We start from the raw sequence: 60,948 nt of genomic DNA on the forward strand, positions 1-60,948 counted from the left end.
AGAGTATGAAAAGCCTCTGTTGCTCTAGTTCTAAGGAAATGCTCTCTTTTTTTTCTAATAAAGCTTTCCGCAGAAGACAAACTCTGTACACAATAAACAAGGTAAGTATAGGACAGAATTACTGCAATTCACTAGCTCGCAAAAAAAGTTATTCATTTTGACATGTAAGGGAAACTTTATTTCTGAATGTTAAATGTGCTTCAAAGTGCTGATCTGTTAAAATTACATAAAACAAGCCTCGAAATGCAAGTCATTTGTGCCAGCTACGAGTAAATAACCAAAGCAGCATTTCCAGAGAGACTGGGCAAAGGACAGAACTAACCACAAATCAGAAAAGAAACAAAACCTAATCAAGTGTTAATAATTCACCATAGTTACAGTTTTTAAGACCAAAGTAAAAAATACAACCATAATTTGTTTACATTTGCTTTTGTTTTGAGCATCTCTACATTAGTGTTCAGTGTACATTGATGTGGATAGAAAAATCAAATGCTACATGGGCTTTTTCTTAGGTTAGAACAGTAATTTTAATGTGTAAATTTGGATTTTATTATTTTGCTTTCTCTATCTCTGCATTATAATCTCCTAAGGAAGAACATAGGGATTGGTTTATTAAACATTATGAAACATTCACATTTTACATTCTAGCATCTGTTTTGTTTGTATGCTTTTTGTTTCCTGAGCACGCTGTAGTAACTGTTTATGCGAATTCCAAAAGAGCAAAATTAGAACTTTGGGGAAGTCCAAAAATAACAGGAAGCACCCTGTTCTGTTAAAAACACTGGGCTTAGAATCAGAAAACCTGGGTCCCCGGCCCAGTTTTCTCCTGGTAGCTGAGGGACTTTTCCTTTAGCACTACAATGGCCATGTCAGTGCCTAACCCACCCTGTCTTATAATGTAAATATATGAATAAACTGAGGTAATGTGGGAAATTTAATTACAAATTAAACTTCTCTGAGGTTGTGAGGAATTACTCTTGTATCCCTATCAAACAATCTGGCGCTACTAGTACATGGTATTTCCAGAACTTGAACATATCTGTCTTTCTGGATGATCAAGCATGAAATCAAATCTGATTTGGTTCAGAGTCATTTCTCCAAAGGGATGTAATCATCTCAGTATTCTGAATAGTTTCCCCTAATAAGACCCCCTGCTTGAGTAACACATTCCAGTGAAGAGTCTGGGCTTGTAGTAAATTAGACTGTGTATTATAATAAACTCATAATTCGGTTAGTATATATAGCATGCCCCAAGACATTTTCAGGCATTATGAAGACTTGAAAATTATTCACAGTTGCTCTTCCTTTAATAGTAAGGCAAAACGTGGGAAAGAGTCCTAAAGAAATTGACAGAGAATTACCGAAAACTTCATGAGAAGGAAATTAAGACATATTTCAAAGTAGCTTTTTACGTCCTAGTGATCATTTATTTGGTTCTTGTGTCTCTGACTATGAATAAGCATACTGAAAGAAATGGTGCTGGCTCCACAGGAGGTCTCTCAGGATCTCTCCGCCTTTGGCTGTTTATGGAGGTGAGATTCAAATGTGCTCAGATAATGAAAAGGCTCTGAACTCATTTCAGAGAAGAAATGTTTTGAAATGTGAGTGGAAACATAAATAGCAAATCATAGCATGCATATTATGAGCCCCTTCTTTATTTTTTATAGATTTTTAATTTTTTTTCATATTTTTGAGGATTAGAAAGGTATAAACTATTTTTACTATTACAGATAGTCATGGAAGCACCATTAGGTGACATTGGCTATAGGTGAAAGGAAACCAGAATTTTTGTATTAGTATGAGAGGCTAATTTATTATTGCATTTAGATCTACTGACCATGTGAGGGAGTAAGAAGTTAAACAGCTGTATCTAGTTCATCTCTGCATATTTTAATCCAAATATGGTAAAGGGCAGGGCTAAGGAAGGGAGTGTCCCTATAATAAACAGGGCTCAGAACTTGTAACAGAATATTAAATTATACTCCGCTCAAGAGAACTCTGCACTTTGCACTTTGGTTAAAGTTCCATTTAGATTTAAATCTCTAAACTTTTCTTGAGAAATTAAGTTCTATTTGATTTCCTCTTTTCTGAATTGCAGAAATCAGGTAAAACTACTTGACAAAAATGACTTCTTGTCATGTTACTGAAGATCCTATAAAAAAGGTTGCTATCTTTGGAGGAACTCATGGCAATGAGTTAACAGGAGTATTTCTAGTTAAGCGCTGGCTGGAGAATGGCACTGAGATTCAGAGAACAGGGCTGGAGGTAAAACCATTTATTACCAACCCAAGAGCAGTGAAGAAGTGTACCAGATATATTGACTGTGACCTGAATCGAGTTTTTGACCCTGAAAATCTTGGGTAAGACTACATTTTGTGTTGTAGCATGTGTGCGTGTGTGTGTGTGTGTGTGTGTGAGAGAACACGTATATGTAGCACATGATATACGTATCCGTATGTATAGTCGCTGTTGTGAAACAGATCACTTTCACTTTTAATCATACTCCGCTATGAAGTACTTAATTACCTAAACTGGGCCTCCACATGCTCTTTTATAAACTTTTAAAAGTATCAGACTGTTCTTAACTGATTTTCTTTTTAAATGCATTCTGTACAGACTAAGACAATAACAATGGTTTTTATTTTTAAATCATATCTTTAAAAAAACAGATTTAATAGTCTTTTGTATTATATTAGTTTTGGCCTGTATGCTTGCATACATATTTGTTAGCTTCCTAGGTGGTTTGCTACTATGTTTTTATACAACTATATTCATGGCAGTAATAAAGTTCTAGTCAAAAAAATTGTAATATTTCAATTAATACTTGTTGAATATGAAAAAGTGAATAAATACCCATCATCAAAAACCATCACACCACCTTGTGAAATGAGGAGTAGATGCACTGGCTTCAGCGGTGGATCCCTGAGAGATAAAAGCACTTCACTTGCATATTCTGAATTTAAATTGCAGCTGGTTCATAATACATTGCATGCAGTGTATGCAATAGTAACACTCTAGGTATTACAATATAATACATAATATAAATAATGCTAATTATTTTTGCCTTTGTTTACATCCTTATAGCTCCTAGTATAGATATATAGGCCTCTTAGTATTTATTTTTCACCACTTTCTTTTATTTACCTAAAAATGTTATTAAACACCTACTCTTCACGGGGCACTGTGCCAGGTACTGTGGGAGTACTATGAACAAAATGGTTTCTACCCACAACGAGTTGGAAAACAACTGGGATGGAACACGTGCAAAGGAACAACTCACACAGCAGCCACTGCCCTGTGTACTCATGTTCTAATGAAGGCTAACTTGAGTTTACAGAGTTACTTAAATTTAATCTCACAACAGATCAAATACAGTTACTACCTTTAGTACAAATATGCCTCACTTGATGAAGTAGATGTTTTAGGGAGAATTATACATGAGTCACATTTTGTGTATCAAAGCATATTTTTACTAGCATACATTTTAATTTCAGGAATGCTTTATCTTCATGACTGAGGTTATGGTGATATAATTAAGATTTTATCTATTCACCTAGGGGTGCCTGGATGGCTCAGTCGGTTAAGCTTCTGACTTGGGCTCAGGTCATGCATGATCTCGCAGTTCGTGGGTTGGAGCCCCATGTCGGGCTCTGTGCTGACAGCTCAGAGCCTGGAGCCTGCTTCGGATTCTGTGTCTCCTCTCTCTGCCCCTCCCCCGCTCATTCTCTCTCTCTCTCTCTCTCTCTCTCTCCCCCTCTCCAAAAATAAATAAAACGTTAAAAAAATCTTTTTAAAGATTTATCTATTCACCCAAAATAGCTTTTAACTATTATAAGAATTTGTTGAAGAATAATGCTTTTAGTCGGCATGTTAACTTCTTAAATAACTCTGAAATGGACTGGGGTGGGTTTTCCTATTATGACCATCAGTAGTATGCATTGTCCGTGAGAGCAGTCTTTAAAATTAAATTCGCTTTCTGCTTCTTATACTTTAACACTATTCAGAAGCTAGGCAGTTCTCTCTCAGGGTAGTTATCACACTTATAAAATTTAATTACCTTCTCCTGACTTCCCTCTCCCAAATTTGCTCCTTTTCCTATATTCCCCATCTCAGTAATGTCACCATTACCCATCAAATCTTCTATGGAAATCAATTTAGAATCTTCCCTGTTCCTCAAGCCCCATGTCTACCAAGTTACTAAATCTTCCCGTTTATTCAAGCATTGAATATTTTGCAATCCAATACTCCTCTCCATTTTCGCTACCTTATTTCATTTCATCTGTGGACAGAGTAGCCTCCTAAAGAATCTTTCTTCATCTAGCCTTACTCCAATCCTTCCTGCCATTGACTCAGTTTAATAGCAGCCATAGGGATCATCCTGACAGGCAAATCTTATCATGCCCTTCCCCAGCTGAAAATTCTTCAAAAATCTATCTGGCATAGATTTAAGTAACTTAGTGTGATTAAAGTGCCTTTTAGGATCTTGCCCCTGCCCATTCCTTCTGCTTCATCCCTTGAGACTCTTCCTATGAGACCTGGGCCACGGGCATGAGAACTCAAAGTGTCCATTATCTTTCAAGACTTCAAGCCTTGGCTCTGAGCAATTGGGTGGTTAGTGATGCCATTACCGACATGGGGGAGAATTAGAAGCAAATCACTTGGGTGTAGAGGAACCTCACTGAGTTGTTTCATGAATTAACGTTTAAATATTTATTTTGAGAGAGAGACAGAGCATGCAAGCAGGGGAGGGGCAGAGAGAGAGGAAGAGAGAGAATCCCAAGCCGGCTCCCGGCTGTTAGCACTGAGCCCTATGCGGGGCTCCATCTCATGAACTGTGAGATCGTGACCTGGGCCAAAATCAAGGGTCTGATGCTTAACCAACTGAACCACCCAGGGGCTCCCATGAATTAACTTTTAAAATGCATACCTATCCATTAGGAACTATGTTTGGTTGCATATAATAAAAACCTGAAAACAGTGGCTTAAGTAAAGGTTTCTTTTTCACAAATCAGTCTGGAGCTTGGCGGTCGAGGGCTGGTTGTAGTGGTTCAATAATAACATAAGCGCCACAGGTCTCTTCTGTCTTCCCACTGCACCTTCCTTAGTATGCAGCTTTTGTCCTCATTCTTTTTGCTTTATGGTCAAAAAATGGCTGCTCCACCTTCTTGATTGCATTTTAGGCAGGAATTACCCAGGTTCCAACTGTAGGTCCCTTGAAGACACTAGCAAAAATAGTCAGGGAACAGAAATAGATGGAAGTATAGAGAAGTGGTTGAGTTAAACCATTTTTTAATGAGGAAAAATAAACGTAAATTGTCAACATATACAGTAAGGGGAAAAAAAATATCCTAAAGAGTGAGGAGAGGTAGAGACTGATTTGAGAATTCAATAAAAACCTCATCCCAGAAAAAAAATATGTATGCATATGCCTGCAAAATTTTGCATTTTTGTGGAGTTTACAGACTTTGTAAAGCTTACCCTGGACCATAATGGTTCCTGGGACCTCAATTAGAATCCCTAATTAGGTAACGTGATCACCTAAGTTTACTATTTTTGTGGACTAGAATTAGCTAGAGGACAAAAAAAAATTTATGTGTGTGTTTGATAGTCTAGCCCCAATAAATAGCCCAGTGCACATAACTATTTAAAAAAACAAAAACAAAAAACAAACTATTGATTAAATTAATGAATACATTTTGTTAAACATTGAAGTCAAATGGTGAATTCTGTTTGACATGTCCTCCCTGGGATCAGCCACATGAATGAACTACTGTTTGTGAGCATGCCGATGCACCATTACATAAAATCAAATGGAGAAAAAAGAAGGAAGTCTTTATTTATGAAATTTTGAAATAAGTTTCCACTTGACTTACAGATTTTTCATATTAAAGGTTTGGCAACTGTTTCCTCATACACTGTGTTCTTATTGTATGTTTAATGTTATCTTAGCCACAGATGTTGTTAAATCTTTTTCTTTCTGCTAATAACAGCAAAAAAATGTCAAAGGATTTGCCATATGAAGTGAGAAGGGCTCAAGAAATCAATCATTTATTTGGTCCAAAAGACAATGAATATTCCTATGACATTATTTTTGACCTTCACAACACTACTTCTAACATGGGGTGCACTCTTATTCTTGAAGATTCCAGGAATGACTTTTTAATTCAGATGTGTCATTATATTAAGGTAATGTCAATGTTATTAATTAAAATTCTTTTTTTTAATATTTACTTATTTTGGGGAGAGCTCAAGCAGGGAGGGACAGAAAGAAGGGGACAGAGGATCTGAAATGCGCTCTGTGCTGACAAGCTGACAGCAGCGAGCCCCATGTGGGGCTCAAACTTACGAACCGTGAGATCATGACCTCAGCCATAGTCAGATGCTCAACCAACTGAGCCACCCAGGTGCCCCAGTGTTATTAATTTATAAGTTAGCATGGTACCTGTACTTTTAAGTCAATTGTAGATGTAGAGCCACCAGAAAAGGGTTGGAAGAGGGGGTCCAAGAGAGATGAGGGAGTGGGAGGAGCGCACCAGAATAGAGGTGGTGTTGAAGGCAGGAGAAAAGTTGAGGAAATGAGTAAAATAATAAACACAGTGAACAAAATAATAAAACAGTTGCGGATTCTCGTGTTTATAAAATTATAACTCGCTTGTCCAGACAGCCACTAAACCATAAGCTGTTTGGTAAAATCAATACCCACACTTAAAATGGTGTAGTTGACATAGCTCAAAGCTAGTTTTAGGAAGCTTGAGAAATAGTCATTTAATATGACCAAAGACCAGTGATAAAAAGGCTGGCTCTTTTTAGTTCTGCCCTTGTCTCCATTTGACTCAGATACCCCAACACATGTCTGTTCTTTCAGTACTTGTATAGCTAATCATTTTAAGACTCAGAAATTTACAAGATGAAAAATTCAGCAATCCAGGGCTGACAGCTAGAGGAAAATTGCTAGAAAGTAACAACAAAGCAAAAAACACAAATAATGAACTATGTGTTTATTTCTGTATAATGGCTACTCTTCCGTCCAGAGGGCCAATATGCTTAAGTGGAAGGAGTTTGACCTGTGTATCCAGGAGAACCTGGGCTTATATCCTCGCTTTCTCATTCACTAACCTTGGACAAGATACTCCACACCCCAAACCTTGCTCTCCTTGTATACAATTGGCATAATAACACTTACCCATAGGAGTGTTAAAAGCCTTAAATGAGATACAGCATTGAGCCTTATACCTAGCAGACAGTAAAGATTAATTGTTAACTTCTGTTTCCCTTGAGTTTTTGACAATAACTGGCTAGCAGTTCTGGTGGGAGATCATAATGCAATGATTCTTTTTGCTCATTGAAGGGAGAGTTGAATGCTCTGGTTACCGGGCATAGAAGCAGCATGGCTGACAATGTTATCAAAATCCAGAGGCCTTATCTTGAATTCTCATTCAGATAAGTCGAGGTGGGGGGGGGGGGTTACCTAACATCTGTACGGACCTGGACCATAAGGGTAGAAACAGAATTCTTTATGAGACCTATACTAAACTAAATAGGAAGTGTCACCAGTGGTGAAAACAAAAATAGCCAAATCCATTGAGAAGCAAAATTTATTTCATACATTTTTTATCATGGTTCTGGAGAATTGTTTAATGTACTTTTTGCCCAGAAAGCTATGTATAATTCAATTTTATATGTAATTCATTGATGTGTTTTCAAAGCTATAATAATAACACTGAATTTTAGAGTGTTTCATAAAGCTGTCTTACCTTTGTATTCTATTACTTAATTGATGGAGTAAAGCATATTGAAGACATTATTGACTCTCTAGTGGCAAAGAAAACAAAGCATATGGTCTTTACATAATAAGAAAGATGTTTTAAATTCTTTTCAGACTTCTTTGGCTCCATTACCCTGCTATGTTTATCTTATTGAGCATCCTTCCCTCAAATATGCGACCACTCGTTCTATAGCCAAGTATCCTGTTGGTAAGTCATATTTCCCATTGTCACAACTGCACAAAATATGTCCTGGATGAAACTCTGAGACAATTATTTTCTGGAGAATATTTATAGCTACCTTGCTTATCATTATGGCTTATAATTGTCAAGTAAAAGCAAACTAACTAACTCCAGGCAGGCTCTAACTATATCAAATGTCCTCAGTTTCATTGAGCAGTTTCTGCATTCCAGGAGAGAAACAGTGAACTGAGGGAACTCGAATCTTTTATAATATGCAGTAAACATGCCTGCCCTTGTGCCTAGAAAGAGATCATCTCTATCTTCCAAGACTGTTCACTGTAAAAACATTCTTGAAAAATAATCTGGAACCAAGGCAGTCAGTGTCTTACTGGCAAGACATGCAGAAACACCAGAGACCCATAAAAAATCTTTTCCCAACTTTCCTCTTAGCACCTGTTTTGTACTCATGTCTCCCAAGAGTTGTTTGCTATCTATCCACTCGTTTCCGTGTCAGTTACTGAGCTGTGAATGCATCTTTACCCTCTGGCAAGTTCCAATATGGAGGCTTGCACACTCAGTCTCTTTTTTTCTATATTCCACTCTCTTTCCTGAATGACCTGCTAGCATAATTGTTTGCACAACTTAAAATCCTTTTTTGTGAGATCTAAGATGGTTTTAACCAAGAGTAATTTAATTTCAAAACAAGTTGTCAAACAGTATCAGCAAACTTAAAGTTATCTTGGTTATTTAATTGTTGGTAATTTTGGTGCATAATCGGGGATCTGTTGGGGCAAAGGTAAATATCTAAGTATAGGTAATTATTCGAAATAAAGCAAATGCTTAACAATGAATGATAGAGATCCTGTTTTTCTGGGACACCAAATAAAGCTGAAGATTTCCACACTTTGAAAATTTTTTTTTTTTCAACGTTTTTTATTTATTTTTGGGACAGAGAGAGACAGAGCATGAACGGGGGAGGGGCAGAGAGAGAGGGAGACACAGAATCGGAAACAGGCTCCAGGCTCCGAGCCGAGCCATCAGCCCAGAGCCTGACGCGGGGCTCGAACTCACGGACCGCGAGATCGTGACCTGGCTGAAGTCGGACGCTTAACCGACTGCGCCACCCAGGCGCCCCAAGATTTCCACACTTTGAAAAAGCATTCTTGGTCTATGATATTTGTGGGGAAATGCTGCTCTTAACTAGAACAAATATCTACCAATATATTTGCCCCTTTTTAGGGCCAAGACTTTCAAATATTTCAATATGATAGAGTACTAAGATCATCATAAACAATTAGAAATACTATATGTTATCCTGCCAACTTCATTAATTTGGAATATTTTTATACCATCCACTCACTGGGGGGAAAATACTTAAGCTCAGACAGAAACTATCTCCAACCCAACGTTTTACGATATATCTCTATTGTCTCGCAGAAATTTGCTCTAGCTTCTACTAGCCTCCAAAAGGACCACCTTTGTATTCTATTACCAAGGCAGCTGAAATGTGGCAGGATCATTCTAAGTAAACTTTATTGTGGAAAGAAGCTGTTTTCTGCAGCCAGCCTTATGATCATTCACAGAATCTTCTTCATTTTCTGTCTCTGTTTCTCTGTCTCTCTCTCATGTGTGTGCATGCACACACATACACACACACATACACATGTGCACACACACACAGAATACTCTAGACAGAATCTTCTCCTAAGTTAACTTTCCCAGATCAACCATGGCCTCATTTGAGACTCAGAAGATTTAAGTTTATGACCACTACTTCTTCAGCTCCACTTGGGACTATGCTGTGGCTATTTCCTAAAACTGTAAACATTCTTCTCTGATACAGGATCTTGTGTCAAGGGTAATTGTTGGTTTAGAAAATATGGCCACCCTGTTATCTTCCACTCACAATCAGAAAGGAAAAAATCCTTCAGTAACTGACTCTTCTGACTCAGACACCCTCTTCTACCAATCACAGCTGCTCTCCACACCTTCCATCTCCTCTCCAAACAAGAATACGTACAATATTTTTGGCCGCACAAAGCTCAAATGGCTTAAACAATAAAATAAATTTATTATTTTACATTACAGCTCAGCACATCGTGAGGGGCCAGGTTTTTCTTATCTTTTTAGTATACCATCTTTAGTGGAGTTTTTTAGCAGCCCCCATGGCCACAAGATGTCCACTGTAGTTTTAAGCATCATATGCCAATAATACAATATCTAATGGGTGAAAGAAAAGTCTTAGGAACTCCCTGCAGACCTCTGTTATAACCACTTGTTCAGAACTGGCTCACATATCCATTCTTAAATCAATCACTAGGATAATGGGACTACTATAAACAACTTAAACTATTCCATATTTATACCTGGGCTGGAGAAAAGTTCACTTACCTGGAAGACTGGATACCGAACCAAAATCAGGACTCTATCAGTAAGGAAGAAGTGGAATGACTTTTGGATGGGCAACCAATAATGTCTTCTACAACACACATATAGACATATCCTTGAACATGTTTTAACACATGTGTACAAATCATTTATACACAAAATGCATACGTTAACCACATTTATACCACATACTTAAATGTGTGTCCAGACGTATATGCAAAAAAGCTAAGCACAACAAATAAAAAATAAATGTCAAATACAGAAAGATTTTGTGAATCAAGAAATAAGAGAACTGGGTAAAAATAGAATGGGTGAAAAAGAATGTATATGAATGGATATGAATTGGTTAGAAAAGAATGAATGATATTATTTTTGATAAATGGGGGATAACTGTATGGGAGACTGGAACAGGAGGGAAGTAACTAGATATTTGGTTTAGAGAGACTGTTTTGTAGGTGTGAGGATGGATTGTATTGGGGTGAGAATAAATGAATACAAATTAATCCTAGGGAAAACTAAAACTATTGCACTATCACATTAGAATTAGTTGTTATGTTAAGGGCAAGAATGTTGCTCTAGGGTCACCTAGATGGTCATGTTAACCATCCATGGCACCAAATTTCTGTGACTCAAATAGATGCGTTTCCTCCTGTCAAGACTAAATGTTGACAATGTTGATAATATGGCAATATTGACAAAAAATGACCCCAAGATCTTACTACTCTAATATAATTCTTTGATATTTTTTCATGTTTTCTCTCAGTTTTTATTCACTATGCTTATAATGTATACATGTAAATCTTCTGCTTTTATGTTTTGCCTAACATTGTCTCAAATATTTTCCATGATGCTACATGGTCTACCTTTTTAATCATTTTAATGATGAGATTCTAGGTCTTAATATATGAACGTGCTCAGTTGTCTAATATATTGTAATATTTATATAAATATTATATATACCCCTTCTGTACCGAGGTGTAGAAGTTGGTCCCCAGCCTCAAGGAGTTCTGAGAGCCGATATTTTGGATCAAATGAGAAAAATGATCAAACATGCTCTTGATTTTATACATAATTTCAATGAAGGTAAGTAGGAGGCAGGAATTATTTCCTTGTTAGTGTGTGTGTGTGTGTGTGTGTGTGTGTATCTCTGTGTGTGTGTGTGTGTGTGTGTATAAATCAGAAAAGTGAGATGAAATGAACACACATAGTGACCTAACCACTAAACGCTGATATAGCAATTGTCAAATTTGCCATGCTCATGATATTAGATGTTTTTAAAAATGTTATTCACTTCAGCCATTCCTCAATGACCAGAGTAGACACATTTAAGCAAAGCAGCTACTAACAAATCTCCCCAAATAAAATCCTCATTTTCTGCTAATCTACACCGTAAACAGCAAAGAACCACTAAGAAATACAAATATCCAATAAGCGCATGAAAAGATGTCCAACATTACTACTAATCAGAGAAACACCAGTTAAAGTGAGAAACTATTTTCTCCCACCAGAGTGGGCAGATATTAAAACCTGATAATATTAACTGATGGTAAGTGTAGGAAAAGAGGGTGCTCTCATTCCCTGCTGGTATAAATCCAGTAAGGACACTTTAGAGAATAATTTTTATAGTATCCACTCCTGAAAATGCACAAATCCTGTGACCCAGCAAGTCCATACCTCAGAGACATGCAAAAGCACAGGCACACCCACTGTGTTGTCACATGCAAGGGCGGTCATCAGCATCATTGTAACAGCAAGACAATAGAAATGACCTGAATATTGATCCATTGGTGAACAATTAAATAAATTAATGTGAAAAGATCTTCAAAATACATTGTTAATTACAGAAAGCAAGCTACAAACCAAAACATACAGCACTATACCAGTTTGCTTCAGAATAATAATAATAAACACTTGCTAGAATACACATACATATATATGAGGAAAAAACAGGTTAATTTTATTTTAATTGTTTTCAAGGTGAACGATGTATTTGCATATTATTTGTGTAATTAAAAACAATTAAATGGGGCTGGTGGCAGGATGATATATGGAAGTCTACTATCTGCTCATTTATTTGATAAACCTAAAAAGCAAAAAAATAAAGCCTATTGATTATTAAAAAATAAATGTACTTGAAAATTTAAAACTAAGGTATAATTGAAATAAAATCAAAGAAAGCTGAAACTAATATAACACTCTATGTTAACTATACTGGAATTAAAATTTAAAGAGTTAATAAAATTTGTAAAAATTTAAAAATTCCTGAGAGAGGGAGAGAGAGAGAGAGAAAGGGACATCCTACATAAACAATTACTCCAGCAGGCTTAATTGGAATTGTCGTTGAGGAATGGGTCATTATAGTGACAAAGCTGGAGAATAGTTCAGTGTCATGGGGGAGTATAATTCCTTAACCTCAGATTGTGCACCCTACTGCAGTCACAGGAATTTCTTCTGTGCTTGGGAATCCTTTGACTCCAAAGTCATAAAGACTGAAGATCAGCTTTTTACCACCTATGTCTGAGAACCAGTTCTATAACTGTCTCATGCACCTGGTATTGGGAAGGTCACCACTAATTGATAAGAAACCCTTCCGATAGTAAGTGGGGACTACCTTACATTAAGGAACAGTGAACCCAGGTACAAGACCACAGACGTGAGAGGAAAGACATGTTTTTCAAATCATAGTCCATAGATTCCTATCCCCAGGGGTGGGGATCTCACGGCTGTCTTGTAGCTCCAGGACAGGCACCCCTACCTCTGCTCCTACCAGACCAGTTCTTCTGTTTTATTGCTCTTCCATGTAACGTTTTATTTAAGCAAAGGATCCCGAAATTCAAAAAGTTTAAACCACTATTAATCTTGACTTTCCAGTTTGGTGGATTTCTAACTAACATGGAAAGAACACCATTATCCAAAGAATGCTGACAAAGAGATAACCACCTAGAGAAAAACTCTCTAGAAATGTGCAGAAGAGCTCCATCCTTGGCTTTGTGCTACTCAAAATTATTACTAGTAAGTTGGATGAGGATATATGTGACATGCTTATATATAAATGAAAGGTGGCAGGAAGCTTGCAGGAAAATATCTGTGGTTAGAAGGTAGATCTAAAAAGTGCTGACAACCTTTAACAATTGTGTGAGGCAAATATTTTAGGTTAACTACATTTCAGGTTCAAAATTTGCTTTTATGTTTAAAAAAAAATCCCAGAATAAGGGAAGTGATGGTCTCTTTTCTGCATTGAATAAACACCACTTGGAGAATGTGAATAAATTCTGAGTCCGTATTTCAGGGGGAACCTGTATGAAGTAGAGGTTAGCCAAGGAGAGAATTGAGAAGGCTGAAGAGTTTAAAAACCATAATATAAGAGCCATCCCTAAGATGCACGTAGAACTTCAGTTTACAAAGTATCTTCACATATAACCTCACGAATGTGACATATGTAAGTAGAGAAGAAGAATTCTTAGGCCAGCAAAAGGAGACTTTTTATATTAGAGTTTTAGACGTGTCATACTGGAAAGCAGCAATTAGACAAGTTTTCTGTGACTCTGAGGACAGAATAGAATCAGTGGGATGAAGTCACCTAGAGACATAAATGTCTGATTAACAAAGCTGACCGACAGTGGAATGGACCACACTTTGTGAGGCCATCCAAGCAGGAGTAAGATGATCACTTGGCCAGAAAGACGTGGAGAATTCTCAAGCACTGATGAGGTTAGGCATTTGAGGCTTCTTCCAACTGTGAGATTCTAAGTAGCAAACTTAGAATGCTTCTTTACATTCTACCACTTTTTTCTGTCCTTCTAATAGACCTTCTGCTTTAAAGAGATGACACCTGATAAGTTTCTATCTTCCCTTTGGAAGATGGAGTAGATTGTAAAAATGCCCACAAATTCTTCCCTTCCCTGTGTCCGTGTTCTCACAATGTGGTGTTTTAGATCCTTCTGCCAAGAAAAGGAGTTTATTTCCCTACCTCCTGAATCTGGCTTGGCCACGTTACTTGTTTTGTGCCGCAGAAGAAACTCAAAAAGGACTTGCACACTGGAGCTTGCTCTCTGCTCCTCCTAGGAACCCTGTACTGCCAGTATGTGGATCAGCCTAGCCTAGCCTGCTGAATAATGAGAGGTTATGAGGCGGAGAACTCAGACACCCCAGCTCCAGCTGCCAGCCTGGCAAATGCCAGACATGAGAGTAAGACCATCTTAGATCATCCAGCCTCCAGCTGACCTACCAGCTCACCACAAATGCATGAGCAAGCCAGTCAGAAATCAGAAAGCCAGCCTACACCGGGGGAACTGCCCAAACATTCCACAGAATCATGAGCTAAACTGGGGGTGGTTGTTTCACACCACTCGGTTCTCGGGTAGTGTGTTAAGCAGCAAAAGCTAACTGATACAGAAGTGATCACAGGCTATCCACATTCCAACCCGGGGCTGCACTTTCTGTTCTAAGGACAAAGGAAGAGTTTCCTTTGAGTTGCAACCATAGCACACTAAGGATCCTCTCTTGGATGAAAAATTCATCCGGTTTACACAGAGCTGCCTGGTGTACATGTAAACTACTCCCTTTACACGTTTCTGGGCATTGGGTGATTTAATGTTGCCTCATCTTTGGAAGTCAGGCTGCCTGCATCCTAAGGTCTCACATACTTAGTTAAGAGAAGGAGCACCATGCTGAAGTCGCCTAACCTGCCGGAAGTCCCCCTGAGGATGTGCGGTCATAGAATGTCAGAGCTGGAAGGGCCCTCCGAGATATTGTCAAAACCTTCGTTTGACAAGTAAAGAAAGTGAGCCTCCAGAAGTTCAGCATCTTGCTCAAGATTACACAGCTAGACTGAAGCCCAGGTGTCCTGACTCCCAGCCTATCGTGGCTTTTCAAGTTCTGCTTTCTGCCTCTCCCCATTAGTGTACTTGTGGATGGTGTACCAATAGGAATAATTTGAGAACCTCTTTTGGCTGAATGTTGGTTAAGAATATCCTTAACTTAAAATGGTATGTTCTCCCTGTAACTGTCTTCCTTTTTGGGGTGTTGTTCTTCCCTTAAAGTTTCAACTTCCTTTTTTTCAAGAGATTCTTCTTAATCACTATTCATACACATTGTTTTCACCATAGGAGAAGAATTCCCCCCCTGTGCTATTGAAGTCTATAAAATAATGGAGAAAGTTGATTATCCTAGGAATGAAAATGGAGATATTGCCGCTATTATCCACCCTGAACTGCAGGTAACATTTGCTGTTTCTTTAAAGTATTCAAATTAATGATGTCTCACTTTCAAATAGAACTTTACAATTCATAAACCATTTTACATACATTAGCTCGTTTACCTGCATTACCTACATTTACCCACATTAGCAGTGTAGGTAAGGTATTCAGACCTTCGTTCAATAAATATTATTGAGTATATACTCTGCTGGCTCTGGGGATACATCAGTGAATATGGTCTATACTCTCATGAGATTTATAGATGTCCTAAACTCTAAACTGTGGTTTAGAAATCAAGATAACCAGATGCCATAAAAGAATAATGAAGTGGGGAGGAAGAGGTCAGACAAGGCCTCTCAGGGAAGGTGAAATTCCTGCCCAAGTGCAATGGACAGGAATTATTGTATCTATTTTATCATAAGAAAACAGGCTCACACAGGTTTCTAGTTATGGAATGATTAAGTCACAGAGTCAAAAGGCACAGCACAGGGAATATAGTCAATGGTATTATAATAGCGTTGTAACTACACTTGTGGTGAGCATAGCGTAAGGTATAAACTTGTCGAATCACTATGTTGCACACCTGAAATTAATGTAACATTGTGTCAACTACACTCAAAAAAAAAAGTTGTTTAAAGAAAATAAAATTTAGATCTTCCCCATAGTCTTATAGCTATCAATGGCACATCCAGAACTAATGTTCTTTGTAGTTGACCATATTGCTGCCACCTCCCTGTGATCACCACTGAATAAGTTAGAGCAAAACACTCAGAACCTCCTTCTCTGCGGTGTTTTCTACCACCACTCCCTGACTCTCCTCAGAACCCCAGTATCTGCTCCTTCCCTGGTTTGATCAATAATGGCATAGTTAAGGGGGAAAAAAGGCTCTTGGGAGAGCATAGGAGATTGAAATCTAGAAAAGGCAAAGGCAAAAGCAAAGAGAAGCAAATATTCCAAAAAGCTAAAATATCCATATCAATTGTGAGAACCCTATGCACTCTCAGACAGATGGAAAAGACTTGGCAGATTATCTAGTCTGGGGCTTTCAACTCTGGTCATACATTGCCTAGAGAGACTTTGAAACATAACAATGCCAGGATCCCACTTTGAGATAATCTAATCTTACTGGCCTGGGTAATCAGAGTGGAAAACTACTGACGCAGTTCAGACTCCGATCTAATGACCCTAGTAATAGTCATCCAGACTTACAACTTAATAAAATAAGCTGTCTGTAGACAAGTGGAGCAAATCCTGCTTTCTGCCTTAGTGGGATCTGGGTGGAAACCAGAAAAAGGAGCCTTAGGCAATGTTTTAAAGGAAAGAAATATAAAGATTGAGGGAGAGAGGAAAGCACTACAGGTAACAAAAATAGCAAGTACAAGAAACAGAGGCCAAGGTGATGATGTCATAACTGGCTACAACACAGGATTTTTTTTAAGATTTGTATTCCTCAAGGATCCTTGAAGAGTACAAACATCATCCTGGTGAAGCAGAGAAGTGAGGTTAATGAGATCAGTAACAAACAGGGTTTGTGGTAGGTCATGAAAGGAAGGACAGTATTGATTTGGTTGCTCAGTGTTTACAAGGAGTGAGTGATTCACTAATTATTGCAATAAATATATTTGAGGGGCACCTGGGTGGCTCAGTCTGTAAAGCGTCTGACTTGGGCTAAGGTTGTGATCTCACTGTTTGTGGGTTCGAGCCCCACGTAGGGCTCTGTGCTGACAGCTCAGAGCCTGGAGCCTGCTTCGGATTCTGTGTCTCCCTCACTCTCTGCCCCTCCCCCCCTTGTGCTCTGTCTCTGTCAAAAATAAATAAATAAATATTTTTTAAAAAACTACATATATTTGAATGACTACTAAGCCTATCCTGGGCCCTGAGGTTCAAGATAGACAAGATCCCTCACGGAGCTTCCATAGTAATCAGGGGATAATGGACCATGAATAAGTAAACAATACATAAACCAGATCATTTCAAATTGTAATGAGTACTATAAAAGAAATGAACAGAATAATAGAGGCTAACAGAGGGTTCCTATCAGATGGAATGGTCTGAAAGAGCCATCTCTTAGATGGTGGCATTGAAGCTGGAGCCTGGGCAATGAGAAGTCATCCACGTGGAAAACAAGTCCAAAGGCCCTGAGGCTAGAACAAACTTGGAGTGTTTGAGGAATAGCAAGACCAGTGTCCATGGAGATCAGGGAGCGAACACTGAGGATAGTTGATCCTGGAGAGAGAGACATAGACAGACACCTGCTTGTGAGTCCAGGTTTTATTCAAAGAGAGACAGTTCTTGGTCATGGATGCTCACTGGAATGACCTAGAGGATATACTCCCAAATGCCCGAAGCCTATTACAAAAGCACTAAAGTGGTGCTTCTCAAACTCAGGCCACAGGAGAATCACCTGAGGAGCTTTTAAAAAATCTTGATTCCCAGGCCCCTTCCCCAGGGATTCTGATTTAGTTCCTCAGGGTGCACACAGGAAATCAGTTAGGTTTACCAGGTGATTTTCATGTGGCTCAGGTTTGGGTATAGTTATATCTATAGTTATATATTTAGATATCTATAGATATAGATATAGAAAGTTTATTTATTTATTTTGACAGAGAAAGAGCACAAGCAGGGGAGGGGCAGAGAGAGAGAAAGGGAGAATCTCAAGCAGGCTCTATGTTGTCAGCGCAGAGCCCGACTCGGGGCTGGAACCCATGAACCGTGAGATGAAACCATGAGATGACCTGAGCTGAAATCAAAAGTCTGAAGCTTAAACAACTGAACCACCCAGGTGCCTCATACTCATCTATATTTTTTAAATAGCCCAGTCAATTATAGCGTGCAGGCAGGGTTGAGAAACTTACTGTAATGCAGAGCTTCCCAAACTTTAATACTACGCATGTGAATCTCTGGGGACTTGTTAACATGAAGGCACGTCTGCAGCGGGGAAAGAAATTGTGCTTTAATAATAAATTCCCAGGTGCTGCTGAGAAATGTTAGAAGTGCAGAATCACAGAACCCCAGACCTCTAGAATCAGAATCTGCATTTTAACAAAATCTGTACACAGTCTGAAAACATATCAAAGTGTGGGAAGAGCTGCTTTAGGGTTCTTGTGATGTGACAGCACTGGTATTTGAGGGCTCATGGTCTGGATCAGATAACTCCGTTGTTATCATGGAGAACATTCACCTTATCCTAAGACAGGCCCCAGCCCATCCCCACTTTGTCTCACTAAGCCCCATCAGAATAGAGTCCCTTGGTGGGCAGGCACAAGGACTCATTTTTTACATCCCTATAGTACAATGTCTTGCACACTGTTATTTCTTAAACTTTGCTGAACAGGATTTAACTTCTGCTAGCAACAGGTAGAACATACACTTAGGGAGACATGCATTTATTTGGCCCTTTAATATTCTGAATCTCTTTGGCAACATTCAACGCAAACTTGGTATTGAAACAAACTCCAGTCACATGTATGCGGTATAAAAACTAAATGGGGAACTCTTAAAACTGCCACCCAAATTAATGGTTCAGTCTCAGTTTGGCCAGATCACTCATGGGCCTCCCAACACATCTCTCAAGTATCTCTTTTGTTAGACACTGCTATAATTTGTTAGTTGTCTAGAGAGCCCGACATAAAACTTTTAAGGTGGGGAAAAAGTCTAAATGTAACTTACGTATTTTAATTGTTTCCTGAGAGGATCAAGACTGGAAACCGCTGCACCCCGGGGATCCTGTGTTTTTAACTCTTGATGGAAAGATTATTCCGTTGGGCGGAGGCAGTACTGTGTACCCAGTGTTTGTAAACGAGGCCGCGTATTATGAAAAGAAAGAAGCTTTTGCAAAGGCAACCAAACTAACACTCAACGCAAGAAGTATTCGCTCCTCGTTACCTTAAGAATCACTTCTAGCCCACCTGTGACACAGTATCTTGACAAACTCCACTAGGTTGTAAGCTCTTGAAGGGCAGGGCTGTGGCTTCTTCGACTTCATATCCTAGTACCTAGTCCAGTGCCTTACCACAGTGGGCATTCAGGCAAATTTTTGAATGAATGAATAAATTAATGCGTATCTTCTCAAAGTATCATAGTGGACACGTAGCTTATTCAAAGAAGTGCATTTCTTATTTCTGTATAACTTTTTATATATTATACTTTGAGAGTTTAACATTCTTAACAAACAGCCTTTAAATTCAAATTTCAAAACTGAAATGGATATTATACCTTAAAAGTTATTAACTTGAGCCTAGAATTAAATGTGTTTTCAAGTAATGTATAAATGCTACTCGAAACTCATGATGCAGACTTGTGATTTTTAAATTTTTCATACCTGAATTAATGATAATATATTAAGCATCCCATCTGTAACTTTAGCAATAGTTGTGATATCCATAGGAGATTTGTAACTGCTCTTTTGAAGATGAAATGTGAACAGGAAATGAGGGCTGATTATAAAGGTGACACTAGGAATAAATCAAGGACCTGAATGGCCCTTTGTCTGCAGACAGTCGCCCACACAGCACAGCTGCCCCGACATGGCCCCTTGTTCTGCACTGACCTCGGGGAGCGGGGAGCCTCCTCCAGACATCTCACACTCCCCTTGGGAAGCTAACGTTCCTTCCCAACTTGGGAAAACCTGGAAGAGGCATATTCCTTCCAACAGTCGCTTCTCATTTTGAAAGAACGCGCTTGCCCTTGTTCCCAGCCAACACGTGAGGAAGTCTTTGGGCTCCGGCAGCAAAGTCGGTAAAGACAGAAATAGCAGACAGCAGCGGACACTAATGTGACCCAAAACCATGTCTCTGGTTCACAGATGCATTCTTTCAAAAAAGTGCCCGTGATCTAAATGCCCAAAATGCCTCCACACCCACGATTCTTCCCCTCAAAGGTCTTTGGGCTGAAATGCTGCCTCCCTCTCTCCCTCCAGCCCCTGCAGGAGCCTCCCTGCCTCCTCTTTTAGGCCCCAGCAGCCAAGTAAAGAGTGTTTTTATCCTGTGATTTGGACCCCAAGGAACCCATGTTTATGGTTTCAAATGTATGTACCAACCATCATACTGTTATCTGAAACAAAGATGTATGTAAATATCTCATTCTCCAGAGTAAACCCCATTAAACTAATTTCATTTTCTAAAATGTTTTTTTTCAACGTTTTTAATTTATTTTTGGGACAGAGAAAGACAGAGCATGAACGGGGGAGGGGCAGATAGAGAGGGAGACACAGAATCGGAAACAGGCTCCAGGCTCCGAGCCATCCGCCCAGAGCCTGACGCGGGGCTCGAACTCACGGACCGCGAGATCGTGACCTGGCTGAAGTCAGACGCTTAACCGACTGCGCCACCCAGGCGCCCCTAATTTCATTTTCATATTCAGTGTTTTATAAAGCACAAATAAACTGTTGCTAAATTTTTCTGCACCAATATTTTCGTACTTTGCCAAAATGATTTTTATTGGAATAAACTCTCTTCCTTCTGAATTCTGAGTGAAAGTTTAATTTATCAATCTTCCTTCTTCCACTGTGAAAGTTCCTTCGTGTTTTATGTCTGAGTCCAGTTTTTCTGGGTCAGTTTTTTCCAGATGTAAATTTTGGCAAGAGTACTTTATTCTTCTATCAAACTTTCGTTACCTATAAAATTTACAATGTAAATGTAAAGTCTTATTTCCTCTGACTCAATATTTACAGTATTCAGAGTTTCTAATTAAATGATTTTTTTAAAACCTAGAGCTATAGCCACTTTCAGTTACAGACTTGATGTTTGCATTTGTAAAATGGGGGTCATCATAATAGTGTCCCTTTCTTGGGATTACTGCGGAGAGTAAGTGGGCTGATGCAGCTGAGCTCTTAGCACAGTGGCCAGGACAGAATAACAAGTCATTGAAGTTCAAATTCCTAACACAAGGGCCCTTTGTGTTTTGCCCCTCCCTCCCCTACAACCTTTCTAAATGCATGGCCCTTCAGGTCCTCTCAGTTCTGGTCCGCTTCACATTGTTTTATTCCTATATGCCTTCACACAGACTGGTCCTCCCACCCAGAATTCTCTCCCTCCTTCCTCTGCTCCTTTCCCCCATTCAGCCCTCACTCTAGCTAATTCCTACTTCTCGTTCAAAATGCTCCTCAACTCTCATTTAATCTGTAAAGCCTTCTTGGCCTCTGCCTCTTTGCCCCTTCTGCTTCCGTCCAATTTTGAAGATACTACCGATGTCTTTTCAGTATCTGCAATCTAATAAGTGCCCAATAAGTGTGCTCAAACATCCCTTCTCTGCTGAAGCATCTTCATAATCCACCAGTATCCCTATCTTCTCTTTGCCTCCTCTCCTTCTTTCCCAGCCACATCCTCAGTATTCCCATCATTCCCAAGTGATATTTACTTTTCTACACTCTTCAGATGTCACTACATCCCAAAGGATGACACAGGGAAAAATACACCTTTTTAGCCTGCAACCCCATTGCAAAAACAGGGAAATGTTCACATGTAATAATTCTCCTGTGTAAAACCTTTTAGTAGCTTCCCCTAACCCTTGATATGAAATCTCAAAGCCTCACGACAGCTGGACAAGTCCTCTGCCTACCACTCCACCCCTATTTCATGTCACTTGTCCCCTTGCTCCCAGAAACTTGGCCACACAGACTTCTCCATCCTCAGCTGCATCAAGCTCCCTAGTAACTTGAGTTCTCTGCCCACATTGTTCCCTCTTCTTGAAACCCTATCCCACCCCCATAGTCCCTTTACCTGGATGAGACCTATTCTGAAATGTGACTGAGGCCACTCTGTTATTCAAACTCATTGGCACTACTGACTCGCACTAATTAGTAAACCTCAGGGAGCCTGGATCCTTGGCCCAGGAAAAAGCATCATGACCTTTATGTGTCCTTCTACCTCTCTCCAAGTCTCAATTTCTCTGCTTATTAAATGGGGATATAATACTTATCAACTCTATAAAACTGTGTCATTAAAACAATGTGATTGGAAAAGCTTTATAAATAGGGAACATACACTCTTAAAGGCTTAAGTTACAAAATACCTTTTGGAAGGTAATTCTTCACAATATCAAGAGCCATAAAACTGTTCATACCGATTGACCGAGGCATCCCACTCCCAGAACATATCCTATGACAGGGGTTTCCACCTTTTTTTTCTATCGGTCCACCCAGAATGCTCCTGTGGATAGCACATTCCTAGATTACAGGCCGAAGCTTGTTTGAGCTAGGATGTAGATTATGTATAATTCTCATTTCTTTGCCACTCAAAAAGACCCATCCCAGGAAAGGGTGTTACTCTAGGAGTCACTTGAAGGAAGTAAAAAATTCACCAAATGCAGCGAATCACTTATTAATAGATTGTTTGCAAGTTTTGCAACCCATCAAGACCCAGCGGTGTCTTGGCATTCAAGTTAAAAACTGCCATCCTTATGAAATAAAAGAATTTTAAACATGCATATACATTGGAGTTGGCGAATAACGATAGTAACATCATTGCCTCCTCACAAAGGTCCTGTGAGGTGGACAGAAGGGACTTACACTTTCTGGTCTCCACATGGAGCCATGGTTTTGTAACCATGCAAAATAAGTGGAGAGCCAGTAGGGCATGATGGATAGATCACTGCTTGGGGGTCATTTGGCCTAACCCGCTAACATTTTCTGGCTGTGATTCCTTGAGCGTGTCATTTCAACTCCCTTGGTCTCCCTTTACTCAAACTGACCCCAGACTTGTCGAGTGGTTCAGATGGAATACTGGACATTCAGTGTACTGGGAGATATAAACACTGGGAGATGTACAAGGGTGACCTATCTCAGCATACTGACTCTATCCCTGAGCTGGAACCAATAATAATGCTTCAGGTCCAAAAAGTGGGCGGGCTCCCCTTTATCCCTAGAGAAAGCAACTCTCCAGGATTCCCAGCTGGTCTTCATATTGGCATACCTAAGACAAGGATAAATCATGATCATGACAAGGCAAAATAAATATTTATTAGAAATAGTAAAAGCATTTCTTCATTGGCACTAAAATGTTCTCTATGACTTCTTTCTTAATTTAACACAGAGTTACACACATAACACTAAAATCAAGTATGTGAATTAAAATTTACAAGGATCAGGCACATTCAGTGAGAACAAGGTGACAATTCTATGTTTGGGACCAAGATCACAGTATAAACATGTAAATCAATGCAAAAATCAAGTATGGCTTACAGGCCCGGATGAAGGCCCATCGACCTGGGCCCCGCCCAGAGCAAAAGGCCACAGTTCACCAGGCTTTGAGGAAGGAAAGGAACTTCAATAATACTGGGCTCTCTCAGGCAGGGGCCTTCTAAGAGCTTAGTTACTTCACAGTACAACCTCATACCTTCTGCTACAACCCAGAGGGGAAGGTAAGTACCATTTTCATTCCAAACAGATACATCACATGATGTCTAGAATAATAGATTCCTCCTGAGGCAGTTTAGCTCAAGGAAAATTTCTAGCCAAAACCATTATCCAAGCATGGGAGATTCCATGCCTGGAAAATGCCTACCCCTTAAATTACTGAAATGTAAATCATGAAGTTTTAAGATGTCCTTATATGCCCATGGATTCAATGTGGCACGGTGTGTGTGTGTGTGTGTGTGTGTGTGTGTGTGTGTGTGGTTTGGACACACCTATGTGCACACTTGAGTTTTAAATCTGTCATAGGGATCATTGGGACAATGCAGACTGCCATCATGAATCATCTGAGCAAAACCCCAGCCCTCCCTGACATAACATATGTGGCAACCACAACGGCAGACTCAAGTTTACTGAATAACTGTGCTAAAAAAAACCCAGAACAAAACAAAACAAAAAAAACGGAGCTGGGAGAGACCAGGAGTCAGAAACTCCAGCTCCAACAGCTCTGGTATGACTTCCTGCCTGGCTTTAAACAAATCCACTTTCCTTTCTGGGGTGTAGTTTCCAGGTGTAAAATAGGGGAACTGATCTTTTTAAACCAATGATCTCTGACTCATTGCTTCCTTTTGCTTTGGTAAACCTACCGAGGCTCAGATGATCCAGGCTGAAAGCTTTTTTAAGGGATGAATATCCAGGACAGAAAATGGTCCTGCCAACAAATTCCATTCAGACCCACAGAGAACAGCTCTCCATATGTGTGAGAAGACCAAGATCCCATTACTGATTTCCATTTGCCTCACTTCCCAGGTTTTGTTCAAGTGGGAAATGGAGAGCCATGTGGCTCTGTCCATTCATATCCAAACAAAAACAATTTTGGAATGACCAGACCATGGCACCATGGATCCAAATGGCTGTACTTCAGATCAGGGCACCTGTTCGGGATGTATGCAAGTAGGGAACTCCAGATATAGGATGCTGATCTCCAGGCTAAAAGGACCTCGAAGTCCATCTGACCGTGATCTTTAACAACATCTCTAAAAAGTTCTGCGTAAACATCTCAAATATCTGGAGTAGTTGCTGGATGAATGGAACCAAAATCTTTGTCCTTGAAATTTCCAACCTTTGGCACTGGTTCTGCCCATCTGGAACACACGTGCTCCACCTACCTCCGTGACAACCCTCCTCCCCCAGCCTCCCCTTTCCAGAGGACATGTCAAGTGCCTGCTACCCCTGCCCACACAGGAACTTGACCCGAGCGCGGCTTAGAGCCCTGGTTGGCATCTGCTGGGAATACAGGGGCTGCCGCAGACTTTGCAGGTCTCAGGCTCGCCCTCGACCTCCTCTCTCAGCCCTGGCCCATCAGGGACACAAAGGCCAAGTGTCCACTCACCCAGGGTAGTTGCCACGCAGAGCAGCCCCAAGTGGAGAAATGTACCCAGAGTGGACTGCTCGGCCTGCACTCCTTGGTTTACCTCAGCTCAGATCCACTAGCCAACTGCTAAGTTGTCTAAAAGCCAAATTTATTTTTATGCCCTTTAAAATTAAAAATTCATGATTAATATCACTGTAAGTCCACCCTCCAAGATTCCCACATGAATCCTTTTACCAGACACATAAGGCAGAGTAGATTTTCTGGCTGTCTAGGCTCCAGTGATCGGGAACAAGTCTTCTGTCTCCACTGCACCTCTGCCCCAGATGACTTTGTGTAATTTCTGGGGGAGGAAATTGGAGGACGAGGCTCTAAATACAAGCCCTGTGCCTTGGCAAACACTCCTTTCTCACACTCCTTCTCCTCAGCTTCAAAATTCACAGTTAACAAAAATATTAAATGCCAGAGCATTTCAGGTATTTTGTTAAATTCCTCCAACGAGAAATACTGTTGTATAATAGTAACCTCTGAGATTTAAGACCGTATAAACAGAACAGCTGCTATTTCTGTTTCAGATGAAGCCACGATCCCAGCTGGGAGGCATGCGTGACTGCAGGCCCAGGACAAGGACAAGGGCCAAGCTCTTCCCCCAGGTCGCAGCAGCCCACACGGGCCCTGCCTGGCATGTCTCATGTGGACTTTTGTATGTGTGAAGAAAAGCCTTTTGTCCCTGCTCTGGCCACCCTGAGGCCAAGTATATAATACTTATAGCTGCCCCAAATCCCAAAATCTATTTTAAAACCACATACTTCATCTGAAGTAATTTTCAAAACTGAAATGTCTTTTCTCTATTGAAAATAAAAACCCTGTGTTAATAACTAAAAGTGTCTCTCAGTGTGAGACAGTTCCAGCCTTGACGTGCCAAGGCTCTCATTCCAAGAGTAGTTTCCTGTTCCCTGAAGGGTCCAAAAAGGCATTTCCAGAGCTCAGTCCCCTCCTCCCCCAGGATGTCCCACTGAGTTCAGTCCTCTGTTTGTGCTGGGATGGGATCAAGAATCCCTTCAATTCTGGAGCCCAGTCACAGTGAGGGAGCCGGTGGAATGTGTGGGCCAGGATTGGGGCCGGGGGAGGGGGGGAGTGTGTCAAGGAGATGTTGGCAGGAAGGAAGTTCTGCTCCTCAGGCCTCTGTCCCTTCCCTGCCATGCTTGTCTCCCAGCCAAGATGACCTCCAGTTGGTGAGCCCAGAGACTTCACCCTGGATTTCAGGGACTCCCAGGCTCAGGACTGCCCACCATGGATTTACACAAACTCTTTGCTGAGTAAAAAAAGAAATCCAGGGTGTTTCCCACTCAGACTGACAGCAGCCTCTCTCAGTTCAGTCAGCTGCTCAGCGTGAGGATGCTTTCTGCTTGTAGGCACACAGAGCCAGGCTCCTCCACTCTGCAAAGCCCTCAGCACCAAGTCCAGGGCCAGCCAGCAGCCTCAGACGGCCCATGCCCACACCAGCTCTGCATTCTGCTCCTACACCGAAGTTTCCGGAAATTCATCTATTTCATCAAAGGCGTTCAGGGTGGTTTTGCTGTTGCTCCTGGAAGAATCTTGGATTTTGTTGAAATCTGCTTTCAAAAGAACCCCAAAATCCTTATTTTAGAAAGGCAGCGCTCTGTAACATGGGCTTCCATGTCCCAATGCACCACCTAATTCTTTTTTCGCCACCTGATTTTTAAAAGTTATTCCAGGTAGTGTTATAAAATGTCACAGCTGAGGGGCATCTGGGTGGCTCAGTCAGTTAAGCATTTGACTTCAGCTCAGGTCATGAGCTCATGGTTTGTGAGTTTGAGCCCCACATCGGGCTCTGTGCTGACGGCTCGGAGCCTGGAGCCTGCTTCGGATTCTGTCTCCCTCTCTCTCTGCCCCTCCCCCCCTCTCACTCTGTCTCTCTCAAAAATAAATAAACATTAAAAAAAAATTTATTGGGGCGCCTGGGTGGCGCAGTCGGTTGAGCGTCCGACTTCAGCCAGGTCACGATCTCGCGGTCCGTGAGTTCGAGCCCCGCGTCAGGCTCTGGGCTGATGGCTCGGAGCCTGGAGCCTGTTTCCGATTCTGTGTCTCCCTCTCTCTCTGCCCCTCCCCCGTTCATGCTCTGTCTCTCTCTGTCCCAAAAATAAAAAATAAAAAACGTTGAAAAAAAAAAATTAGAAAAATTTACTGCCACAGCTGAAGGGGACCTGAGAACCAATTTGCTTCAACACTCCCATTTTGCAGATGGGGAAAATCGGGGCCCTCACACACAATTTGCCTAAGATCACATGGTCAGACAGGTGTGGTGGCCACACTTTCTGACAGCAACAGTACCTGTCCGTCTTACAGGCCCTGGATCTTCATTGAGGAAGGAGACATGCGTTTTCCATTCCGTCCACTTCACCTCATTGATCCTGCAAGTGTGATAGTCATCCTATTTCTCAACTGCACCTCATTAGGTGCAAACAAATAGCATGGCTTTTGCGGTGCCCTAGACAGCCGTCCTCCGCCCACCCCAGGGATCTGGGACTCCTACCTCACATGGTCATGTCAGCATTTTTAGGGTTTGAAATCTACCCAAGTCCCCATTTTCCCAGGCCTCAAGGGATTGGTCTCCTCCCAGTGTGTGGGGCCCCAAAACTCAGAGAGGTGTCAAGGGGACATCTTTAGACAGCTACAGCTGCTCCTTACTGGTCTATGGGGAAGGAGGGGAGGAGGGCCCAGGCCGAGATATGACAGTGTGAGGAGTAAACTTGTGGAAGTTTAGAAGTTTAGGGTTAAACTAGGGTTAAGGTCTCACTAGGTGAAGGTGGTTAGGGTTCAAACCCCAGTAAGAGTGGGCAGAGTCTAAGGTGCTAGATTATAAATGGAGGCAGTGGTTTGGCTGAAGTTCACATTCAGAGAACATCTCTAGAATGAGGGTGTCAAAATGAGAGACACTTGTTAGGCTAAGGATGACAGCCAGAAACGGTGGTTTCCGCGGTGTGGGATTCTCAGTCAGAGAAGCTGTTTCCGGTAAGGTGATACACAGAGGGCAGTGTGTAAGGTCAGGCAGTCAGACGGGGGTAGGATCGTCAGAAAAGTTGGTCACGGCATGAACAAGCACTTTCTAAAAACCAGACAGCCTGATATCTGTTGAAAGTAGCTGTCTCACTTTCCACTTGCCAGTGACGAAATGTGCCTCGGGTCCCCTGGTGTCACATGAACCCACACAGGATAGAGAGGAAGACAAAGAGTGCCAGGCCAGCAAATGTTTCCTAAACCAGACAGTGTCAGGGAGAGGCCATGGAGGCCCCTGCAGGGGGCAGAGAGGGGAACTGCAACCAGCAGTCTCCTTTCCTCTCCCTTCGGAAGCTCGAGAAACCTCATCCCAGGGCCAGCAACCCCACGAGAGCAAATTCCCTGTTCCAAGGAGGTCAGAACCGACGGTAGCTGTGGTTTGGGAAGCAAGCGGTGGCACCGTTTCTCCAACGTTCACCGCCTCATCTCTCTCTCCCCGCCCAAAGACCACCACCACCCAGGGGGCCCCTCTCCCTTTGTTACCGCAGACACAGCCGGAAATCTTCCTCCGCTACCTTACACAGCTCTCCCATCCGGAACCTGCTTCTCAGCCATTCTGGTAACATTTTCTCAAACTCCAGAATCGTCCTGGCTCTCTGGGGACATAAATGAGCCTAAGCACATCAGTGAGGAGCCAGCCCAGGAAGACAGAGCCACAGGGATGTGCACGCATGCGCACGTGCACACGCGCATACAAGTACACGCACACACACCACCAAACGGCCAGCTCTCCCTCCACTGGGCGCTTAATGCATAGATCCTGAGGGTTCGGCTAATCCACAGATTTCAAAAATGAAAAACCAGTAAGTTTGGGGAAAGTGTTCAAATTGCTTTAAACATAACGTAAACAATGTTTCTGGAAGTCCAGCAGCTTCCTAAGTGAAAATGTTAGGATCCTGGGATCCCACAGGGAAGAGAGGGGCAGACATCACGTAGTCCCACCTCCATGCCAGCCTTGGACTACCCCTCAGCAGTTTTCCTGTCAACAATTTGTCAAATCTATCCTGAATATAATCAACGAACCAATTAAGAAGGCCGTAATAATTAGAAACTTCCTGGTCATTGCCCCCAACACCTCAGTTCTGCCTTCTGGGGCCACAGAAGGAAACTGTCCTTCCACAAGTAGCTCTGCAGATATCTGAGGGAACCCTCGCCTTCTTGAACTCTAGTTCCAACACCTTCTCTTGTGAGGCACAGGTTCCAGTCCTCTCTCAGGCCTGGTAACCGGTTCTGGACCATCCTGTGGGGTAGTGTCCTCAGTGTATAAGGCCCACAGCGTGTGAGAGGTGGCAGCCAGGGTCGAGGACAGCAGAATTGTCCTAGGCCCTATGCTGCTCCTCTCAATGCAGTCTAAGGTCACAGTTCAACATCCACATATCACGTCATTAACTCTGAGCAGTACATGTCCATAAGCCTGGGTTTGCATCACATGTGCCACTGTCCAGTCACACTGCCTAGACCCTCTACCCAGGGAACCTGGACTAAGACTTCCTCAAACCTGGCTGATTGCAGATTCCCAGGCCCCCACCCCAGATCCACTGGTGCAGACAGTTGTCAATACCGTGTGCTGAACTTGGTCCCCGTGAAGGCCCCCGTGCCAGGGCCTCTGCCAGGCTCACCTGTAGACGCCAGATGCGCTCACTCTCCTTGGAGACGTTCTCCACGGTCTCTCCCATCAGGGCGATGAGCATGTTGAGGAGGAGGACAAAGGTGAGGATGACGTAGGTGATGAGCAGGAACAGAAAGAGGATGGGGTACTTGGAGTTCTGTTGTATGTTCAGGTCGCCCAGGCCTATAGTGAGCTTAAAGAGTTCCAGCACCGAATCGCTGAAGCTGCCATAGGAGCTACAGTCCTTGTTGTCACTGGAACACTTCTCGATCAATGAAGCCAGGGCTGGGAGGACATAACAGGGTGTTCTCCTCTGGCTCTGTGCCTGGCTAATTACCCAACAAGCTCATGCATACTTGCACGTAGACACATGCCCCCCCGCCCTCTTCCCCCCCCCCCCCCCCCCCCCGCCACATACACACTGCAGCCCTACTGCCTCATTCTCTCTGGCCATTTAGATTCCACCTCCAGCCTCAGCTCCCGGAAGCTTCATCAGGCTGGTTCTTTGCCCTGACCTCCTGCAGAAAGCTCTTCCTGCCCAACAAAACAGGCTCCTCTACCCTGCCATTTGGCCCTTGATCACTCACAGACTTGCAGAGTTATGAATTATAATCCACATGTATCCCTGGTTCCCCAACCAGGCTTTGGACTCCCAACTTCCTATAGCCTGGGCCATCCTCCAAGACTGTAAGGTCCTGAGTCCCTTTCTAATGCTCTGTAGGGAGACCCCCTGGCCAAGACCTGGCTTCTTTCTTCTCTTCTCTCCAACACACCATACTAGTGGCTCATTGTTGGATGGATGGATGGATGGATGAATGGATGGTCAAATTAATGAGTAAATGGATGGATGAATAAATAAACAAGTGAAGGAGGAAATAAATAAGCACACTGTGGTCCAGCAAAGATACCAGAAGATGGGAATGGCTGCCTAATTTCAAATGCCAATGATCCCTGGGGGGGCTGGTGGATGGGAGGAGGAGAACTGGCATGGGAAAATACAATGATATCTTTCTCTGCAGGAGTTGTAAATAAAATAAAAATAAAATCAGGTTGTACAAGTGAAGAGATTTTAAGTGGGGCCTCCCTATCTCCAGTCCCCAGCAGACCAGAGGCTCTCATAGGTATATCCGAAGTAAACAACAAGTAACACAATGCGTGGGGCCAAAGGAGGTTATCTCCATGCATTAATTTACTCCTATTTTTCAAAGACCATTGATGAGTCAAATTTCTGCAAACTTTAGTTTTCCTGTTTGTAAAATGGGGCCAAAACCACCTGCCCAGGCTACCTCAGGTTGTGGGGCCACATAACATGCTGGATGTGAATGTGGGTGGCATACCCCACAGTGTGGATGGACAAGAGTGACGGGCCTGCTTCTAAGCCTCAGTTACCTTATGATCAGGGATGATGACTCCCCCTTAGTCGAGATATTGGGAGAAGTAAAAAGACAATGCTTGGAAAATGCTAAGCATGGCAAGGGCTCCACTGGTAGGTGACATAAGTGTTGCTGAGGCTGCTCCTGTGCCTTATCATTTTGACATCTATAGAAGGTGCTTTACAAATGTGGGAGTTCCTATTATTTATAAATCAATTACCTACTCCAAATCCAAGTAAGAACACAATATATACAAACAAGAACTTCAAAACATCATGCAAAATGACCTATAAAGAAAGAAACATGATTCAAGGGTAAGGTTTGAGCACATATTCACTAGACCCTGATCTCCTTACTGCTTCCCCTCACCAGGCCCCTCACCCTAACCATGCCTCCCCTCAGGCTGTCCTCCCTTCCCCTAGACAAATCCCCCTGATGCTCCAAAGTTCAGCTCTAGGCCGACCTCCTCCAAGAAGCCTTCCTTCCCTTCCCTTCCCGCTCACCTCCCTCCTCCCTCCTAGAACACAGTCTGTCTCAGTCCCTGATGATTCAGCCTGTATGGGAGCACCTTTCTTCACAGACTCACATCTGAAATCCTCACACTTCCTGGGGGCAGTGGTGTGCTGGAGCCAGCACATACACGCTCGTAAGAGCTGACGGTTACGTTTTCATGAATTTTGTAAGCTGGTGTTTAAACACAACCATTATTAAAAATTAAATCGCATAAGCTTATAATTAAGTAAATTATGTTCAAAACAAAGATAATATTCAACACCCATCACTTAGTTATTTTACAATTACCTATGCTCTTAAGGTTATTTACATCTACAGCAGTCATACGGTGTGCGTGTACTACATAATGTGTTACTGCACATCTCTTCCCGACTCTGTGTTTGATGATGTCATATTGGTAGCTGGAAATCAGCCATGGTAGGATTTACACCATGGAAATTGGTAAATGGTACAAATCAGAGACATTATTCTGCTGACTGTCTAGGTCTGGAATTAAGACAATGATAGAGAAAATGTTACGGCAGATTAAACTTCCGAATGTATCCTATCTGTAGCTGCTGTATGGTAAATTACACAATAACATTAATGAAACAGTCTTCCAGCATTTGAAAATTATCATCCGATTCAGCAAATAAGTGGCTCACATCACTGACAAACAAGGGAAGATCCCACATAGGGCTTCATCTCACACCTTCAAGTCAAGAAAAATACCAACCAGCATTTATGCTTGCAACAATACTTTTGTCAGTTGCAACCACAGATTGGCAACAGATGGAAGAGCTCAACAAAATCAACAAATCATTCTGCTGGATTCAACTCGCTATGTGGAATTTACAATAAAGAGCATAATTTATTTTATTATTTGTAAATGGTATACTACTCTTCCTTTGCATAGTAAAATTTATAATAAGCATAATGTGTGTGTGTGTGTGTGTGTGTGTGTGTTTCCCAGAGAGCTGGTCGTTAAATATTTACCAGCACACCACTGCCTGGGTGTGAGCACACTTCATAAAGCGTTATTCCTTCCCTGTGTCCAACAAGCCAGGTGTTTTCGGGTCTGGACACTTAAAGCCTGACCAAAGGCAAAGAGAGACAGTGGGGTTTGGGAGAAAGAGCAGAGGCTGGCCCATAAAACAAGGCCCTTTTGTTCTCCAGACTTGTCTCCCCACCTGAAAATGGACATTCTCTGAGGGCTCCCCCGCTGCAGAGCCTGCCTGTCTGCGATGCTCAAAAGCTCCAACGCACCTTCTGGATCATGACGCTGTACATGCCCATGGACTGGAATCCCCGCGTGTAGTAGAGCATGTTGGCCCAGCCCAGGGCCATGGCCAGCACAAGGCAGGCGAGGTACTCTTTGTAGGCAAACAAGTACAAGAAGACAGACAGTATCACAAGCACAGCTTGGACAAAACTGTTCAGGAGACACAGGAGACAAGGGCCTTACTTACTCCTCCTCAGCATACGGGTAGATATTCAAACCCCCTACCTCCCGCACCCTGTGGGCTAATGCCAAAGAGACAGGCGAGGATGCCCTGGCCCCACTCAACCATGTCTAAAATCCAGCCTTGCAGGAGCCATCAGCAGATGCGAGTCAGAGCCAACAGTGGGCTGGCTGCAGCTGACAGGGACTTGTTAAAAATACAGATCCCCAGGACTCAAGGAGATTCTGGTTCAAAAGCCCTGCAGAGCAGCCCAAGCGGTTGGATGTTTTTTAAATCACCCACGTGATTCCACGTGATTTCTGAGCCCCACATAGGTCAGGAAACCAGTGGGGTAGACAGGATACAGTGAATAATTGCATTTTTAACAAAAATGACAAAAACTGACCATGTCTATACTTAAAAGCCATTCATAACAAAAGTCTCCTACGACCTACTTTTTAAAATCTTTTTTGGGGTGCCTGGGTGGCTCAGTCGGTTAAGTGTCTGACTTTGGCTCAGGTCGTGATCTCACCGTTTGTGGGTTCAAGCCCTGCGTCAGGGTCTGTGCCGATAGCTCAGAGCCTGGAGCCTGCTTCGGGTTCTGTGTCTCCCTCTTTCTCTCTGACCCTCCCCTGCTCACACACACTCTCTCTCTCAAAAATAAATAAATATTAAAAATAAATAAATAAGTAAAATCTTTTTAAAAGCTATAACACATGCTAAACGATAGATACGCTAAACAGAGACTGGTTGCACAACAAAATGAATATACTTAACACTGTTGAACTGTACACTTATAATGGTTAAGATGGTAACTTTCATGTTACGTGTATTTTACCACAATTAAAATTATTAGGGTACAATATATAACAAACACACGGGATCAAAATTACTCCTAAACATCGCTAACCATCAGCTATGCAGACATCTGGATAAAAAGCTCTCTTGCTTATAACATCACAGTCTCCACGGTTATAAAATATCTAACTAGCCAAAGTAGGACACAGGCAACCTTGTTTTTCTCATGCAGTGAAAAGCAAATGTTTGGGTAATCGATACATTTTGGACTGAAGTGAGGAAGCGTGTATACACCCTCCTCGTCACTGTCAAAGCACCTAGGAAGCAGAAGAGAAGGACAGTGCATCGGTGCCTTTTGTCTGCACTAAAGCCAGTGGCTGTATAAATGAATTCTTCTCTGGAATTATCTTATTTTCTCAAAGGGAAAAAGACTCCCATGTGGCTCACATCATGGGGCAGTCCTGCACCTGGCCTACCACTCACTGAAGTATCTGGGCACCCCACCTGCCCGCAGGGATGAAGAATTCCATTCGTGCCTCTAGAAGGCAGGTACATAGGTAACAAAACACCTAAGTATTTGGAAACATTGGGCCAAGATTCAAGGTCCTATAGAGACCCAGCTTCCCAAATGCTCAAAAGAGGGGACCTACAGAGCCATAGAGCCAAACATTCTTCGTCCCATGCTGCAAATCCTGCTCCATTCACAGGCAGCAATGCCGAATCGGCCTCTGTTCATTTAGAGACAAGGGTCACGTAAGCCTCTGATGTCATCTGCATGTGACCTCGTTCAGAAAGGCTGCTGGGCTGGGTTTTCTGGCTAGGGCCCTAAGGCGGCCAACCCTCCTCTAGCATAAGATGAAGATGACTGGGAGGCTGGGGGTGAGGCTCTGCATGACTCATTTCCATGCTCTGGGCTTTGGTTTTTCATGCTACAGATGAGACTCTATGATTTCTCCAGTGCTTTCCAGCCCTGATCTGCCAGAGTCCGACATGGTAACCTTGGACCCCCACGCAACTAGAAGGAACTGGCCCAGACCATCCATCCCTTCATAAAGAAGTAAACAACACTACTAAGCCTCCTCCTGCCTTCTCTGCCCCATCTGCTGCCCAGGGCTCTATGTCAGGGTGAAGTCAGTCATCACTGCAGCCTGATGGTGGGCACTGTGGTAGGGTCTTCTGGTCCTCTCCATGGGCATCCATGGGCCTCTCTTACTAGAGGGGAGAAAGGAGGTCCCTGGCCATGAGACTATGGCAGGATGACTGAGACATGGTGATGTGGGAGGATGGTCATTCCAGAGGACACAGCACCCACGACACAGGACTTGAGCCCTGCCTGTGCGGTGCTGACCAATGGGATAGACCTACTTACAAGACAAAGTGAAACCAGGCATCAGAGAGAATGGACTGCAGATCTGAGGGTCTCAGCAGGAAGATCGCCATGCCCTGAGGCCAAAAAGGAAAGAAAAGTTGCACCCTCTTCATGCCTCTCACTGGAGGATCTGAGGAAGGCAGTGTCTCCCCAGGACTGAGACTCAGTGAGGGGGAGGGTGTGAAGGCCAAGCCAGAGCCCAAGTGAGGGATACGGAAGGGGATCCGTGTTGGCACGCAGAGGCAGCCCCAGGGTAAGCATGGCTGCACCCCCAAACTTCTCACACCTCTCACTACCCCCTTATCCCCACCCAGACTCTGCAAAGCAGTACAGCCACACAGCTCCCTGCCATTCTGCAAATGTGGCCCAGCTTCTAAAATCAACAACACAAGAAACAACGGGTACTGGCGAGGATGTGGACAAAAAGGAACCCTTGTGCACTGTTGGTGGAAATACAAGCTCGTGCAGCCACTGTGGAAGACAGCATGGAGGCTCCTCAAAAAGTTAAAAATAGAACTATCCTACAATCCAGTAATTGCGCTACTGGGTATTTACCCCAAAAATACAAAAACGCTAATTCAAAGGGATACGTGTACCTCAAAGTTTATTGCAGGATTATTTACAATCACCAAACTATGGAAGCAGCCCAAGTATCCCATGATAGGTGAATGGATAAAGAAAATGCAAGATATATAGCTATATATCACAATGTATATATATATATATATACATTATACATATATAATGGAATATAATATTCCATTATATATATATATATATATATATATAATGGAATATTATTCAGCCATAAAAAAGAATGAAATCTTGCCATTTGAAATGACATGGATGGAGCTAGAGAGTATAAGACTAAGCAAAAGAAGTCAGTCAGAGAAAGACAAATACCATACGATTTCACTCACATGTGGAATTTAAGAAACAAAACAAACAAGCAAGGAGACAAAAAAAAGAGACACACAAAGAGACAAACCAAGAAACAGACTCTTAACTACAGAGAACATACTGATGGTTACTAGAGGGGAGGTGAGTGGGAGAATGGGTGAAATAGGTGATGAAGATTAAGGAGTATACTTATACTGATGAGCACTGAGTAATGTACAGAATTGTTGAATCGCTATATTGTACACCTAAAACTAATAGAACACTATGTTAACTGCACTGAAATCAAAATTAAAAATTTAATTAAAAAAAAAAGACAAAAAAATTATACGGCCTTGCTTTGCCGCCTCTGAGCCTTTTTTGTATGCTGTTCCCCATGCCCACCCTGTAATGGCCTCCTCCCCAGTGTCCTCATGCCCAATCCTACCCTCACACACTAAAGGCCATCTCTGCTTTCAAGCCTTCCCTCCCTCTCGTATCCCCAGATAAAAGTCATCTCTTTTCCTCTGAGCACTTGTCTGGACCCCACACAGGGCCCTTTTCGTAGCCTATTTTAAAGGGCAGATATTTATGTCTATCTGAAATCCCCTACAAGACTGTGAGCTCAAAGAGGACAAATTCCCTCCCTCCCTATCACCTTCCCCCAGGGCCCCACATACAGAAGGTGTTCAGCATGTATCTATTGATTCACTAGTTAGATGGATGGATTGATAAGTGATCAATTGATAAACAGATGGAAAGATGGAAAATGGATGAAGGATAGAAGGACAGTGGGGAGAAATGCTGTGAATTCAGATGAATGACAGGGTCAGTGACAGGTGACCGAATGTGTGGATGGAGGGACAGGAAGATGGGTCACTGAGTGGCTGGGAGGGTAGATAAATGGCTGATAGATGGGCAGGGGGGTGGAGAGGTGGAAAGTAGGTAGGACAGACCTGCTGATCTATGTATTCTCATTTTGTAACTAAGAATCCAAAGCTTAGAAAGGAAACGCCTCCCCAAAGCCGCTCAGTAGTAAGGCAGAGCAGGCTGGATCAAAGGCAGGCCTGCTGTCACTCTGCCTGCCTTTCAGGCAAGTCTAAACGGGCTCTGCGGCCCACTCACCTCTTTCACAGAAATGCACGTGGCCCAGATGAGCACGAACATCCTTCCCAAGAGCTGCAGCCACCCCATCTTGTGCGTCAGGGCCAAGGGGTGTGGGAGGGCCTGGGAGGAAGGAAAGGAATGGATGGGTGCAGAATGGGGAATGAGGAAGGCAGGGGTCATGCCAACTCTGGAGGGACCATGCACATACACATGCCTAACCCTCAAGTTGAGCCAGAGGACAGCACGAAGCCTGATCTCTGTAGGGTGTGAGAGAAAAAAGGGCAGCTCCCTACCCCTGCCCCACTCACAGTGGGAGCCCGGAACTCTACAGTGAGGACACAATCCAGTCCATGTTAGCCCCTCACACCTCATGGCATTCGTTCGTTTCAGAACCCATCCGTATCCCGATACTCACAGGACACTCACAGCTGAAACTCTGGGCCCTGTGTAATGAATGGGAAACTGAGCCCCAGAGTGATGGGAAAGCTTGTTCAAAGTGACCTCCCCCTCCTCCCATTTCCTGTGGCCCTCACAGCAGAAACACCCAATCAGCTCTAGATTTAGATGGAGCCTGGGCAGGGTCTGCGTCTCCCAGCTCTCCAGATCTCCCCATAATAGCTTAGCACTGGAGACATATTCAGTTCCCTAGAAACTGTGAAGGATGACACTTGGGGAATGCCATGCAAATGTCTTCGTCATTCTGGGCCTCAGTTTCCCCATCTGCACATGGGACTGCTCCCAGGTCTTGAAGCTCTGACCATCGCACCACCCTCCCTCCAGGCACAAACGTACCTCCTCCTCCCGGGGGCGGTAGTAGGAAACGAGAGTCAAGGTGATGTTGTAGAAGAAATAAAAGCAGAAGGACAAGAAGAACATGTACTTGGCAAACTTCTTCCACTTCATATGCAGCAGCGTGTGCAGGGGCTCCAGGGTCAGCATCTCATGCCGGTTCTGGGGGTGGAACACCACTACCATTTTCAAAGGGCCTTCATTCCAGAGGGAGCTCTGAGTCAGCACCACCCCTGGCAGAAGGGCCAGTCATTGTGTCCCATGACTGGTTGGTCTGGGAATGTTGGGAAGGTAATTTCTGACTCTGTAGGCTCTTTCCCAGCCCCCCCAGGCAGCGGCCGAACCCCACAGGAGCCAGGTTTCCAGCAGGAGAACCTGCTGCTCAATGGGAAGCAAGGGCTACGAGGGGGAAGGGCCATGACTGGGGTTATGGCCCCAACTTGGCCCCCTTCACTGTACGACCTTAGGAAAACCCCTGACCCTCCCAGGGCCTCAGTTTCCTCATCCATAAAGTTGATAGCAATCAAACTGCCCTACCTGTCAGGCTGCCATGAGGATTCCAGGGAGACACCAGACAAAGCAGGCTCTGGGGAGCATGACTTTTGGTAACACGTGGAGGATGAAGATCCAGCCTGCTGCCTCACTTCCCCCAAAAGCCAAAAACCTCTCACTGCTGATCCTCTCTCTTCCCCTCCAGCTTTACAGATCTCCCCCCTCTTGCCTACTCCAGGAAGCCCTCCCTGATTGCTCCAGCTATGCCTTCCCAGAGGGTAAGGGGGTTTTTGGAACCATTAGGGAAGAGGGGGAGAAACAGGATAGATAAGATCAACACCAGTCATCCCACCCTCGCACCCCCACTCTCACACTGCCCAGGCCAAGATTCTGGGCCCAGGAGACCCCCACCACAAAAGTTTACAACCCAAGGTCAACTGGGAACAGGAAAATACAGCACCTTCCCTACCCCTCCCCTTTCTGTGTCAACTCTGCCTGCTAAGGCAAAAGACTACAGACATGTCCAGCTAGTGGCATGGGTCTTCCCAGTGCCCCCTGAGCCCCCGGCCAGAGGCCAGCCTCCCGCCCCTACTCTTCCCCAGCCCTCCCAGGAGACCCACATCAATGTTGGTGTTGTAGACGATGATTTCCAGCACTGAGTTGTCTGTTGTAGTGTCCACGTTGGTGAGGTCATAGAGGGAGGACGACACAGGCCCATACGCCCAGTCAGTAAACTTCCTGGACAGACTCCGGAGTGGTTTCTCCTTGATCTCACGGCTAAGGATGTACTTCAAGATCTGGGGACAGGAAGAGAAACAGCTGTAGAGGAGGGCTGGGAAGATGCTCCCACCTGGATGGATTGAATCCTGCCTGTGCGTCTGCCACCAAGACCCCTGGGCTCAGCTTTATCTGTGGAATGGGTATGAAACTTGCTGCTCAGTCTGCTTCCAGGGACTGTGAATACCAGGGACGAAAGGTGTGGAGGCCCTTTGCATGATGCAGAAAGCTGCACAATCAGCTCGTAAATCCTCGTACCAGTTGGGGACCCCATTCAGTGAAGAATCTGGGAATTGACAATTCTGAGAACTAATTTCTGTTTGACCCGGATGTGAGAAGATACTAGAAGTTTTTCTGGCTTCCCTATCCCTCAGTCAAGACCATGCTCATTGAGGCTCACTCGCCCACTGACTGTGGGCCAGACAAGGGGTGATACAAGAGTGCCAGCCTGACAGAGAGGCCTCGGAAACCCACTCTCCAGGTAGTGATCCTCAAACCCCACTGCATGGTAGAGTCATGAGGAACACTCAACAATCCCTTACCACCAGCTGATTCGGTCCGAATCTCTGGAGGGGGGATGCAGAGATCTGTGTTTTGTAAAGCTCCATGGGCAGTTCCAAAGTGCAGGCAAAGTGGAGAGCCACTGCTCTCCAGCTCACTGCTTCCCAAGACAGGGGCCAGGGCTTCCTGGGGCACCAACCCAAGGCCCAGGAAGAGGGTCCTGCTGGGGAGAACAGCATCAGAGCCGTGATCTCACATATTCCCATGTCATCTCATATGGGAGCCTTGTCCCCACAGCCCAGGCAGAGAGCTCCCAGGGACAGGCAGGTCTCCCCATCCTGAGCCCCCAGCCTCGAAAAGCCTCAAGGAACAGGGTGTGTCTTAAGTGTCTCTGCACCCTCCACTCCTAGCATGGCGGCCACCTTGGGCATCGTCCAGAAAAGTTTCCCAAAAACACTGAATGAAGAAGAGAAGGGACCAGGAATGAGGGGGCCCCATCCCCAGGACTGGCCACAGGGGAGCACATTGTCCTCTAGAGAATCAAGGGGACATGGGGCCATGCTCCATGCGGACACAGCACTTGCCTCAGCGGCTGGCAGGGAGGGGGCCTCAGAGGAAGCTCCGCTTGCAGCCCTAATCTGACTCTCCTCAAAGCCTCCCACAAACTGTGTCCCGGCTATGGGTAGGAGACAGTGGGGAGAGTGGGGATGTACACAATTCCTCCTCTGTCGAAGCCAATCTCCAACACCTCCTTCCCCCACAAGAGAATGAAAAGGTCCCTTGTGAGCCCCAGGCCTGACCACTGGGTCTAGACCCAAGGCCCTCGGGGCACCCACCTCCCTTGTCAGCTGCCCCGAGGCTGGCACAGCTGTGATTGTTCAACAGCCCCTGTACCCACCCAGTCCTCCCACAGCCTCCCGGGAGCCTCAGTCCCCTCCCAAGGATCAGACACCATGGAGGCTGAGGAGCAAGCTTCTCTGAGCCTTGCCCCCCACCAGAATCCTGACCTTGATCTCAGACCACGCTGTGACTCCAGCCAGCCACAGAGATGGGAGCCCACCCCAGCTCTAGTCTTCACCAAGGCTAAGCCTTGAGTTCCTCAGCCACACCACCAGGGCACAAAGGGCCGCAAGCAGTCACACTCTCTGCTGGGAACTCGGCTCAGAGGTTCAACATGAGAGACTGAGGTCTCTCCAGATCCAGAGCAGCCATTCCAGGACTCCTGTCCTCATGAGAGGCTGAAGGCCCAGAGGGTCAGGCCCAGCCTCCGCTTGGGTGCCTCGCCACCTGGGAATCCTCAGCCACAAAGCACATGAGGTATTGTGTCACTGTGGTCTTAAAGCTCCCTCACTCTGACCCCAGACAAAGGGTTCCAGAGCAGGGGATAGAAACAGAGTGTTAGGGACTGAAGTCCAGAGCAGGGGCCCCACATGCTGCACCTCAGTGGTCCTGTGTGGTCACTCACTCAGAACAAACCCAACTCAGGCCAAAATGCACTTCAAGACCTAAGGCCAAGATCTTCCCCAGGCCAAGGTGTAATCTGTGGAGTCCCCAGAAAGGCCCATGAGCTGGCAGAGTGGCAGTGAGCCTCCCCGCTCTCCTTCCTGCCCCCTCACCAGGCCCCACCTCGGCCTTGCCCATCTTGGCAGCCAGCTGCAGCGGCGTGAGGCCATCGTTGTTGCACATGGTCTCCAGCTCCCAGGTGCCACTCCTCAGCAGGATCATGTCATACATGCGCTTCACAAAGTCATTCTGCGTCTTGAAGTCCTCAGCCACTGTCACCAGCGCGTGTAGGATGTTATTTCCCCGCGAGTCCTGCGAGGTGATGTCTGTCTGCTCGTTCTCCATCAGCAACTGCACAATCTCAGGCTGGTTGGTACATGCTGCCAGGGCCAGGGGTGTCTCGCCTGGAGGGTGGTAGGGGGAGCGCCAGAGCTCAGTTCCCTCTTAGACCAGAAGAGTGTTCCCCAAGCCCTAGGACTGAAGCCCATATCCTTAGCAGGACTGATCCCTCATATTCCCTGTGACCTCTCCCCACACCTGCCCTGTATGGGGGAGGCTAAAGCTACATCACTTCTATAACCTAACTGGTCTCTCTTCTACCACTCTGGCCCTCCAACACTACCTTCAGCCTTCAGTACAGCAGCCAGATTGACCCTAGTAACACATGAGACTCACCTCACCCAAAATAAAAGCTCAGGTTAGAACAATAGCCCACAAGACCCTACATGTTCTGACATCATCTTCTCTTTTACCCTCATAATTCCCCTCCAGGCACAACGACCTTCTTCCTTTTCCTAGAACATACCGGGCATTTTCCTACCTCAGGGCCTCTGCACAGGCCATTCCCTCTGCTGGTAGTGCTGTTTCTCAGTATCTACATTGTTCATCCCCTCACCTCCTCCAAATCTTTTGTGCAAGCGTCATCTTTTCAATTAATTACCCTAACCACACTATTTAAAATTGGAATCCACCTCCTTCTTGCTCTGGAACTCCCAATTCCCCTTCCCCTGCCTTACTTTTTATTTTTTCAATAGCACTTAGCATTTTCTAAGTGCATTTTCATTTTATGGTGTTCTTATTTATTATGTTTATTGTTGATGGTTTTCCTCCAGTGTAGAATGTAAGTTCCATGAGGGTAGGGATCCTTGTTTTGTTCACTGATACATTTCCGACACCTAGAACACTGCCTGGTATATATAGTAAGTGATCAATAAATGCTTGTTAAAAAAAGAGAAGGCAGGTGACTCACACATGGTCACACAGCAAGCCTGGGATAGAACCAGGACCGGACAACAGGTCTCCTGCTGTTTTCTTTCCAATCTCCCTCCTGTTCCCTCTCTTCATCCCTCCTTACAGACATTTCCCAACACTGTCTCCAACAGGGTCTGATGCTGGGCAATGGACTGGACAAGACCCTGTCCTCCTGGCTGCTCAGACCCAGGCTGTCCTGATTGAAAAACCACTCAGAAGAGAAAATAGGCCAGAGGTTGTCAGTCAAGGGCTGGAGTGGGAAGACAGGTTGACAAAGTTGTGTGGGAAATTTTCAGGTGTGATGGAACTATTTATGTCCTGTCCTAATCGTGGTGGTGGTTACACAACTGTATGCATTTGTGGAGCTGAACAGAACGGTCCGTTAAAACTGTGAATTTCACTGTATCTAAAGTATATGTAATGATCTTTTCTTCACCCAGAGTGTCTTGACCCCAATTGCTTTTGGATTCTCTAACTTGTGAGTCAGGAAATTTTCCCCTCTTACTTTTGACTTCCTAGGTGCATTCCTGGAAGGCACTGGGCCCAGTGCCTGCATCAGCTCCTTACTACACTGGCAAATCATTCCCTTTCTGGGGACCTGTCTTTGCGCCTATAAAATAGGGCTTTGTCCCCCAAGTCTCGGTTCCCTACACAGGGCTGCTCAACTGGATGCCCAAGTGCCCTCTAAGATCACAGCTGACGCCCCCAGAAAGCAGCTCTCCCATTCTCTCCCCACCTCTTCAGCCCCTCCCTCTCTGGTCTACCCTGGATGTCCGGTTCAGAAAGGTTTGCCCCTTGCGGCCTCCCCGGTCCCGGCTCTATACTGCTGGGCCTTGGACATGTTGAGCAGGCAGGGATCAGCAGTGGGGGCTCCAGGCCCTGTCCCCCAGCGCCGGTTGGGGCAGCCCGTGCCGGGCCGGGGCGGTACCCACCAAAGTAGAAGCCCTCGTGCTGGTACTTGGGGTTGAAGAAGACCCCCCTGGCGTGGGCGTTGACGTCGGCGCCAGCAGCGATGAGCAACGCAGTGACGTCTCCCTGCCGCCGCTCAATGGCGATGTTCAGTGCCGTCTGCCCTGCGGACAGGGTGGGGATGGGGGAGGGTCGCTCAACGGCTGGGCCCTGGGTGACGCCTCCTCTGGGGCCTCCACACCCTCCACAGAGCCACAGCTAAACACTAGCTGCCTGTCTGGTCTGTGTCGCCCAGCTGTCAAGAATCCCAGCTTCATTCTTTGCTCCATTCATTCGCATGGACGCAAGGAATATTGATGGAGTGACTGCTCTGTGCTCCCGTGCCAGGCGCTGGGGACAGGGAAGTACATGGGGTGTGGTTTTGATTCTTTTCCTCGAGAAGCTCAGGGTGTCACTGGGAATTAAGTGCTATGATACTGGGAGGGGCAAGGGCTGTGGTACCTAGAGCCGGAACTCTTAACATAGCCGGAGGGGGGCAGGGCCACGGTTCCCAGAAGTGACCTCTATGCTGAGACCGCTTAAGTTTATCAAGGCTGGGTGGGCTGGCTCAAGACTTCGTAGGCCAGGTTAAGAGGTTGGAACTTTATCCTGAGCACTGTGGGAAGTCATAAGGCATTGAAGCAGGCAAGTGACATGACCAGAGTTTGGGGTTTTCTACCTGTGTATTTTCCCATCACTCTGGGTGCAGAATTGGAGGATGCATTAGAATCAGCCCAGATTTGTGAGGAACTGTCGCTCCAGAGGAGAAAGAAAGGCTGAGGCCCAAAGACCCTTAGGAGAAAGAGTCCTCAGCATGGCCTGAGGGAGTGATTGGGAGAGAAGGGGTGACTAGCCTAGGAGCTGGGACAATGGTGCCCCAGGGACTGAGGAACAGAACAGGGGAGCAGTAGCAGGAAGGGGCTGGAGGGACCTTAACCCTGTTGGTGGAGGCTGTGGAGCCTCCAGATGGAAGGGACTGGAAGGCTGGGGCTGGGGAAGGGTCTCGGAATGCCCCACCAGAAACAGCATTTTCCAGAGAGAGGCCACCGTGCCATGCCACACACAAAATAAAGTCCTGGTGGATTAAAGAACTTGGCGTTTAAAAAAAATGGAAAGTTCATTTATAACTAACCTTTTGGCAGGGAAGACCTTCTTAAGCAAGTTATAAAATGCAGAAACAACCACAAAAGAAAAACAAACATGTTTGATAAGATAAAAACTAAAGCTTTCTGTATTTCAAAAGACATCTTAAAGAAGGTTAAAAGGCAACTGATAGGCCGGGGAAAATATCTGACATATAGAGACAGTATGTTTTTAAAAGTTCCTGATATATTAGCCAATAGACAAACAACCTGATAGAAAACTGAGAAAAAAATTATTAACAAGCACCTCACAGAGAAGAAAATTCACAAGGCCAATGAAGAAAGTGAAACCTGTTTGGAATCACCGATAATCAAGAAAATGAAAGTTAGAATCTAACAAGTTAACACTTTTCCACTTTTCACCAGCCAGATTGGCAAAAACCAAAACCAAACAAAAGGATAATTTCCAATATTAGTGAAGGGTGAGGGAATGAGTATTTGGGGGAGAATAAAGCAGTACTTTTTGGAGGCAAATTTGGCAATTATCATTATACATTTCCTTGAACCCAGAAAATCCAAAGCAAAGTATTTACCTAGAAATGTGCACACTGAGCACAGGGTCATAGCCAAGAATGTGCACTGTGAGATATTGGCGAGAATGCGGAAAAAGGGGAACACTTTTGCACTGCTGGTGGGAATGCAAACTGGGGCAGCCACTCTGGAAAACAGTATGGAGGTTCCTCAAAAAATTATAAATAGAGCTAACCCTATGACCCAGCAATTGCATTACTAGGTATTTATCTAAAGGATACAAAAATGCTGATTCGAAGGGGCACATATATTCCAATATTTATAGCAGTGCTATCAACAATAGCCAAATTATGGGAAGAGCCCAAATGTCTATTGACTGATGAATGGATCAAGAAGATGGGGTACATATATACAATAGAATATTACTAGGCTATCAAAAGAATGAAACCTTGCCATTCGCAACAATGTGGATGGAACTAGAGTGTATTATGCCAAGCAAAATAAGTCAGTCAGAGAAAGATAAATATCATTTGATTTCACTCATATGTGGAATTTAATAAACACAGCAGATGAACGTAGGGGAAGGGAAGGAAAAATAAGATAAAAACAGAGAAGGAGGCAAACCGTAAATACGAAAAACAAACTAAGGGTTGCTGGACGGGTGTTGGGTGGGGGTGGGGGATGGGTTGAATGGGTGATGGGCATTAAGGAGGGCACTTGTTGGGCTGAGCACTGGGTGTTATATGTAAGTGATTACTCACTGAATTTTCTCCTGAAATCATTATTACACTATATGTTAACTAACTTGAATTAAAAAAAAAAAAAAAAAAAAAGAATGTGCACTGTGCTATTGTCATCGTGAAAAATTAGAAAACATTCAGATAGCCATCAACAGGGGAATAGTGAAATTAGCCACAGAACAGCCATCCTCAGACTCAGCAGGTAAAAGGAGGCAGATGCTTCGGATTCTGTGTCTCCGTTTCTCTCTGCCCCTACCCGCCTCTTTCTCTCTCTCAAAAGTAGATATTAAAAAAAAAATTTTTTTTTAAGTAGACAGACTTTCATACAGACTCATATTCTGAGATGGGAAGGTGTCTGAGGCATATAGTTAAAAAAAAAAAAAGGCAAGTCATAGAACAATGCAAACAGCACCATACTATTCTATGTTAAGGAGGTAAGTGAATAAATAAAACCATCTACTTCTATGTGGGCATAGACACATGTGTAGAAAGCCTAGGAACGTCTTCCAAGTCTACACACCATAATAATCAGTTCTGGATTGGACCGTAGGAAATAGGCAAAGGATTTTTTTTAACTTAATTTAAATATTTAAATGTTTGACAATGAAACTCTCTTCATGTGTTATTTATGTAATTAAAAATAGTTATGTTGAATCTCAACAATGGATATATAATGGTTCATTAAGCTAATATCTCAAATATATGGTTAAAACTTTTAATAATAAATGTTTTAACTACATAAATTGCCTTGGAAAAGGCACGTTTCTGAAGGCCTCTAATAAAATGCTAAAAATTATAATATTTTAAAAGTGGTCTTTGGATCGTCTTAGCAGCATTTGGAGGAAATATTAGTTATCTTTGGATCCTCTTGGCAGCATATGGAGGAAACATTAGCCTCTGCCTGCCGGGGGAACTGAGACTCAGAAAGAAAAGCAAAGTAACATGCCCAGAGTGAGGAAAAAGAGGACACTGGTGGTGCTGGAGCCCCTTAGCCCCAGGCGGCAGGCAGCACCCAGGACTGAAGGAAAGGTGCCAGAAGATACCACCAGAGGGAAAAAAATGGGGTGGGGTTGGTTTCTGGGAAGACAGAAATAAACGGCTCTTCCCACCATGCGGAGAGAGAGTGGGTGCTCACAGCCCCCAACAAGCCCACCAACAAAGAAGGAAGGGGTGAGGGGAGGCTGAGAAAGGACAGAAGTCAGGGGTTGCAGCTGGGACAGCAAAGCCTTAATACGCTAATCTTCATTTATTCACCCATTCGAAAAGCATTTATTAAGGACATCTTATGTGAGACGCCAAGCATCCCAGGGAATCCACTATGGGCAAGATAGACCCCATCCCCACCCTCAAGGGGAACATGCTACTAGAAAAGGGAGTATGTAAGTCCCTGTAATGCTGACAGGAAGAAAGGGGGACAGAAGGGGACTGAAAGGGAAAAGAATCAGGACAGATAAGCCTGAGGCACTGGCCTAAACCTCCCTGGCTACAAGACTACTATCAACTCCCCGGTGGCAGGCTGAGAACATTTTATAGCTCATCCAGTTTCTCTCTTTGCTTTGGCCACCAGGGAGCTCAGTGTGCAGCTCAGCACTCAGTGGCAGCAGTCTTCCCTGGGTTTCCTCTCTTCTGATCAACGGTGTGGAGTTTTCACAATCTTTGACTTTTTCCTGCATGTAATGAAAACCCTTTAGAGAGTCTGTAGTTTAAATAAATAAATGAATAAAAATTAAAATGACTTTCTCCCATGAGAAAAGTTGAGGGCCCAAGCTAGACCATCACCTGCAAAGAGCAATGGTTAGCGCCCCATGGCATATCAGCAGGATGGCATCCAGTAATTCCTGAGCCCATCATTTCTGTACCTCATTAGACCCTAATGGGATGTGTACTGAGTCCAAAAACTCCAGGGAGGACACATCTTACAGATTATTCACAACAGATTTGCTGGGCAGCGAAACACCATCTCAGATTTGATCTCCCTGCCCCTCTCCAGCCCATTTAAGAGAGAAACCACAACACTGAGACCCAAATGGGGTGGTTCATGGTAGCGATGACGACAGTTGCCATGTGTTGGCCTCACCCAGCTGTCTGACAGATTCTCTGGCCTTCTTTCCATTGCTCCAGTGTGTCGAACTCATTCCCATCTCAGGCTTTTGCCCTTGCCCTGCTCCAAATCTTTTGTCACCACGTAGACCGCAGGTCAAAGGTTACCTCCCTGCTTATCCACTCTGAAGTTGCCTGTCCCCAGTCACTTTTGATCCATTTACCTTCTTCTATTTTATTTTCATAGCATTTTCCATCTAAAATTACCTTATTTGGAGCATTGGCCTACATCTGTCTTGTTCACCACTGTACCCTGGTGCCAAAGACAATGCCTGGCATGTGGCCAGTGCTCAAAGCTATCTGCAGAACAAAGGAACAGAGGCGTGCTTGCTATGTGGTGCTAATGCTAAGTGCTTTCTGCGGTGACAGCAGTGTCCCTGCGTGGCCTGGCTCCCACCGGACCCTCTGCAATCCCTGTCTGCACGGCAGCATACCTTCGTAGGCCTCCTCTGTGTATGCAGCATTGATAAACCTGTCCAGGATGTCGTTCTCTTCAGCGAAAGCCAGCAGGATCCGCACGATCTCCTTGGTGTTGGGGTTGATGTTTAACAAGGCCTTCATCAGGCAGGTCTTCCCCGTGTCAGAGGCCGTCAGCTTGTGCATAAGGAAGTCTGCAGGGAGGGAAACAGAATGAGCTGCAGGAGGGGCCTGTCTGCTCCTGGCGGGGTTGGGGGGGGGGGCAGGGTGTGGGGGCTGCAGGCTCAAACCTCTAGACCCTGCTCCAGGCCCTCCCCTGCTGCACACTCCCCTCCTCCCTCTCCAGCTACTCCCCCCCCCCCCCAAGGCCCCGGAGAGCCTTATCTGAGGCCTTTTGCTCTTTGCTTTCTGTACCCTCTCCCTTATAGGGGACAACCTCACCCACTGCGTGGCTTTCCACTGTCCACTTCAGTGCTGACACCCTGAAATCTCCAGCCTGCCTTCTCCTGGTAGCCTACAAATAAAGCTCATCACCTCCCCCTAACAAGCTACTCCCCAAGCTAACAGCTTGGGCCCCACCATCCACCAAGTCACCAATGGCACCACCCTAGACTCCTCCCTTTCTCTCGCCCTCCTTGTCCTTGAGTCCAGCCAATTCCACTGCTGAAGAGCTGGTCACCTTCCCCCACTCAGATGCTGCGGTCCCCACCTCGCCTGAATAGCTTCCTTCCCAACCGCCATGCAGGAGCCAGACCAAGACCTTTACCTGTTTAAGCCCTTTCATGGCTCCCCATTGCCCCAGAGTCAGGTTCAAAGTCCCCAGCCCAGCATTCTGGGCTCCTCACACGCCCTTCTCACGGGCTGTCATGGGGGAAGGTTGACAGCAGGAAGCACGCAGGGCCCCCAGCCCTGTACCGTCTCTGCCGGAGCCAGGCACTGACCAGCCACTTCCAGGCCACGACGTCGCTTGCAAAGCTCCTGCAACTCCACCAGCAGCTCCAGCAGCTCCTCCACGCTGCCCTCTGACACGGCTGCAAAGATGCGCTTCTTCAGCCGCCTCTTTTTTCGCCTCTGCTCTTCCTTGGCCAGGTTTGCACTGAGGCCAGAAAGTGTTTCCAACTCACCACACATGCACCCCCACCCCCACTCACGCCCCTTCCCCCACCAGAGCCACGATGCCTGCAGGGTGCTGCAAAGCCCAGAACCCCCTCCATTAGTGCTCCGGGCCCCTGGGATCCGTGTCGCCCTATGCAGGCTTCCCTCCTAATCCAAATGCAATCACATTTTTTCAGAATATGCGCTTGGGGGCTCCCGGGTGGCTCAGTCGGTTAAATATCTGACACTTGATTTTGGCTCAGTCATGATCTCACGGTTCATGGGATGGAGCCCTGCATCCAGCTCTGCACTGACGGTGTGGTACCTGCTTCAGATTCTGTGTCTCCCTCTCTCTCTGCCCCTCCCCCGCACACTCTCTATTTCTCTCTCTCTCTCAAAATAAGGAAGCTTTTAAATACACACACACACACACACACACACACACACACACACACACACATATTTAGATACACATAGTAAAGGTGATTAGGAAGAACTATTAATGGCGATTACCTAAAAAAGTATGAGAGTAGAGGAAGGAAAATCCCACTTTCATCTTTTGTGGTGTCTGAATTGTTTAAATCTATCTCTCTGGGCCCCCACACTCCGAATAGGCAACCATGGTAACTCACATTCTTTTGTTTGTGTGTGTTCTTGCGGAAATGCATATGATGTTTCATGGTTTATATGCATATATTTTTAAGTTACGTAGACGGGATTGTATTAAAGTTCTCATTCTGTTTCATACTGTGGCTTGAATGCTTCACAATGAATGGGTAATACATTTTATAGTTTATAAAATGTAGTACTCCCCTCCCCCCCCACAAAAATGCCTACATGCCGCAGCCATAGGCCCAGACATTCGTCCCAGCCCCCGGGAAGGGAGGCTTCTTTCTCTCTCCTGGGTCCTGGTGCCCGTGCCCCTGACCTGGTGGACACCGTGGGATGAGAGGAAGGGCCAGGCTCACCTGGGACTGTTGGGATTGGACGGCGTCTCTGTCACGTCGTCCTGAGGGGACTGCGGAGAGTCCATGTCATCACAGTTGCCAGAGAGGCTGGAGGGTGGGGGAAAGGAAGAGGGACACAGGAGTTTAAAACTGGACAATGGTAGCATGCCGCAACCGGGCCTGGCCACGTGGCCCAGAATGAGTCACCGCCCCCGCCCCCTGGAACTGAGGGCTGGGTTGGCAGGGGGTGGGGATGGCCGGGCAGGGGGGCCGGGACTCACCACTGCCGGATGTTGGAGTCCATAGGCTTGGAGAAGACGGGAGGAGAGGTCTTGGAGACTGTGGGGTTGGGATCAAACCCTTCTATCTCCAGGAAGAAGTGTGCACTGTGGGGACACCCAAGCAAGGCCATCAGAGCTGGGGCAGAGATTGTCCACCTGTGTGTCCTGCAACCCTGCTTCCAAGAGTGCCCAGCCACACAGAGCACTCGCTCTCGGCCGGCTCTGTGCTGGACCCGGTCCCTCGTGGCCTCACTCTTCCCTCACAGCAGCCCTTGAGGATGGGTACCACCCCAATCATCCACATTCCACAGGGGGACCTGAGGAGGCTCTGAGGTCAAGCGACTTGCCCAAGCTCACACAGCAGGCAGGCAGCAGAGCCAAGATTCAAAGCTGGGTTTGGGTGACTCTTGTCACTAAAAATACTGAGTAGATGAACACAGGGGTCTCTACCGGGGTGGCCTAACATCTTAGGGGACTTGCCTGTCTGCAGGTGCAAAGGACCCACCAGCAATGGTGAACATGGCAACAAGAACCACAATTTCCCATCATGCCCCCCAACTGCCCCTCTGGCCTCAGATCTGAAGAGCCCTGCCAGGGAGAGGTCCCTAGATGCTGACATCTACAAGGGCCTTTCCTGGCTGCCAGGGCACAGTCCCCACCCCCACATTCAACCCCCTTTGACCACCTCTCATATTGTTTTGTTGGCACAGAAAATAGATCTAGAGCAGTGAGTGGATATAAAAATTCCGGGTTTAGGGCTAAGAACCCCTTGTGGAGAAGGAAAACTCAGGAAAGCACTTTGGACAGTGGAGGCAAGGAGCAGTAGAGGGGCAAGTGAAGGGCATGCTTTCCCCCAGGGCTGGAAGAGAGACTTAGGCGCAGGGTCTGTGACCTGGATAAGCCCCAAGGAAAGGGACAGACTTACTGCCCCATGAGAGGCAAGATACAGACCCAAGATAGGACTCCCCAACCAGACATAGCCCGGCCTCACCTTTAGACACGCCCACAAACACAGACACGCCCACTCTCGGAACCCACAGTCACACACTCAGGGACAAGCCTTCTCATGACCTCCAGAGTAGTGAGGATCAGGCTGGCGGTCAGTTGTAGCAATACTCCCCACGCCGTGGCTGCTGCAGCACACCTGCCGGCTCAGTGACCTCACCTGGGAATGATGGCCTTCTGCCACCTGGCCTCTCTCCTCAGTGCCTTTGCTGCCTGCCTCTTTCAGGCCCAGAAGGATCAACACACTCCCTCCTTTTCTCACAAGACCACAGAAGAGCTCCCAAGGTATGATTCCAGCCATATCAAGTTCAGAAGGAAGGGCATCAGGGAAGGGATCATGGCCCCATTCTACAGATGAGGGAACTGAGGCTCAGGCTGGAGCAGCAGCTCATCCATAGTCACCCCACCAGGCTGGAAGCCAAGTTGGTCAGAGAACCTGACTCCTGATTCCAGCCTCCTCAAAGTTTATACCAGTATCCACACTGCTCTCCCCTCAGCCCTCTGGATCTTCCAGCCAAAGCAGCTCTAGGGATTAGCTGCAGGTGGAGACTGCCCAACATAGGCACTTCCCAGGATGGGGCAGACAGGAGGGAGACTTGGGTCTTGCCTGGGGAATTCCTCTCCTCTCCAGGCACACACAAACCTGGAAGTCTCAGAACAAATCCAGTACTTGGGTGGGGACAGAAATGCGGTGGGAGACAGGGCTGGCTAGCACATTGGGCCTCACCCTCCTATCTTCTGCCCATCAGAGGAATGTTCTGATCTGACCTGAAATCAAATCCTTCTTCCAAAAGAGAAGTAAACCCCTGATGGGGAGCCCAAAATCTGGGTTCTAGTCTGCCTCGGTCTCTGCCTCTACCTCCTGTATGCCCCCAGGATGGAGAATAGTTGGGCCAGATAATCCCTAAGGCCTGGACTCTGGAGCCAGGACAGCTCTAAAATCATCCACGAATGGACTGTGCAGCTGAAGTGGGCATCAGAGGTCATCCAGTCTGATCACCACTCTTGGCATCCCTGGAGTGCCCCAGAAATGCCACCCTAAAGCTGTCCCTGCTTGCCTGGGCTCCTCAGTAGTGCATCTACTCAATAAACATTTATTGAGCACCCACAGTGTATCAGGCACTGTTCTAGGAGCTGGAGATTAAATGGTGCACAAATGGGCAAAGATCGCTCTGAAGAGCTACCGTTCTAGTGAATCGGTCAGAACTGGCCCCACGGATCGGACCAGGGCATAGCACAATGAGGCCATTTCTTTTCCTGCTCCAGACAACACACTGACCTTCAGCTGTAAGATCCTCAGTGGAAGGAACTATAACTGCAATGTCCTTGATTCTCCAGAACCCAGCACTAGCTTTGACACTCAGAAGACTTAACAAAGGAGCAGAACATGGACAGGTAACATATGAAAGATAAATGCGAGGAAGGAAAAATGGCTAGTCAGATAGATGGACAGATTAGTTGGATGGGTGAATAAGGTGGATAGATGAGTAGATGGTGCACGAATGCATGAATACATGGAAGGCTAGATGAATGGATACATGGATGGCTGAGGAATGAGTACTTGGGTGGGCAGATCAGTGGGTAGATGCAGAGACTGGTAGACTGGCCCAATAAGCAGGTAGGATTAAACTTAAAACTTTAAATGTTGGGAGGTTGCATCCCTCAAGTGACTCCTGTTGGGCTCTCATTGCCCAAAGCTTTCTTCTCTTTTTCTCGGTCTTGCACATGAAGCTAAGGAAGGGTCCCCTGCCCCTCCTCTACCTCTCCTCCTTCTCAGGGCCTCCTCCCAGAGTCCAAAGGGGCCTCAAGGATGGAGCAGAAAATCAGATCATGACAGCATCTCTCTACTCCAGGCCTGGAAAACAAGGCCCCCAGGGAGGGGAAGAAATATTTCCTTATCTTACTGTGAAGTGTCCTCCCTCATGCCGAGGAACTGTGCTAAGCCACCAGGACACTTAATCATCAACTTACCCCCTCTGTCTCTTGTTGTCTCACCTGCTCCTTCACTGACCCACCCACTTACTTAAAAACTACTAGGGGCGCCTGGGTGGCTCAGTCGGTTACATGGCCATCTTTGGCTCAGGTCATGATTTCACGGTTCGTGAGTTCAAGCCCCACATCGGGCTCTGTGCTGACAGCTCAGAACCTGGAGCTGCTTTGATTCTGCGTTTCCTTCTCTCTCTGCCCCTCTGCCTCTGGAGCTGTGTCTGTGTCTCTGTCTCTCTCTCTCTCAAAAATAAATAAACATTAAAAAAAATTAAAAAAAAAAACTACTAATATGCTCAGTGTAGGAAACCTGGGGAGCAGGGAAGGAAGAGATGACCCTTCTATGGATCCTGTCCTCGGAGATTTCAACCAAAGCTAGGACATCATCCCAATAGGCACCTCAGTCTCTTTAGGGAGGAGCTGGGCTATGGGATCTCAGGGGAGGAGAAGGTTCTTCAGTTCAGGGCAGGGACAAGAATGGGCTTTGTGCTCTGTCACTGTGGGACTTGCTCTGGATCTTGGAGCAGATCTGTGGCTTGGAAAAATCCCCAGAAGCAGAGAGCACAACATGAGAAAAGCTTCCATGGCAGGAAGGCAAGGACTATGTCTGAGGAAGGAAGTCTTTGGTGGCAGGGAACAAGAGTGTTGAGAGCTGGGCTGCAAAGATTACTGACTGTGAGCAAGGACCCAATTCCTGGGATGGGGAGCTGCTAGATCATGAGGGCCATCCCACACCTGCCCTATTTGCCACTGCACATGCCACATCTCACCTGCCATCATGACAGATGGTGAAGTCTTGGCCATGTGCCATCCTAGCTCCTAATATGCAGCATATGCTGTTTGTTTGTTCCTACCTTTGATCCAGACCAGAGGGCACCACAAGTGTGTTGTTAACTCAGGTGAGCATACAGCTCTGCACCATGTCTCCTGCATTTCTGTCCCTTTTGAAGATAATGAACTGCCCCTGAGCTGGGAAGGAGCCTGTGTGGCCAACCACTTTGTCCCAAGAAATGCCCAAGGGCCCTGGTCTCCAAAAGACCCGTTCCTCCATACCTTTCATCAGCCTGGGCCTCTATCCCAGGGTGTCACCTTGCCCAGGATTCAGTAAGGAGGCCATAGTGGTAGCTGTTCATGAGAAATAGCATGATGGTTGAGGAAAAGCTCCAGGTCCAGAAAAATTTCTCCCCACCTAGACCTCTTGGTGTCTTCAATCCCACCATTAGTACAGATTCACTTACTGATCAAACTGGCCTTCTTTATTTACATAGAATTTTTATTTTTCTTTCTAGGCTGAGTCTTATACTCAGTTTTGAGGGAGATGCTCAAACCTTTGGGGTATGGGGAGAAATAGGCACGTGAGGGCCCTCAAAGAGCTCTTGGGAAGAAGGGGCTACCATTTCAGGAGACAACAGCCACACCTCACACCCAGGCCTTTGGCTTTTGAGGCCATAGGTAGAGCTGAGTCTACAGCTAAGTCATGAACAGGGATAGGCTCAGAAAAGGCAGTTTGGCTGTGGAAAGATCCTGGGATTTTCCTGAAACCCTGTCTGAAATCCTTCCCTGAGGTCCAAATCTCCCCTAGGAATGTGAGAGGGGGAAAGGGAAAGAGGCAGGAGGGTGGTATTTGGTGGCTTAGCTCAGGGATACCTCCACCCTTACCTAGACAAGCAAGCCCACCCAGGTCCAGGCTGTCCCCACAGTCCCGCCAATACCTGTCTGAACTCAGTGTCCACTCAGTTTTCTCTCCTACAGTCCAGGATGGAGCCTCCACCTGGATGTCCCTCGGACACTTCTCAGCCAAAATTCACATCTGAATTTGGCTTGTCTCTCCTCATCTTGCTCTTTCTCCTGACATGAGCATGTCAGAGATGGCCCCATCATCTCTGCAGGTCCCCCCACCAGATGAAGGGGATGTCTCTTTGTCCTCCTTGTCCCCGACTTCTTATAGCTGATCCTGCAGACCCCACGATCCTGATACCTTTCTGACCCGACCCCCTCTTCTCCATCCCTGATCACCCAGGTTCAGACCTCACCACCTGTCACTCAGGCTTCCCAAGAACTTTGTCATCTCCCTGCTCCCAGCCTCTCCTCCAAACCATCATCCACACAGATCACCCAGAGTATCGTTTCCAAAATGAAAATCTCACCATGCCCTCCCTCTCACACAAAATCCCTTTAGGCTCCCCACCGCCCTCAGGTTTGTCTAAATTTCTTAACCAATCCCCAAGACCCAGCTCCAATGAGACTCATGTTCCCCAAAATTCCTCCACCCACAAAGCACTTCAGCTATATCAGCTATACAGTCCCTCACTGGTCTCCGCCCCTAGCCTCTTTCTGGGATGCTCTTTCCTTTCTTCTCCACCTGCCATCACCCATTTCAAACCACTTCATCCAGGAAGTGCCCTGATCCTTTCCACAGGATCAGAACGACCCACCCCTTCTCAGACCCCATCCTGCCTGGTTGTCAGGACACTTCCCACATTCTTCTGGGTGCCTTTCTCACCAGACTATGAGCAGGGATGGCATTCTTTCTGTCTCCCCAGCCTGGGCCCTGGTGCATAAAAAACTTCAGTGATTATTACTCAAAACAACAGACAAAAAGGAAAGCACCAACTTTACATCTGGCCCAAGAGGGGGCCTGGGATGGACACAGAGGAGGCAGGACAAATGAGCTGAACTAGACCTGGAGCTCACCGGGGTCTAGTGAAAGCACAGCTTGTGGGGAGGAGGGCCATTCGGGCTTGAGGGGCACCAAATCAGCTGAGGGTGTGGGGGACTGCCATGGAGGCATCTCAGGGGACAGGGATGACCCTGGAGAAGTACTTTCCTTGCTCCTGCTTCTTCCACATCCCCATCTGGGAAGTAGTCATAGCCATCTCAGCCCCATCCGGTTCCCAGGGGTTCTTTGGAATAATAATAACAATGACAATGATGAAGATGAATCTCCAAGTAACAAAAACACTATCAACACTAGCACGTGCAGGGCACTGACTATGTGCCAGGCACAGAGCATTATGCCAACAACCTCAATTAACCATCATCCTATGAGTTGGTGCCTTTGCTGGTGTCCCCATTATACAGGTGGCATTAAAGGGCTTGAATAAGCTGTGGCTCAGCACCCAGTGGACAGGAAAGTAGTTGGTGTATGTAAAAAAAGTACCCACTTGGGGGCCCAGACTACCCGAAATTTCCATGTGCTTCATGTGCTTTCTTGCTCCTTGTTTCAAGGATGGCTCCAGAAATCCCTTGCTTCACCCAGAAGCCTTCCTGAATATTTCTGCATCAGTGCCTCTGATACCTCCCTGATTATTCTGGTTGTACTGACTTCCCCAGCTCAGCCCCCTGAGTATGCAGTGCTATTTCCCCACCCTCCCCCCATTTATACCTAGTTGGACACCAAGTCACCCCAGATGAACTGAGAGTCTTAGGTCTACCCCAGGCAAGTGATCCCTGAGGATGGACACCAGGATCCTTCCTGTGCCTTTACAACACAGTGACCAAGCCCTCCAGCCCTACCTCTTCTTGGTTGGCGTAATCTCTGCTGACCTCTTCTCCTGCAGGATGGCAGGGTTCCCACTGGGGACAGCAGCTCTTCTGCCCATGAGGGGCACCATTTCCTTAGTGTGGACATTCATGACTGGAACACAATCACAGCACAGATGCTTAGGTTGAGTAGGCATGGAGGAGCTTCAGGGGGCTTCAGACCCCCATGTGTCACCATGTGGCCCCTGATCATACCCCAGGATAAGGATCTCACTCTCCACCTTCCCAGGCTGCCAACTCTTCCCAGGGACAGGGAGATTGTCCCCGCAATTTCTCCTGCTCCCTACTCCAGCATCCCTGCTCCTGTGCAGCCTAGGAGAGCCCAACAGAGCTTCTAGGCAGAGACCACCATGCCCTTAGCTTCTCTCAAGACATCATCTCCAGCCACCAATATTCAGGTGGACTCCCAAGAATTAGCTCTGCTTTTTCTAATGTCCTTATCAGATTTTGTGTTCAGAGCTATCCTCAACAGAATAAGACTATCACATCCTTTACTCCAGACACTATGTTCATAGTAATACAGCCTCCAGCCTCTCTGGTGTTTTGGATTTCTTAGCACCCTGGTAGTCTCTGCAGCTAACACACTGATTATCTTTGTGTCATCCACCCAGAGCTGAGTGCAACCGGCCTTGTAGCTATCTGTCCATTGGACTCCCTTCTCACCTGAAGGGAGCAGTGGAGCCCCTCCCCAATGCAGAGGAGGCAGCCCCTCAGTCTTGAACTGTTTTACTGATGTTCATACTGATGGAGCTGGATGCCATGTTGGCATCCCTCTGAGGGATATGCTAAAGAGAGGGACTGACGTGTCTTTTGAGGACACTAAGGGGACCTTAGAGGTTTCTCTGTATAGGAAAGCCTGAATAAAGACCAGGGCTCAAGAAAGTTAGCAAGTGGCAAGAAGCTGGTTTGGTTGCAGAACCTGGGGAGTTCATGGGGACCACTGGCAGGGAGAGGCTCAGAAGTAGGTGGGGCCATGTTGTATGGGCCTGGAACATCAGTCAGGAGCTGCGGCTGGTCCCAAGGGCAGTGGGGCATGGGAGGGCCCTGGGTTACATAGGAGACAGCCATTTTAGAGGAAGGTGGAGTGGAGGATGGAGGAGACCAGGCCATGGGGCTGGGAGGAGGCTGCCGTGGAGGCCATTGGCATGGGTAAGCGTAGGCTGGCCATGTAGGATGAGATGGACAGGGCAAAGGGCTGTGTGGACAGGAGGTGACTCTACAGTAAATGGGGGGGGGGGCATTCTCAACTTGAACAGCCCCCAGAGAACTCCCTCAGAGTCATGGAGGTGGGGGCAGAGGACAAATTTCTATAGGAAGAGTCCAGGTGGGTGGGATGGAGCCAGGGCCACTGGTAACCTTGGTCCAAATAGGAAAAGTTCCTGGAAAAAGTGTCCGGAGCAGTTTGCCATCAGACCGCAGTGAGGTTGGGAAATGGGACAGGCGTCCTCCCCCAAAATTAGCAGCCCTGGGAAAGGAGGAGTTATCCAGGGGAGGGCTTTGGTGTTGGAATGCAGGTACCTTGGGGCAAGGACCTTTGAAGAGGGGCCTTAAGGCCAGGTGGGTGAAGTATCCTACTGAGAGAGAATCATGATCATGTGAGTCCCTGACTATATCCACAGTTACAGGATGAGGCTGGGTGGCCTTTACCACCTTCCTCAGCCCACAGTGGCTTATGGCCAGATACGGCTAAAAGGTTGAGCTAAACCAAGAGTGAAGGAGAGGGATGCAGGGCATGTCTCTTACCCCTCTCTGGGCCTCTGTTTTCTCTTCTGATAAATGGACTGAATGGACCCAAGGACCCTATGGCTCTCACCTATGACAGCTGGCTGCTCCCTCCTCCCTGCCCTGGGCCCATGAGTTGGGGCAATTCTGGGAAGGTGGACAGGAGAGGGTCAAGAAAACTCTGGTCTGAAGCTATAATTAGCAGTGATAATTAACTCCCTGAGTCACCCCACAAACCCTGCATTCTCACCTGTGGGACTCTCTCGCTGCCTTGCTCTCGATGTCTCTGGGATTGGGCTTCCTCACCTGGGAAGTGCCTCCCAAGTCCTGATACTGACTGGAATGGCCTTCCCTGGAAGACAGACCAGGCCTGGGGGCCACGGGGAGCCCCTGCAGCTGCTGGCTCAGCACCTGTGAGTTGCCTGGGCCTTGTCTCTCTCAAGCTCTGGGCTACCTCATCTCATCCTTACCCCCTTACAGTCCTGCCCCAGAGAGCCACATCCCTGGGGCCTGCTGGTGGGGACAAGAAACTCACTTCTGCCCCTTGGAGGGTGTGAGCCCTTCCCCCTCTTCAAGATCTCCTAACCTCAGGGAAGTTTCCTGGGTCCATCAGAACCTGTGCTCTGGCACACTCCCTGGGCCAAGAGCTCACGTCTAACTTTGTTTCTCCTGCTAGAGATCCAAGCTTCTTCCCAACCCCTCCCCCAAGGCCTATCAGCAAAGGGTGGATGTGACCTAAAGGACCCCTTAGGTCTTTGCCCTAGGGTCCCCTAGGACCTTGGAGGGCACTGGTTGCCATGTGTGGTGAGGACTCACCTGGTAAGGTCCGGGTGGTGGTGGCTGCCCTTGCTCTGAGATCACCGCATGTCCCAGGCCCAAGGACCCCCAGAGGGACTATGGCTGAGGCGGCGGGAGGCTCTCATCATAGGCAGGGAGATGGCTGAAATGAGGCGTCGGAGGCAGAACTGGCTGGGCCACCTGCCCTAGGCGCCAAGCAGGCCACACCCACCAGCCATAGCTGCAGCGCCCGCCCACCCACATGCCTTGCCTGAGTCACCCCCACACCCACACAGCAGCCCAACCTGGAAGAAGGCAGGGGAGGCAGCAGGTGCCAAGGCTGAAGTTCTGGACCCAACTCTTTTCTCTCTTGTATTTGATGTATCATGAGCCTCAGTTTCCACAACTGAGAAATGGGAATTATAATACCTACTTCCCATGGATGCTGTGAAGAGTCAAAGAGATCATGCTGGTGAGAGAGCCTAATGAATGGTCAAGTGCTCTGCCCTGAGCTCTGGGAGGAAAGGCCACAGCCAAGCACTGGCCTGGTTGATCCAAAGGTGGCCAGCCCCGAGACTTGGTATCTGTCCGTCAAAGTCTGGGATCAGACCTTTCCAAAGACAAAGGAAGTCTCCCACTCAAAGCTTACAACCAGATATTATGTACTTCAGACCTTGGGGCCAGACAGCCTCACCCCTTTCTGGCTATATGACCTTGAGCCAGTCATTCCTCCCGTTTCCCACCTGTGAAATGTGCATAATAAATCCACCTTGCAGAATTACTTGAGAAAACACACAGAAAGGACTTGAACAAGGCCCAGAGCACAGAAAGGACTCAAGAAACAGTAACAGCTATTAATTCATATTGGCTTTATCATCCCAGTTGATTCTCCTGGACCACCTGGGCCACCTGCCAACAGGCCAGACCATGGGAAAGACTCTGCCCCCCTCCTCACCCAGGCTGCAGCTGTGAAGGGGGTGGAGCAAGGCTGGGGCAGCCATGCCTGTCTCTTGTCACTCAGGAATTGCATACCTGTTCCCGCTGGCAAGACAGGACTGGG

At 45.9% G+C, this 60,948-nt stretch overlaps 2 protein-coding genes across 7 annotated transcripts; one reads left to right on the forward strand and one right to left on the reverse strand.

Annotated features, from left to right (window-relative positions):
- The first annotated feature begins 1,962 nt into the window (after window positions 1-1,962).
- Window positions 1,963-19,819, forward strand: ASPA (aspartoacylase). 2 transcript variants are annotated; one of them, XM_058705931.1, is made up of 6 exons: window positions 1,963-2,360; window positions 5,991-6,186; window positions 7,880-7,973; window positions 11,316-11,417; window positions 15,443-15,552; window positions 19,225-19,819. In XM_058705931.1, exons 1-6 carry the CDS (start codon window positions 2,125-2,127, stop codon window positions 19,420-19,422), a joined length of 936 nt encoding a protein of 311 aa, XP_058561914.1. In that variant the 5' UTR covers window positions 1,963-2,124; the 3' UTR covers window positions 19,423-19,819. The 2 variants fall into 2 exon arrangements, with proteins under 2 accessions (XP_058561914.1, XP_058561913.1); XM_058705930.1 differs by having other exon boundaries at window positions 1,964-2,360; window positions 11,310-11,417.
- Window positions 19,820-22,482: 2,663 nt separating this feature from the next.
- Window positions 22,483-60,139, reverse strand: TRPV3 (transient receptor potential cation channel subfamily V member 3). Of its 5 annotated transcripts, none has more exons than XM_058705924.1 (18): window positions 59,928-60,139; window positions 57,363-57,483; window positions 50,856-50,960; window positions 50,596-50,682; window positions 49,474-49,628; window positions 48,550-48,726; window positions 43,647-43,787; window positions 41,587-41,867; window positions 39,303-39,479; window positions 38,194-38,352; window positions 37,420-37,521; window positions 35,419-35,492; window positions 33,076-33,241; window positions 31,538-31,604; window positions 29,955-30,229; window positions 28,819-28,949; window positions 27,610-27,689; window positions 22,483-23,442 (listed from the first exon to the last, which is right to left on the reverse strand). In XM_058705924.1, the coding sequence occupies exons 2-18, from the start codon at window positions 57,479-57,481 to the stop codon at window positions 23,429-23,431; spliced, it is 2,310 nt and encodes a 769-aa protein (XP_058561907.1). In that variant the 5' UTR covers window positions 57,482-57,483; window positions 59,928-60,139; the 3' UTR covers window positions 22,483-23,428. The 5 variants fall into 5 exon arrangements, 4 of the variants coding, with proteins under 4 accessions (XP_058561907.1, XP_058561905.1, XP_058561906.1 ...); XM_058705922.1 differs by lacking the exon at window positions 22,483-23,442 and adding an exon at window positions 23,468-26,870 and having other exon boundaries at window positions 59,928-60,137; XM_058705923.1 differs by lacking the exon at window positions 22,483-23,442 and adding an exon at window positions 23,468-26,870 and having other exon boundaries at window positions 28,819-28,931; window positions 59,928-60,135.
- Between the last annotated feature and the right edge of the window lie 809 nt (window positions 60,140-60,948).

This window comes from Neofelis nebulosa, chromosome 16 (assembly GCF_028018385.1).
Source record: "Neofelis nebulosa isolate mNeoNeb1 chromosome 16, mNeoNeb1.pri, whole genome shotgun sequence".
Taxonomy (NCBI): Eukaryota; Metazoa; Chordata; class Mammalia; order Carnivora; family Felidae; genus Neofelis; species Neofelis nebulosa.

Excerpts from the sequence above, each read along its gene's own strand:
- ASPA (XM_058705930.1), top strand. The coding sequence starts at position 2,125 with ATGACTTCTTGTCATGTTACTGAAGATCCTATAAAAAAGGTTGCTATC. Across the intron at positions 2,361-5,990 it reads TTTGACCCTGAAAATCTTGG|CAAAAAAATGTCAAAGGATT; the intron begins GTAAGACTACAT and ends TGCTAATAACAG. Across the intron at positions 7,974-11,309 it reads TATAGCCAAGTATCCTGTTG|GTGTAGAAGTTGGTCCCCAG; the intron begins GTAAGTCATATT and ends TTCTGTACCGAG.
- TRPV3 (XM_058705922.1), bottom strand. The coding sequence starts at position 57,481 with ATGAATGTCCACACTAAGGAAATGGTGCCCCTCATGGGCAGAAGAGCT. Across the intron at positions 38,353-39,302 it reads TCTACAACACCAACATTGAT|AACCGGCATGAGATGCTGAC; the intron begins GTGGGTCTCCTG and ends TTCCACCCCCAG. Across the intron at positions 30,230-31,537 it reads CTTACTTGGATTTGGAGTAG|CCCTGGCTTCATTGATCGAG; the intron begins GTAATTGATTTA and ends ATGTCCTCCCAG.